Here is a 70,352-nt window from a genome sequence, read left to right as displayed (position 1 = left end):
AGCGTGCCGGTTCTACTTCTTCTGACTCGGACGACGACACCGACCACTTCATAGCCGCTCCGAGCTCCACTGCCCCGACACCGTCTTCTCCGCCCCAGGATTAGTTAGCTCTAGCCTTCCTTTTTGGTGCTTTGTCGCCAAAGGGGGAGATAGATAGTGGGAGTAGAGATAGGGGGTTCAGGGAGGTTTGTGGCATGTTTTGGACTTTTCATGGATTTTGATGTATCAGACATGTCATTCGCTTCTTGTGTATGACTCTGTGTTGACATGGCTGTACATGTGGCTTCAGTTCAGTTATTTGTTTGCGCTTTAATTTCCTTATTTGCTATCTCTATCTATGTGTTGTCACCAATCACCAAAAAGGGGGAGATTGAAAGCATCTAGGCCCGTAGATGCTACACGGTAAGTTTCGGTGATTAGTGATGACGTTTGTGACTAACGTGTGTTTTGTAGTGATCATTGTTTAAACCGTTAAAGTCGCAAATGAATGGAGACCCCTCAAAATCAACATTCAAAGTCATGGACTCAAATTCACAAGGCTAAGGACCTTTCTAGACTCAAGTGTCACAAGGAGATGAAGGACACTTGATTTAGTTTAGGTTTTATAGTTTTTAGTTCATGACCGGACTATTAAGGGGGGTTCAAAGCTAGTAGCTTGACCATTCAAGAGTTGGCTTTAGATTCCATGCACACTTGCTCAAGACCAGCTCAAGACATGCCAAGGAACTCAGAAAAACAGAAAGAACCGACGCTCAACTCAACTTCAAGTGAGAAAACAGAAACAACAAAAAATTCAGTAGGGTCGGATTATCCGAACAAGTGGGTCGGATAAACACTTTAAAGGACTCAGATTATCCGAACCCAAAGAAAAGCAAGTCGGATTATGAGTAGTAGCATTACTCAGAGAGCATGTTTTGTGGATGGAAAAAATGTCTTCAAGATCGGATTATCCGACGGTTGGAATGACCACGTCGGACAAATGCTCAGATATTGTACTAGAGAGCTTGTTTTCAGGTTGGATTTCATGCTTCAGGCACGGATTATCGGACGTGTTTTGATTCAGGGCGTCGGAGTAATTCACAGTGGCAAATGATCATCCCGTCGGTTCTGGAATTCAAAATTCAAATGAGGTCGGATGATCCGAAGGTTGATCAAGTACATGTCGGATGAACATGTCGGAATGATTACATCAGCAAGTTTTAAAATATAACGGCTAAACTGGATAACCATCAGTTGGATCGGATGATCCGAACCTGTCATGTCGGATTATCCGAACTGGGCAACTTTTTCCAGAAAGTGGGCAACGGCCACTTGGTGATCTCTAGCCTATTTAAGGGGGTGCCTCGAGTCTCTTCACTGCCTTTTGAACCCTTGGACATCAAAGGCCACCCTATGAGCTGAGTGAACACATCCACACATCAAGATCAAGCAATTCAACAAGAAATCAATCCATTTCAAGAGTGCAAGTGTGCTAGAACCTTAGGGCCAACTGAGTGATGGTTAAGTGAGGGTTTAGAGCCTGTTACTCTTGGTGTTTGACGACACCTAGCCGGTCTTGGTGATCGGAGGCATCTTGGTGAGCTCTTGGATTTTGTGGGAGCCCCAAGAAGGAGAAGTTGTACACGATTTGAAACCCGCCGTTCCAGAGATGGAGAAAGGGTATTCCTAGTGGATTCTTGCTCTTCGTGATGCAAGGGAGCGATACCCTTTGTGGGTGCTCCAACGTGGATTAGGGGGGAGCGTCAACTCCTCGATACCACGGGAAAAAATCCGGTCGTCTCTTGTCCATTCTCATTTACTTTCAAACAATTTATTTAGTTGTTTTTCAGCTCTTGTTCTTTGCTTGTTTGTTTGAGACTAGGCTTCACTCTTGTTATTTTGCTTCAATTGGGCTAGCCTTTGCATGTTAGTGTGATCTCTCTAAGGAAATGGCTTTGTTAGTGTGGTTACCTACCTAGCTCCTTCATGTTAGTGTGCTCTAGTTCTTAGGTCTTTTGAATTATAGGTTTGGGCAACACTAGTGATAGGCTAAGGATTTGGTAGAATTTTAAAAAGTCCCAATTCATCCCCCCTTCTTGGGCCACGATCCTTTCAAAGTGCCAAATTTCTCAAGCAGATACTAGACCAAGGCTGCCTCTAGAAAAAGGAATCATAATGCTATTAGTAATGGACTCCCAAATCACATATATATAGAAAAAATCAATTTTTTTGAGGTAATACAGAAGGCCTAAGCCTAACTAAACAAAATACAAAATTCACAAACGGTAGCTGATCTTTCATTGCAAAGGGAAAACAGTGGGCATCTCTAGTGTTAAGAATTGATAGATATTTTCTATAAATTGAAGGGAACAAAGGTAGGGTCATCAACATTTTCCTCTATTCCTCGCAAACTTAAATTGCAATCGACCTCTTGTTGTGGATGCCTTTTTGGACCAGTTAAATGCATTTGTGGGGAGCCTTCATTGAGTAACAATACGGAAGGGACAAATTCAAGGAGCAAGGCATCATCTACAAAGATAGAATAAACATAAACTATATACCCTGCTAGCTGTCTTTGCTTGAAAACCTTGCTTGCTAGGTTGTCTTTTTGTCAACCTCCTTATAAAATCTAACAAAGCACACTCTAATCATTCATGGTCTAATGATGCATGTCTCCCACTATTAGTTAGCAAATGATGTTGAGAAACTAAGGTATGATGGAAAATAAAAGGAGTAGTGATTAAGACTTCCTTACTACTCCTACTAACATTCCTATCTTGATATGTGAGAACAAAGTTTCGTTTGATAGATTTATTGCAGTAATCACTGGGATTAACCTTAAACACTGGGGGGACCTTAGTCTATACATGCAAACAACTCCAAGCTGCAGAACCACTTGCTTCCTCATCATTTACTCTCCTCCTCAACCACTGCACGAGACATGTAAAGACCCTGAAAACCAGGAAAAATAAAGTATTTTGCAGAATACAAGAACAATAAAGAATTGACAACCCTCCCTCTCCATTTTCATCATATATATGTAGGAAGGGGAAAACATTACATGGATATACAATTACCCGAAAAAAGAGGAGAAAAATACTTGCTAACCACACAAGAGAGCAAACCACCATGCCGGTGGTGGTGGTGTTACATCAAACCCCCTTAATCTCACAAAACCAAAAAGAAAAAAAAGAAAAAGAAGGAGAAGAAAAATGGATCCACTTCTGCTCAAGTGCCCTCAACAATGCACTCGAGGTGTGGCTTCCACGCGGCGGTCCGGCCGGCACTCACGCGCCGCCGGTGGGACGACGACCTCTTCTGTGACAGGGCGTCACCCAAGTCACGGCGCCCATTGCTCTTGGGATGGCCGGTCTTGCCGTGGTAGCTCTCCTTCTTGACCAGCTGCTGGTCGCCGTGCGCCGCGCCGGCCGAGAGGCCCTTGGTGGCGCTCTTCGAATTCTGCTTCTTCTCGGGCGGCACCGACGACGCCGGGATGAGGAAGTATATCTCGCCGCGCTCCAGCTCGGAGTCCGGGGACACGATCAGGATCCTCCGCACGACGCCCTGCGAGCACGGCTTGCTCAGCACGTGGTTCGGGTTGGCGGCCAGGATCTCGCCGGCGGCCACCGGGCGGCCGTACTCCTCGATGCGGCCGTTCAGGTGGACGATCCTGATCAGGTCCAGCACGCCGCAGGGGAGGACGCAGGCGAGGCAGCACCTAAGGCTGTTGCCCATTATAGATGATTTGTATCTCTCTCTAGTCTCTATACCTTTGAGCTTGAGCTTTGGTGCCACTCTCTCTCTTGATGAATTTTCTCAATCTAGATTGTCTCTTCCCTTCCGTCTCCTCACGGTGCAGGGAGGCCAGTGGTTTTATAGTGGCATGGACAGCCATGGTTGCAGCATGCCCAAGGTAGCCATGGGGGTTGGGCATGGTCACTGCATTGCTTGGAGGGCAAAAGAGGCCAAGGCTAAGATAAAATTAATGTGCATAGTAGTTTGGTGTAGAATTTAGGAGGAGTTTAGGCTTCTGATCTTAAGGGTTATCAAAAGTTGGTCTCATGTGTTTTATAACCTTATCTAGAATACTCATCTAATGAAGGACAAGGGCACTACAACTACACCCCCATGTTCACTACTACTATACAAGATTTTTTTTTATGGGGCCTATCTCCCTCTTGCCTCAATTATTCCCTGCCACACTCAGGCACATTCATGGCCACGCTGCATTGCTGTGCTTTGGTTGTGCACAATGCAATGTAAACATGTGTAGGTAGACCACTGAATGCAGTTGGATGTGGATGCACCACATGGATTCCAAAAACAAACAAAAAATGTGCAAAGGCTAATTGAATGCAATGTGCTTATCATTTGAGACTTGTTGATGTGTGTAATTCAGCAAAGACCGTATAGGTTTGCGGAAAAGGGAATTTGCATGGGTTTTTAAGTTGCCTTGATTTGATGAAAATAAGAATGCAACCACCATTTCCCAAAAAGAAGTGCTGCTAGCAATGCACACTCTTCCTCTGCTATTGCAAAAAGGAACGCATCATGCATCTTGATCGGGATAAGTAACATCCTCAAAGTTACAAAAATGCAGAAGATACCCCTTTTTTTCCATCATGACATGCCAAAGTGAAGTGCTTCTGTTAACCTATGGCTAGGCTATGAATCAACATAAAAAGAAGCAGCGCATCATAGAGCCCTTCTCCTTGAAACTTGTCCCTCACAACTATACATTGAACATAATTTTATTGCTAATGAACAGTACAGGTACGCGTGATACGAACTATTCTTGTCAGATCGAGAAGACGGGGTTCCATTCCGTTTGATTGGAAGAGCATTGTTGATACAATTCTAAACGTTTTTCACAAGACAAAGTAGTATATATGTTTGTCCAAGCTTGCATTTAAACTTTCAATTAAGTCTCTGAACTTTTAAATTAACTTTATCAATATCGTAAAATAGGGGCCCGGTACATAAGACTACTCCTGGGAACTACAAGAAATTCCCTATGGACATCTCTCATTTTGGAGGAATTGAAATCTACTTAATAAACTAGGCTATTTGGCTTAGAATTTGACATCTCACCACCTTCCAAAGTTTAGATATAAGCCTATCCTATGAAAATCGATTCTATACACCACCAAGCTATGTTTCTATTTTGTAACTTATGGCATGCTCTTTGGCTCACTTCTCTATAGTAGAAATATAGCATATAAGTATCTCCCTCATATGACCAACAATAGTATACAAATATCTTTCGTATATAATCATATTAGTTTAATATATTTCTGTCTAAATTATGATTATTAGAATGGAATTCAATTCCAAGATTCCAAACGGAGCCTAAGTATAATTCAATTCTAACATAACCAGCGAAGGCCTTCAGTGAATTAAACACATTGTATATTTTTCTCTACCAAACAAATCTGTTTTCATATTTAAGGATTATACTGAAGGCGTTCCTTGTGTCTACGTAGACGCACTCAACAACCGTTGCCCATCCATATATAGAAATGTGTTTCTTATACTACCATAATGTCCTCAACTAGAAAATAATAGAGCCTCCCCTCAAAAAAAGAGAGAGAAATAATAGAGTCAGATCTGTTCATCACGACTTAACAATCATTGAAACTATTTCCAGGAAATATTCATGAACAACGCCATAATAAACAATTTATAATTTTATTTTCCTCTATGCAAATAATAAACATGTTATAAATAAATAAATAAATAAATAAATAAAGCACAGATCGAAGAACAGTACGAATGACTCAGCATGGTCCGTTTCTGACAAAAGCACGCAACTATAGCCAACACATGCGTGATATAGGAGTACTGCAGTATGGCACTACACGCAACAATTTAATCGGTCAGGTCCCAACTAGGAGTACTGCCGTAAGCCCTACAAAATTATCGAGCCATATAAAACCAATTGGTTAATTAATTGTATATGCGCATCGTCGCCGTGCTTGTAGTGAGCGTGTGATTATTGCCAATCTTTGCTAAACTAATTTCAGGCCAAGTTGTCCTAAGATATGGATGTTATCATTTGCAATTTTGGTCAACGCTGCATGCATTAGCGAACCTACTAGGTGAGAGATTAGCTAAGGCCACCGTGCGTACGTGATGCACCTGGATTGCGTCAAGTACACGGGCAAGTTGATCATTTGCATAGATGCGTGCCTTTGTGTGTGTACGTGCGCGTGATTATTGTGACTTGAAGCGTGGTTTATGAGCTGTTGTTATTGGGTTTAGTTCTTTCCTGGGAGAAACATTGGCGTTCCACGAATAATGCAGGTGCAGATTATTCGGTGGGCTCGTTGTTTTTGCTAAGCCAACTCATCGGGTAGCTGGTCGTCTTGCTCAAATTCAACGCTCGTATTGGCATTGCTATGTCTTGTCTTGTTCTGTTTCTTGCTCTATTTCGACGGTTTGAGCCGACCCATGCTGAGGTTTCGCACAATATCGAAAAATCATTTTGATCTTCACTGTTACATGCACGTAACGTAAGTTTACAGTTAAGCACTTGGATTTAATTAAGAGTATTTTGGAACATGTTCGAACCCACCATCTAATTAGCAGGTACCTAATTTCAGCTAATAGCTAATTCAACAGTATTTTAGAACCTGTTTTGATCCGACATCAAGACACATGTTAGTCCAAAATCATTTCTAAATTTATCTGTCATATTTATGCGAAATTTCAGCTGAGCTCCTGAATTCAAGGGTATTTTAATCGTGACTGGTACGATACGCTGACACGAGCGATTTGGCACTGTGCGTGGCCGATCTGCAGGGAGCTGCTGCACTGACCGAGACAAGATGACATCCAGCACCGAATCCGGGCGGGGGGCGATAGATAAGCTATCCATATATAATCCATATATGTGGTTCAATTATCTACTGCAAATATGTTTAATATTTTGATAGTGTTAACTCAACATTTTTTTTTAAATAGATTCAACATTTTACAATCAAAATGTTGAAAATTGTACAGACGAATGTTGAAATTGGAAGTACAAAATGTGGAAAGTACTAAATCGAAATGTTGAAGGCGCTTCTTCTCCGTCGAGCAGCCTTCTTCTCCGGCGAGCTCGGCACGAGGCGGCGGCGGTGCGCGCCCGCGCGGAGGAGCGGCGGCGTACGTGTGGCGGCGGCGGCCGGCGAGCGTGCCGCGCACCCGCGCAGAGCAGCGGCGGAGCATCGGCGGCGGGCAACGGTGAGCTCCCGCACGGAGCAGCGGCGGAGCTTCAGCGGCAGGCGGCGGTGCGTTCCCGCGCGGAGCAGCGGCGGTGCGCGCCCCCGTGGAGCAGTGACGGCGGGGCAGCGCGCAGTGGCGGGGTAGGAGAGGGCCGACGCGTGGGGCAGGAGAGGGCCGGCGGCGCTGTGCGAGTGCGGCGGCACGGGTCGGCGTGGGTGGCGGCGGGGGCAGGGAGGGAGCGCGGGTGAGAGAGGGGGTGAGGATTTGGGTGTGTTGATCCAACGGTTATAGATAATTGTACGAATCTCAAACATTGGAAGGTGAGTAAGAAAAAATCTACTAGAAGATATATAGGATCCATGGGGCGATACCGTGCGTGAGGCCCGCACGTCCGTGTCGTAGGATCGTAACAACAGATCCTCCTGCAGCCGCACAGGCTGTTTGGTCTCACAAAAACAAAAGCCGTAACAGCTAGGTTAATTGTATATAGCCCTACCTGTAGCTGCTACCACCTCTGTGATCGATATGGTCGATCAACGCGCATCCGCCATTAGTTTACTGACTAATCCACTCCCCTGCAGGATCGTCCTCGTGATATCGATCGGTACGGTGGATGTGCACACGAACCGAGAGGTGATTAGCTAGTGATTAGGAGCATGTAGAGTATGTTAGTAGTAGTAGCTGTCAGTAATCTAGTTTAGGCGAGTGAATCAGTGGCGGAGTCAGAAATTTGCGGCCGGGTACGCTATATATAAAAAAATAAAACAAATACGCAATATAATAGACTATAAATTTAACCATAACAAATCCATAATAATAACAAATAAAGTACAAGTTTTAAACATGAATAATTAAATGATACTACAAACAATGAAAGCTACTACAATATAACCCTACTAGGTTCATGCCCGTGCGTTGCTACGGGAAACAAAAGATTTTCAGCATAACAAACATGTATAGCATGTTGTTGATATCCTAGCAACATAGTGCCAAAGCAATCAGAAACATAACAAATGGAAATATAGATTATTCAAGTAAATAGAGGAAGCACAAGATTGTGTCACTGTTAAGAAGTTTGTCAGTTAATTATTCTTCCCCTATCCCGCACTGAATTAGTTTGTCCGTTAAAATTAAAAGGAATTTTTGTGTGGTTAGAATTCTTTTGGTAAAAAAAACTGATAGCTGCAGAAACTTTTGGACAATGTATGCGCCACCAGCACCTTCAAGAGATCACAGTGCAGAGCATCTGAGCTAAGCTATTCCTGCCCTCTGATAACCACACGTAGCCCATCATTTTTTCCCCTATATCAGATTTTGAATAGAAACATGCTGCCATATGTTGACATTGAGATTGTAAATAAAAGGACAGATTCAGGAAGATAACAGGAAAAAAATCAGATCAGACTGGAGGTCTGGAGCACAACCCATTTGTTAGTTTCGCAAAGCCCCAAAGGAATTCCAAATCATAGCTCAAAGTGACGGATATTTCTTCACTGTGATTATAAAAAAATAGCAGTCTCACTATATCACAACTAACCATATACCAGACCAAGACGATCATTAACAACTTCAGAAACTACTTTAGTGATGAAAATAGTAATGGTTTTACGACATTCCAGGAGAGCAAATGGCAACTCCAATCATTCATGCAATCCCTAGAGAAACAAAAACACTCAATATCTTCTCGTCCAGAAAAGATACAATCAAAAAGAGAGAAAAGAAGAAGAATAAAAAACCCCCAATCATCCCATCAGCAAAGATACTTCTAAACCATTGCAATGATATGTTAGTACTCATTCTTCATCAGTAATTCTGAATACAAATGCAACTTCAACACCTGGAGCATAGCAAACTTTTCCCAAGAAAAAGTTAGCCATAGCTTTACATCAACCATCATACTCAAATATCCTTATTTTTTAACTACAAATTATAAACAGCTTGAAATTGGTAATAGGAGTTACTTCCTTTTCATGAATTAAGTTGGGCTACCTCTTGAGATCAGTGGCTAAGTTTATGTTTGGCTGTGCTGGAGCTGGCTACAAGATTCCTGAAGCGAACATGAGGGAAGGAGGAAGGGAGGGTCACAAACCTTTCCAGGGTACGGGATCGTGCAGCCTTGGCCAAGCTTATTTGGAGACTAATACTGTGATTTCAATAGTACAAGCGCCATTAATCATGTAACAAAGAGCATAAACCTACAAATGCAGAAAATAAAAAAAATCAGAGAGCCGTTGGAGATATTCAGTGAGACCCTCTTCATTGACACAACTTCTAGAAAATTAAATTTAGAGATCCACTTGAGGTAATACAGCATACCCCAATAAAAAATAATCGTGAACAATGCACAGATTGTTGTGAACCTGACTTACTATAAAAGAAGAATATAAAGCCATGCTAAAAAAAACAAAGGGGAGCAAAAGGTGAAAAAGCAACCTCACTTACTTAATACAGAGGAGACATCATCCGTAAAGGAAACTTCAGTGTTCACTTAATACAATGAAAGAACCACTGGAAGCTAGAGAGAAACTCAATCATTATGCCACTATGTAATGGCAGCTTCAGTGTGCAGTTGTGCACTTACTTGATACTACAGAGAAGCTTCAGTGTGCAAGCATGATTGGCTCATCAGTGAAAGGGTGTTGTTTTGTTTCAGAAAATAAAATAGTCAAGAATAACCTAAGGTAGAAATTCATGATCTAGGGTTACCACATAAGGGAACTGCATGCTTTCATGTCATGCTGAGCAATAGGTTCTGGTGGCTCGGGAGCCCATATTTTCTCAACTAATCTTTCATCCCTATTGACCCAAATAATATGTTTATAGTTGACACACTAAAATGGAACAATATGCTAACCAATGGTCGAAAATTAATTACTTTCCTTTCTATATTATCTTGTCGACTTCCCATAGTAGGCTACAGTTTCCACACTTGAGAGATCAGCACCTTTGAGAGATTAAAGCCACATCAGATGAATCAATAACTAATAATATAAGCTCGCACAATATAAGATGGGCACAAACACTTCGATCGTTAACCCAAACAGGTTCAAACCTGGATCATTTTCCTTGTTCTGTGCGTGACACTTCTTCATCTTATATGCCTCACGCCGCTTCATATTTATCTCTTCACGTTGCTCATCTGTCATCAAGGCAGCACGAACTCTGCCTCGTTCTCTTCTAAGACGACGGGCATCTTCAATAATACCCGACTCTATATCATGGATCCTCAACATTGGTGAGAAAAGAAACCGTGAAGCGATCTCAGCAATGTTGCCAATTGAGTCCAAAGAATACTACCTTTAGTGTTCTTTAGAGGATCCATATGCTTTCAAACGTTATAGAAATTCCTATGTGCGCAAAGCAACATTGGATCGTGAGATTGCAACAACATAAAAATGGTGCAAAGCGCGTACAAAACTCACGGTGCACAGAGAACACAGGTGACGGTGTCCACAAGACGATAGGTAATGAATTGCTCAGTTTTTTGCTACCTGAATAATACAAATTCGGTACTTGAATAATCCAACCTGCGCCCATGCATAAACATAAAGATGTAGGTAAAGAACAACACCAAAACTGATGTGACCAATGCTCAAATAGATAACAGATCAGTTTGTCTCACAGAAATCTGATGAATAGAATTTGATGAATGATTCAGCATTTAAACATGAGGGCCACGGATTGGGGAAAAAAGATATCAGGTTGTGGCGTACCTTGATCTGAGCGGGCGATGAAGACCGGCGACGGGATGACAACTTCCCTAGCAATCGGTCTGGTGGTGGTGCCGACGCGGGACGTTGCGGAATCTCGACGGGCAAGCGGCGCCGCGGGACACCACAAGTACGATCCAGCGGCGGTGCAGAGGGGCGGCGCGGGACGTCACAACGACGACCCGGCGGCGGTGCGGGATTCTGATGGGGAATCGGCGTCGCGGGATCCCGAAGTCACGACGTCGACTGTAACACCAAACTGTTAAAAACTGGGCTTAACTGATTAATTAGTAACCTGAGTTAATCCGTAACAAATCAAGTCGAAACTCTGCTCAAACTCAGTTTCATTTCCTGGAGTCTGGGGAAACCGGAACCTCCGGAATTTGGACCCGGAACTTCCGGAAATATCAGGATACTCCGGGTATTAAACCGGAAACTCCGGATTAACCCGGATACTCCGGGTATTCTTCCGGATACTCCGGACCTGAAGCTCCATATCACGTGTTTTTAGCCTTCTAACTGTTTCCATATGTTAAAACACCGTTCACTTCAGCTCTCTCTCTCTCCCTCGCGAGCCCTCCTTCAGCTCTCTCTCTCCCTCACTAGTCCTCCTTTCTCCCTAAGCCCTAGACCCCAAGATCTTCCATTTCAAGTTGATTCCAGGGCAAAGGGACCTCTATCGGCGTGGAGAATCATCATTTCCATTCATTCCTCCTTGGGGTGGCTTCATTTCAACTTGAGAAGGTACCCAAGCTAGGGCTAAATGGAATGATCGTTCTAGGATGTTTTAAGTGATTCCGTTTGGGTCAATCATCTTCTTATGAATCACTCTACTAGGGTCTAGGATGGTTTCGATTTTTGTGGGTTGGTTTTGCCTCAATCAAAACTTCAATTTTGGGGGGCGAAAGCAGTGTGAAATCCGGAAACTCCGGGTGTAAGTCTGGATACTCCAGAAATTCCACACCCGGAAACTCCGGGTATTAATCCGGATATTCCGGGTTTTGCAGGATTTTGGATGTCGGGTTGTCTCGGGTAGTGGTGTGTAGCTACGGGTTAGAATTATTTCAAAGTTACAATCATACTGCATGCATTCTTATATCATTATGCATACGTATAGCAGCCGCGGCAGAGGAGGTCGTATACGAGGTGGTTGCGGAGCCACAGGAGCCCCAGGGGCAGGCCCCGCAGCAGGAGGTTCGCGAGGAGTCGGCCCAAGGCCCAACTCACCCCAGTGTTGAGCAGCAGACGCAAGGCAAGCCCCGGTGCACATCCTTTTATTTCAAACTATGACACCTATATTATGTTGCTATTACTTGTGCATTAGGTTTAGGAATTGTTTGGAACCCTAGTTGCATGATCCCTAGGTTTCCTCAAGTTGTACTAGTATGTAGAAGACGATAGAAATGCTATGCTTAATAGAACTCGGTAGAAGTCGAGTGATTTCGGGTCACTCGCGAGATATAGGGCATTTAGTTGAGTTAAATATATGGAATGTTGAATTAGGTAAGAAAGGAAAAGAATTTAGAGACCGGGCGGGGAGAGGTTAGCCCCGTCTGTGTCGGTTAAGGACCGTTCGTTGTCTGGCCCTGTGATTGAGTTTGAACAGTACTGACCGCATACCGGGAGTAGGAGGTAGTCGAAACCAGTAAGCCGAGTACTGCTTTGCTTCGAAAGTACAAGAACCCACACCCAACTCCTGGGGCGAGTCGAGTAGTCGCGGAGAATTGGGATGCATATGTTTACTTTTGGTGGTCTCACATTGAGCTCGGCTGACCATATGTCGTTGGGCTGGTTCCTGTAGTTCGAGGCGGGGAGAGGAAAGGTTGGTGCGTGGGGTCCGACGGGGCTTTTGCGTGCCGTGTTGGTTAGGTCCACCTTGCAAGGTTAAATCGGATCGATTCGCCGTCAGTCGCTCTCGGATATGAGCACCTTGGTCGCAGCACCGCATCGTAGTAATGCTATATGAAATTTTAAGTGATGTTTGGAAATGACTATCATGAATTATTATCCCATGTTTGTCATGATTTGCTTAGCAGGTGCAAATACTAGTTAATGATTCTTGTATATTAAATTTGGAGCTAAAAGTGGAAAAATAAGGACTTATTTTAGAAGCTTTTTATGCAAACTAACCACCAGCCAGAAAGCTTTGCATGTCTAGATATGTGGGCTAAGTTATACCCACTGGCCGGGTAAGTCTTGCTGAGTATTAGTATACTCAGGGTTTGTTGCCACAATTATTATTTCAGTACACCCGGACGTCGATTTCTGCCCCTGCTGCGTTAAATTCATTCGCAGAGATGCAGAGGGGTGGGAAGTGGTGGAGAGAGACCCTTAGGCTAGGGATTTGTCGAGTTGTACACTTGGGGCTGAGTGTGCAGCCTTTTTGTTTTGCGCAGACCGGTCTGACCAGTCCGTGGGACCGGTCTAACCGGTGGTGTCGGCAGGTAGGGCCGACCGGTCCGACCGGTTGGGAGAACCGGTCTGACTGGTCTTGATAGATCAGAACTGGTGAAAGCTAGAGTAGTTGTATGATCTTTTATATTCGAACTTCAGTCGTATCTATTGTAAAGTTAGTCTTGTATATTACTTATGTATTTGAACTCGGTCTGTAAAACTTAATGTTTCGTGTCGTGATCGCTCTCGTATTTTAAGTATTTTCTCGTGCTTTTACCATCTGCGCCCACCATCGCGTGGGACTACCGGTGTTGTTTCGATCGGGTCGTGGGTTGAAAAAGGATCGCCAAATTAATCCGTTAAGCTAATGCGCCCGATGTGTTCAAATGACGGCCATTATGCTTAATTACATTTTTAATTTGGCGGTTCCGTCACAGCTGGTATCAGAGCCGAAACGCACTGGGGGTGGTACGATTACGACTATTTTTTTTAAATTTCTTAAGTTAACAATGAAATTTTGATGTAAAATAAATTGGGTGGGGTTATTCGTACTAAGCCCTATAGAGTTAGTATTAGAGTCGTGTGTAGATGGTTGGTTTGGGCTGAGAGGTTACCGTAGGGCGATTATGCATCATGTCATTCATTGCTTTAAAATTTCATGCATTTTGGAGGTGGGAACGAAGTGAAACACCACGGGGGTATCCGGATACTCCGGACAAAGGTCCGGATAGTCCGGGTGTTGTGTCCGGACATTCCGGATGGAGTTATGCAGAACTTCCGGCCTTATGATGTATCCGGAGACTCCAGACTTAGGTCCGGATATTCCGGGCGGGGAGTCCGGATATTCCGGATGCGAATCCGGATAGTCCGGATTTGGTTGCAAAAGATTCCTGGCCTTTTGAATTAATTTACGCTTCCTGCATTCTTCCATGGTTGATTGTTTTTTAATAAAATTATAGGACTAATCCAACCATGGTGCTGGGATCCCGGGATGGCGGCGGCGCGGGATCCCCGGATGGCGGCGGCGCGGGCACTCGACGGCCGGGTGGAGGCGCGGGATCCCGTCGGGCGGGACGACGGGCTGGCGGCGGCGCAGGATTCCAACGCAATGGCGGCGGGTGCGCTCGACGGGAGGGCGGGCGGAGGTGCTGGGGCGACGGCCCGAGGGCGACGGATCGCAGGGAGTAGGGCGGGGCAAGGCGCGTGGAGTGAGACGGCGGCTGCTGCGGGGGCAGGGCAGGCGGGGTGCGAGCGGGGCGGGAGCCGGATGTGGGCGATGGACGCACAGGATTACAAGATTTCGATCGGACGCTTCTTGTTTAGTGGAGGTCGGACGACCGGGTGGGATGGATGTCGCACCAAGGGGTAGGCGAACACACAAAAAAAAAGTGTCCTTAGCCTCTTTTTAATAGTAGAGAAGAGACAGAGAAGAGATGGTTCTCTTGTTGGAAGAGATTGATGATATCCTCATCTTTCATTACACATTTTGTTCACTAAAGAGTGGATCTACGCCTCTAAGGTATTCTGCTATGATGGCAGCTCACCTTGCTTGAAGCACAAAAGATGCCGAGGGAGAGAGCCGGTCGGAGGAGGGTCGCAGAAGGTGCGCCGCTTGGTGCCTTGGCTGCCGGTGCCCCTGTGGGCCAGTGACTGGCACCTTCCATCCTTTGCAGCTCGCGCTAGGAGGAGAGGACGCAAGTAATGGCAGATTGGGGATGAGGATGCGTGATCACAAGTTGTTGGTGTTGCCCGCCAGTCACCGGAGTGGGGGAGCGCCCGAGCGGGGAGCCACCATCCCACTGACCGCCAACTGGACGGGACATAGGAGGTCAGGCCATCATAGGCGGATACACACTACTACAATAAATATTTTCTGAGGTGGTCAAAAACCATTAACTAAGGCGGGAAACCCCGACCGTTTTGGAGCAAAGGTCACATTAAATGATCTATTTTCCGAGGTGGTTTGCTGCCCGCCTCGGTTAATCAAATAAAATGATAAAAAGAAAAGCCCATCATAGGCCCGCCAAGTCCATCACATGCCTGCCAAGCCCATTTGAGCTGCTGCGCCACTCGCCGCGGCGTCCACCACCTATCAACCGCATGCCGCGCCGCCCGCCCGCCCGCCGCCGCCGCTTTGCGCCCCTACTCGGCACAGCCGTCGCCACGCCACCACTTCGCGCTCCGGCTCGGCGCAGCCGCCGCTACGCCGTCGCTGCTTCGTCGCCGCTGGCCTCCTGCGCAGGAGGGAGAGAGAGAAGAGTGAGGGAGGGAGGCTGACGGGGTGAAGGAGGGAGAGGAATGAGGGAGGAAGGCTAACGGGGTAAGGAAGGGAGAGGAATGAGGGAGGGAGGCTGACGGGGTGACGGAGAGAGAGGAGTGAGAGAGGAAATGAGAGTTCAAACCCTAACTTGGGGATATATATGGAACCTGGGTCTTCTGGGTCTTTTTTATCTCGATATTTTCTGGGGCAAACCCTATAGACTGTCGCCTCGATTAATTGATTAAATGAGGCATTTGCGTTAGAACAACTGTCTCGGTAAATAGACGAACATTTTAAAAATGACCACCTCGGTTATCAATTAACCGAGTCGGTTTCAATAATCACCTCCATTAATAAAACAATAACCGCCTCAGTTAATGCCAAGTATTAATCGAGGCGGTTAAAAATTCTATTCACCTCGGATGGGTTTTCAAAAGGTCGCGGTTAATGCTTTTTTGTAGTAGTGACGAGCGGTACTCAACAGCGACGGGATCAGGGGACGAACGAAACTTTTTTTGCATTTGTAGGCTTTGTTTGTGGGGCTTTGTTGTATTGGGCCTGTGAGCCTTATTTGACTGTATAAATCTATGTACATTTATTAGTATTTTCTCTCAAACCTTGGCTATGCCAGGGAATACAGGGGCATACCCTAGCGCTGGTGTGGCAAGGGATTAGTTGGTATACTGGTTAGGAATTACTTCCTCCGTATTGATAAAGGAAATCGTTTAGGACAAGATTTGAGTTAAAGATTGAAAATATAAGTCATGAATATTTTTCAAGTTGTTGAGTTTGAAAATGTGAAAATAATATGAATAGATCTATCTTGATAAATATTTTTATAAATATATATATATCACTTTTTATAAATATTTTTATAAAAATAAGAAGTTAAAATTGTGTTTGGGAGATACAGCATACGGTGCATATGGGCCCGAGTAACCCAGCAACTGCCGGGGAGTAAAAGAGCACATCATGTACAGTAGAGATTTGTAGCCTTCTCCTCCTCACGGTACGGTCAAAGTCGCCCGCACGTGTGGAACAGTTCGTACCCTCCTCGAGCCCCAGCCCCGGTGCGGGTGCGGAGCGGCAGGGCCCGCCCACATGCCCCCGCCCCCACCGCCGTTCGGCGCTCGCACGTGCCCCGCCGCACTTGAAGATTCGCGCGCGCATTCCGATGACGAGGACCCGACGTGCGTGTCAGGCTGCAGTTGAAGCCGGCGCAACACCCTTGCATTGGAACAGTTTCCTACCGAGCACCAAGCACTCCGTTTTGCGAAATGTTGCATGTTCCCCCCCCCCCCCCCCCCCAGCAAAGATCGAGATCCGTGAGCTTTTACAAAAATTCAAGTGGAATTGTTCGAAAAGTTTCATGCTGTGCATACGGAGTATAGTGCGAGTAAAATCGGAGTCTGCTTCGCGGGGCTTACGAGTTACGAGAGAGATTCTCCCGTGGCGATGGCACGGCGGCCGAGCTGGCATGAGATTAGTCAGTCGGCAGTCGCTAATGGCCCAATGATGAGCTTGCATTGGACGGTTGTGCGAGGTGCGCTGCACCGCTGATACCGGATCTCCGGCACCACGTACGCACGGATCGAATCGCGACAGTATAATAACGCTGCCTTCTCTCCAAGGATCTGTGGAAGGCTAGTGTATGCATAGTGACCTCTCATTCCTTCGTGTCGTCTTGGCCGCCACAGTTGATGTTTGGATGGATGCATGCATGTATCCCATTGACCGTGCGCATTTCAATTCCGTTCTCTGACGAAGATGGAGTAATAATCCTTCTGGAAGTCACTGCGTGCAAGGGCATCTTGTCCAACAAGTTAAAAACATTTTCCAGAAAAGGAGGAGCTGTACTGAGCGTGTGACTGCGGATATCTTAGGCCTTGTTTAGTTGCGCTCGTAAACTTTTTGAAATGGAATTTTTACACATTTGAAATATTAAACATAGACTAATTATAAAACTAATTACAGAACTTGTTTGTAAACTACGAGACGAATCTAATGAGTCTAATTAATCCATCATTAGAGCATGTGTACTGTAGCAATTTATTGTCTAATCATAGTCTAATTAGACTCATTAGATTCGTCTCGCAATTTACAAGCAAACTATGCAATTCATTTTTATTTCATCTAGATTTAATACTTCATGCAAGTAAGATTCTCTTTCGATATGATAAATTTAGAATTTTGAATTTTACAACTAAACAAGGTCTTACTTCAAAAAGACTGCCGATATCTCGATCGATCTCGTGAAACCAATATCAGGCCAAGATGTGCTGAACACCAATGCAAATTACTAATTTATCGTTGGGAGGCATGTGGTGGTCTCTAACATCCTTCCTGCAATCCAAACAGCCTATACTTTTTCCATTCCCGTGTTTTAGAATTCTATGGTTTTTCACTCTTCTCTCTACCTCGTTTCTGTATTATTTTTTCTCGTTCGCTGTTTTGCATTCCTTCATTCCAAATAGACCCTTAAGCATTAAGCAATACATTTGAAAAGAAATAAAAAAAGCTAAAACACTCATTCCTGCAGTGTTTCTCTTGGCGCTAACACATCATTTTTGGAGCAGTGGCCGATGGATGTCTTTTAAAAATGAACAGTTTTGGTCGGTCCCACTCAAATCTGGTTCTCCTTGTTATATGAGGAAAAATTCTTCTGTTCAAAACGTGCCCTTGCCTCTCGTAGTCTTAGTAAGAAACAAATGATTTGTGTTACCCTGAAAAAAGGTTAAAATGATAACCGTTGCCTGCAGCTCTGCCGCACTGACCGAGAGTCCGAGACCATGCCACAATGGCATCTCAGCGCCAGCTGATCCGGGCTGAATCGGATCACTGATTTCTGGGATTAGTTGTGCCCATACTACTACTGTGATTCTGTGACCGTCCCGGTACTGTGAATCTGCCATTAGTTTACTAACTGAATCCGCTTTTGAGTTTTGAGTGATCTTTCTCGTGATACCGGTCGGTGCACACACACACACACACACATCCCGGGATGATTACCTAGTGCTAGCTAATACTACTAGAGTCTGGTGCTACGAGGTGATTACCTGCTTGGTATTATATTGTACTAAGATTTGGCATACGTGTGGGCTTATTAGAGAGTTATTAGCGAAGAAGATATACCAGGTAGCAGGGCAGTACATTTGTCATCCGGAACGTCTATAATTTTTTGAAATGACGAAAATCATAAGGACGACTATTTTTTATGACCGGAGAGAGAAGGTGAGCCGCACACCAAATAGCCTCAAATAACACCCATTACAGGGGATAGGTTTTTAGGATGGTCTATTTGCAAATAGCTCAGAAATACTCCTTTTGTCCTAAAAAAATAAGTCAGCCTAGGAATTTTGTGACAAATTAACAAAAAGGTAAATTGACCATATTTACCCCTATTTATTATCCATATTTAACACTAACTGATTCTTGCATACACATGCACTTTTAAAAGAAATCGGATGCTCGTAGCCTAAGAGGGAGAGGGGGTAAATTAGGCAAACTAAAAATCTTAACCTCAAGCTCCAACTATTTGCACAAAAATTAAACTAAGACATGCTATCTAGATGTGCAACTAGTGTTCTTCTAGTGTGAAAACTCTCATCCCAAAAGAGTTATGCAACCTATAGACAATTCTATCAAGATTCTACTCTATGAAAATAAAGGCACACAAAATTGTAATAAGTAAATGCGGAAACTTAAATAGAGATGAGAGAAAACAAACTCTTGTGACACGAGGATTTATCCCGTGGTTCGGTTGGCCACAAAGGCACACATACATCCACGTTGTTGAAGCACTCACAAAGAGTATTACTTCTCGGCAATCAAGTCTCTTCCGAAGACACCAAGTCTACGGTCACCTTGATCCCGAGTTTCACTAAGGAGCTTCTCCATTAAGAAAGGGGGTCTCCACGTCCCCCGCACAAAGCTTGTCGTCACCGCTCCACACCAAGCCGGAGGGTCGAAGACGTGCCGGCGAGTCACCAAGACTCCAAGGATGACCGGCTCACCGAGATACACATTTGTTCACTCAAGAACCAGCTCACAAGATACACAATCTTGCCCACTCACTCACTCAAGAGCTAATCTAGAACTAAACCTAAGAATGTGATCAATTTGCTCTTTGGTTGGCTTGGAGATGTTCTTCAAAGTGTCTAGGGTTTCTCTAAACTCCAGTAAGCTTCAAATGCCTGTGGAGAGCCGCTTATATAGGCCACCAACTCAGATTAGCCGTTGAGCAGCCGTTACTGCTTTTTCTGCATACCGTCGGATAATCCGACGTGTTCTGTGATTAAGGCGTCGGATCATCCAACCCCACTGTCATCTCCACGGTAGCCGTTAAGTTTCAAACCAACTGATGACGTCATTTGTCCGAGTCATTCATCCAAGCCATGCGTCGGATAATCCGGTGTCACTGGCAGTTTGAATTCTTTTCAATGTTCACTTATCAATGCCACAGTCAATTACTCCGACGCTCAGAGAGAGGCTACGTCGGATCATCCGATCTCGAAGCAAGTTCTCCAACTCGAAAAACAGGCTCTCTGGTGAATCATTCGATGCTTAGTCCGACGTGCTCATTTTACCCATTCGGATAATCCGAACCCACTGGCAATTTTCAGACTCTGGAAACATGCTCTCTGAGTAACGCTAGCACTCAAAATCCGACATGTATTAAATAGGGTCGGATAATCCGGGTTCGTTGGTGTGTTTATCCGACTCTCTTGCTTCGGGTTATCCGACCCCACTGGAAATTTCTTGTTTCTTGTTCCACTTGTCCAACTCGTCGCAGCGGTCATTTGGACACTCCAAATATATTCTATCTCTGCTTTTTCACTGCAATTTGATATCTCTGCGGTGGATTGGACGTTTCGTCTCGACGGCGCATTGGACGTCTCGGATATGGTTTGGACGTCATCCAAGGGACCTAAGAAATCCTACAAGTATGATCTCGCAAACTCGTTAGTCCCATTGATTGCGTTGTCACTCGATCACCAAAATCACTCGAAATGGCCTAAATAGAGCCATGTTCGTTACAACTTTCTAAATAGAGTAAGATGACTTGTTTTTTGAGACAAATTTTAAATTCTAAAGTGACTTGTTTTTTGAGACGGAGGGATTAGTTCTCATATTTAGCTCCTCATAAGCTATTTGGGGCTATTTTGGGGGTTAAAAAATAATCCAGAATCCAAACATGACCATATATATAGAAATCATTGATCTTGTCATTCAAATTTTTTTTACCTTTGATTAAACTTTAAAACCCCTACAACTATTAGTTGTTGATGCCTATGCCACATCACACAGCACGCGAAAATGAACTGTGAGTAACTGAGTACCGATGCAGCGGCGCGCACGTACATGTACATGCACATGTACTGGCACGTAGTGGTGGCACCACGTACCGGTAGCGTTTTCGTACGGTACGGTTGTCTCCCAAAGCCGTACGCTCACGCGAAGCGCTGGTAGGTGTTGCCGTGTTGTCCGTTCCGTTCGTACCCTCGAGCCCCGGTGTCCGGTGGCGAGGCGACGTGACGTGCCCTTGCCGAGTGCGGCACACGTGACCGCGCCCTTCGGCGGCGTTCGGCGCTCGCACGTGCTCGCGCGCTTCAGCACGGCCCCCGGGGCCCGGGCCGTCCGGCACTCCGGCTACCGACTCGGACCTCTCCAACTTCTAGAGAGGCCTTCGCAATCTTTTTTTTTAGTTTTTTTGAGAAAAATCTTTTTTTAGTTGAGAGGCCTTCCGCTCGACGCAGACACATCTTGGCGCTTTTTTCTTTTTTATATTTTTTAAAAATAAAAATTTCAAAAATATATGTCTATTTTGAAATATTTTAAAAATATCCGGGTCGCTCCCCAAAGGGCGACAGACCCTAAGTGTAGTTTTTTTTCTTCAAATTCGCAACGAGGTCCCTGGAAAAAAAAGGGGCATGTCGCCCCCCACGGGCGACAGGGGCTTGTCGCCCACCCCAGGGGCGATAGGGTCCCCTCCCCCCTATATAACCCCTGGCCGCCATATGCCGCCATCCCCTTTGTCATTTGAGCCAAAAAATTCAAGAAAAAAAGAGGGGTGAGGAGAAGAAAAGCGGCGAAGCTCTGCCGAATTGCGTACTTGTGATCTACCGGTAACTTCCGTATGAATCCATTGATATTGTATAAAAATTTAATTTAATTAGCGGATTAGCTGAATTAAATTTGGTGCTTTAGAACACTCGTTTAGTATTACAATTTCAGTACTATTACAGACTTGTTTTTAAATTAATTATGAATTAGAATAGAATTATGAAAGTACCTTATTGATATTGCAGCATAAGGCAATGTCTGCCTCCAATTCTGGAGGATTTTCATGGACCGAAGAAAAATCTAGTATAATACTTGATATCATGACCCATCTTGTTATCAGTAAGAAGTTGGATCCGTTAGCGGATGGTACGATAGAGATGGTGTTGTCCAAAGTAGTAGAGTTTAAAGATTTCACATTGTTTCGAGGTATTACGACGCAAGATGTAAAGGGGCACCTGCTAGAACGTCGGAAGATATACATGAGAGTATGTGAACTAGCGAATCATCCTAATATCATTGGATTCTTACAAAGTTCTTGTAAGATATGGATGCGGCCAGAGGTGTATGAGATGCACATTAAGGTAACTCTCATTCAGTTGTAATCCCGTCCGTCATTTCGAATCCATATTTATAAAACAGTAACATTATTTTTTAATTATATGTTAGGATTACCCCGAGGACACGGAGTTGATTAATAAAACGATACCAAATTTCTGTAAATTGGTATGTATCTTCGGTGGACTTATGCCGCAAACTAGACGAAGGATGCGGATAAGATCTTCGGGTGATAGTACTTGGCCTGCGCAAGAAAAGATGCCCGGAGGTTCGTCGAGTCATGCTTCAACACCTCAACAACCAACTTGTGTTAACTGGGATGACGACATAGATGACTTCATGCCCCCCAAACCATGGCCTCCAACACATGATGTTCCTCCCCCTTACATGAACCTAGAATCAGAAAGGAGACAAAGGGAAAGGCAAGAGGTTCGTCAAGTCATGTTGCACCACCTGCAGCACAAACTTGTGTTAACTGGGATGACGACATGGATGACTTCATGCCCACCAAACCATGGCCTCCAACACATGATGTTCCTCCCCCTATACAAGAACGTAGATCCAGAAAAGAGATTAAGGGAAAGCCAAGAGGTTCGTCGAGCCATACTACACCACCTGCAGCACCACCATCTGTCAACTGGGATGACGACCTAGATGATTTCATGCCATGATCTATAACATATGATGTTCATCAGTTTAAGATGTATTCGCATTTAGTATTGTTAATGTTGTATTATGCTTGTATGTATGTCTCGTACCTAACTTACATTCACTGGACATGTACATAATGTCAAGTTTGAATCGTACTTAGTCGTAATGGAGCATCGAAGTATAAACATGTCACTAGAATACTAAAAAGCACACATTTAATTAATATAACGATAAGAAATAAGAATTAAGAAATGCATTACATAATGTGAACCATCAAATTTTACATCATAATACAACGATAATGAAACACACAACACACATGCAGTGGCATGGAAGAACCCGTTGCAAACTATGGTAAACAGATTCCGGACTAACCTAACATGCCTTAGGTAAATTTAAAAAAAACAGAACAAACACAACGATGCAACATGTCACTACCACTAGGGTAGTCCTAATAGCCGTACACCCACGTAGCAAACTGCGTTTAGCCTTCTCCGCAGTATCCACCCATTGCAGGTGGTGCAGGCGGTGGTGCCAGAGGCGCAGGGCCCTTCTTCTTGTGACAAGGGCGGTTGCAGTAAGGAATAGTACATGGTTCATCCTGCGAACCGGCAGCAGTGCTGGTATCATCAACTTCGCCGTCTTTGTTACCCTCGCTCACTTCCTCATAATGGTTCACCTTGCATTCCAGATCAAAGATCTTTATCTGGTGGTACTCGATGAACTCCTGAACAGAATCAATTGGTGCAGGATCGACCCACCTAGTAAAACCACAGTTTTCTGGAGCATCGGAAGACTGCAAAATAAATTTCATGTAAGGTGTCTCATTGAAGATAAAGAAATAAAAGAACCGAGTATTACCCATGTGTGTGGACATTTAAAGAAACGCCGACCGCCATCCATCCCGTCGGTGCACATCTGCACTAAGCAGTCCTCATCATGTCTGCATTTTGGCCACGGTTCTCTACGGTTTTCGTATTATCGAAGAAGAGTTTCATTGGTAAATTCACTCTTGTGCTGTGGCGGAAACTCAAACACTGGTTCCGGAAAGAAATCAGGTCCAAGAGGCCCCTCCCATATTATGGGGGTCTCCCTTTCTTCCACCTTTTCCTTTCCCAAAACCGTAGTAATTCTTCCCGCTAGACCTACCTCCAGACATTGGGCATACAATGAGCTTTGGTGTTTAAGTGCTGCTAGGAGTTCACAAACTTCGGAGTATTTATAGGCGCACAAAGGTCTGATACCCGGAGTGTGGAGTGTAAATGCACCTGAAAAGCCTACATGACAACACAGTGAAGAGGCTAGCTGACCTAACACTGAAAAGGCTAGATTTGATTCTCGAAATGACTACTCGATGCATCTCTGTGCATGCAAACTCACAGCGCTGCATTGATGCCGCTTGGTCGATCGCGCCTAGATGCCGCCTTCCCCACTACACGCCACAGACCTGCGCTGTAGAATGACAGGTTCGTCGTCCTCGCCAGAGAGACTGCTTTGAAGGTGAGCTGGAGTGGTTGCCGTGTTGTCACATCTTTTTGAAATGGTGGAAGGGCACTGCTAAACATGTCACGTATGTCTGGGCAAAGAATGTGACATTTGGGAAACCCGTGATCGCCGTGCTGAGCAGTGGCAACCTGTGATCTCGTACTCACAGCTAGATACACTATGGTTCTTATTTGGAGCTATTCGAGCGTGTAGTCGTCATCATCGCCGGCAGGATCTCGGCCGCTAACTCCTACCGCACCTAACTTGTCCTTCATTAAATCACGGAAAAAATTCGCAAGAACTTCCCTTATTTCACGAGCATTATGGAACCCACAAACATAACAAGTTCACATCAATAGTATGTATAGAAACAAATGACAAGTAAACTAGCACAATCATAAACATCGGATACAAATAAGCGGTCCACAGCTATCTCATTACAAATAAACATCAGATATATATATAACCACCCCTAGGGCGTCGGACCCTCTTAGCCCTCTGCTGGGCACGGACATGGCCCTCGGAGTAGGTGAGAACATCCGGAGACCTCACCTATCGTTCAGGACGCGCAAGGGGCTGCGGTGTTTGCTGCTGAGAGATCCCAAGTGGTGCTCCTCCTAGCTGTGAATACCCCAAGACATCGGGGTCACCTTGCGCGGCAGGCTCTTCTGGAGTCAAGCTGTCGATGTCGTCTAAGGTGAAGGCCTCGTTATCTGGTCGAAAGGAGGAAGAAGAAGGTCCGGCTCCCGCATCGGGGTATAATCCTACGTATAAAATGTGGATGTTAGCGTACGCTCGTGTATTTCGTCATGACATGTAGAAACCGAAATATGAAACATAAACTAACCTGTGTAGACTGGTATCTGTGGCCTAGGTACCATCCCTGGATACAGTCCGCCAACTGGTGCTGTCCCTCTAAACATTCCAGTATGGCCGAATGCAGTAGTTGGATCGTATCCTGTATGTGATATTAGTAAATATGTAGGAACACTTGATCTAATTTTAAAGAGATATGTACGTTACCTGCACTTGGGAAGAACTGCGACGTCGGCCCGTGCACGATCGACGGACACGGGAACGACGATGAGGCCTGGGACGACCCGTGGCTGTCTTCGTACTGCACACGGCTTCCCAAGTTGTGCACTACCTGACGCAACTGATCACGCTGCCTCGACTATGTCTCTGTCTGCTCAAACTGGGTCATTGGGGATCCGGCACGTACCCTCGTCAGGTAAGTCGAGCAGTCCGTCTCCATCATGTTGCAAAGGCGAAACTGCATCCATTTAGTAAAGGTACAGTTAGAAACACATGAATTATCTTATGAATATGAATATATAAATATGCAAATATGATCAAGAGACTCACCGCGCCAGCTAGTGCCTCCACGTGGTGCCGAGCATAGCCATCCTGAGGCCTCGCCTGGTGTGGCTGCGGGTGAGTGTCAACATAAACCAGACGAGCCCGAGTCCGGGGTAAGTACCAGTTGAGGTAAGCCCTAAAGGAGCTGTCTGTGTGTGGTCCTGTTGGATGGACCAAGTGCTCGTCTGCTTGTTCCCATTGGTCCACCCACGGCTGCATCTTGGTGAGCCAATCATCAGAGCATGGCAAGCCACTCCTTGACAACCTACAAAAGTGGACCACGAAGAATCGTTAGATTCGACACGAATGTATGAGCCAAGTTCATTCATAATTACCTGTGGTCCTGGCGACTGACACGCTCCAACGCGGTGGGCACCGGAAACTCCTGGCACTGCCCAAACTGTCTCTTGACTCTCCAGGGGCAATATGCCTCAACCGCGATGTCATAAACCAGGACGGTGGTAGTAAGCCACAGGCTCGCATTCGCGGAGCAGTGCGAAGACAGGCCTGTTGGTGCACGGGTAGCCACAGCCTCTGGGCTGTAAGGCTCCCAGACAACGTCCTCGGGCGTCAGCATGTCGAGCTCCGAAACAAACTCAGAATATGCGCGTCTAACCTGCGCATGCGCCCAGGACCTCTGCATTCCGAATAAGTAAAATTAAAAGTGCACTAATACATCATATAACAATGAATAACAAAATTAGATTTGTTGCGAACGTACCTGATGCCAGATCCAGATAGTTCCCATAGTGGGCCTCTCGTCCTCCTCCTCGTCGCCGTACATGCCCCCGTGGTAAGGCTCGTGGCTGACTATGGGCCGACCAACGGCTAGCCTCTCGTACGACCAAAGCTGTAGCAGTAGTGGGCACCCTGCCAGGATAGCGTTCCCATGTGTCTTTATGCAGCTGTCGCAGAGTCCACGGTAAGTGGCTGCAAGTACCGCCTCACCCTAGCTATAGGGCGGTACATCCTCGCCCCCATCCGCAATCTCCCGTGCATACGGAAGGAGAATCCTATCGACCGAGTTGCCATGAATGTTATTGAACATGATGTAACCAAACAACCAAAGTAGGTACGCCTCCAGCGATCTGGTCACACTGTACTCGTCGGCATCCGCAGCCAACAGGGTAGGCTGCATAAACAATTAAGATTAATGGTTTCAACTGTCAATGGAACATGTGAATTGTAATAATTAAATTTATATATGGAATGAATACGTACTGTAAACTGTAGGAACTAGGTCTTCGAAGGACCTGCTGCTCGCGGGTGCGGGTTGATCGGACCTTCTTCTTCCACGCGGTCAACCAGGGCAAAACGGGCCTCCAGGTCATCCTTCCACGAGGCCGCCACCACACGCGGACCTACAGCCTCCCCGACGATAGGGAGGCCGAGGAGGTAGGCCACGTCCTGCAGCGTAGGAGTCATCTCCCCACACGGGAGGTGGAACTTGTGTGTCTCTGGCCTCCATCTGTCAACGAGCGCCGTCAGGAGGGATCGATCGAGCTGAATAGGCCCAACCTCGACAAGACGGCTCAGAGTCAGTAGACCGGCCTCACGTAACCTGCAAAAAAACAAAATTGTCGAAACAAAGGAATACCGACGAATACATAAGTGATAAACAATAATATTTCATTACATACCGGTCACACCAATCGTGGTGTATAGAGATCGCCTCCCCGGGTGGACGAGAACGTAGCACCTCTAGGGCTCGGTGCTCAACAGCTGTAAAGTAAGACATGTGGCTCGAGTCGATAACTGGGTCTAGCAAGGAGTCCATCTCCATACCTACATTCAAAAATATATGAGAACACATAGGTAAATATATATTTCATACAAACTGGACACATAGGTACAATAATACTTCACTACATACCTGCAATATTTCATTACTACATATTACAAATAATGAAATACAATTGTGGATCATGACACCGAATGCCTTCCACGAGCAATTCTCGCCGATGCTCCTCTGAACGTAGGAGGTGCTCCATCTCTGGGATTTCCGGAAGGACCGACGTCAGCAGCATCGTGAAGTGCATTCTGAGGACACTTCTTGTAGTTGTGACCCAATGCTCCACATTGGCTGCAATGCTTTTGTGCCTTGCTTGCTTCCGACTCGTCCATACCATTCCGAATACGAAGTGTCTGACGGCGGCCTTTGCCTTTCTTAGTGGCTGGATCAGGAATAAACATCTTATTCTCATTATCATGAGTGAAAGGTCCCACAATTCCAATCCCGTATACATCATGTCCCCAGGTGGATATAGCTGCTTTCTTGCTGAAGTAAGGTGAAACAAATACTCCTGGCTGCAACACAGACTCTGCACATGCCGCAATGAGATGGGAGCATGGCAAATGCAATAACTTCGGCTTCATGCAGGAGCAGAAGGCTTTGCCATTTACTGTTATCAAACTCTCCTGTACCACCCTATCTCTACGGATACCACGACCACTTCTATCCTTGCATAGAACCTCAAATCTATGCTCCATTGTACCTGTCGATATGACGCGGTGCAGTTTGGCCTTTTCAATCTTCTCTTGCATATATTGTGTCACTCTTTTGCAAAATTGAATTTGGGGGTTGCTGATGTTTATGCTTGCAGCCGTGTAACGCTCTCTGAAATACTTCATGCACCCATACATGATGAACTCAACAATTCCTACCAGAGGAAAGGCACGACAAGAACACATAACCATATTGAAACACTCTGCATGGTTCGTTGTCTGAATACCATACCGTATTCCGTTGGTATCATAAAGGAATGACCATTTCTCCTTAGGTGCACCTCGAATCCAGTGTGAAAATGGCTTCTCAATTGAATCCCTAGCCTCTGCGGCCTGACTCGTGCCTGCTCCTGATGCCCTTACCTTCACTAGCTCTGCAGTCAACTGATCAAGCATCTGCCATAATGCATTGAATTTTCTCTGTTGATTTTCGGTGCACAACCTCTTAAACAGGTTCTTAAGATCCTTGTTCTTGAAGTGGTCATAGAAGTTTGCACCCATATGCCTAATGCACCACCTGATTTGGACATCGGGCCACAATGGAGGCGTTGTCGCAGTTCCACATTGCAATTTCAGTATTGATTGCAGCAGACCTGCATGCCTATCACTAATAAGGCACACATCTGGACGTGCAGCAACAACATGAACCTTCACTCGTTCAAGGAACCAATATCAACTGTCTATGTTCTGATTCTCAACAAATGCAAATGCGAGCTGAACTATTTGGTTGTTGCAATCTACACCGATTGCGGTGAGTATCTGACCATTATACCTTCCAGTCAAAAATGTGCCATCAATGCAGATCACCGGAAGACAAAACTGAAATGCTCTAACACAAGCACCTATGCAAAAGAAAGCTCGTTGCATAATTCTTTGTCCCCTAGTCACGGCTGGTACGAGGTATGTGTCATAAAAGCTTCCAGGATTTCTAGCAGCAACCTGGGATAACATACGAGGTAGGTTATCATATGATGTCTCGTATGTGCCGAACCGCATCTCGAATACCATTTGTTTAGCCCGCCATGCCTTCAAATAACTGATGGTGTACTGGTAAGTCTGCTCAATGTGTCCATAATAAACCCATACATTTGCTTTGCAACAAAGTCACATGATATATTGCGATGCGAGGGAAGAACTTCTGACAGCAAACAAGTGTGCTCTGTCATAATGGAACATTTCCAGTTTGACTTCCATTTTCCCTTGAATGCATGTACTCGCCATGGACATCCATCATTCACACACTTCACCTCATATTCTTTACTGCCAGACTTTACGACTCTGAATTCTCGTTTCAATGATATTGCCCATAGTCTCACAGCATCTTTTACGGCTTCAATGTTTGGATATGTTGCACCTTGCACTACCTCATTCCCTCTGTACTCCCACTCCTGATTTCGTACATCTTCTGCGACATGACTGCCAAAACCATGCTCCTTCCACTCTTTTGGCAATGAGTACTGCTCGTCATCAGATGAGCCCTCATATTCTTCCATCTCTATTGCGGTTTGGTCTTCTGCCTCCATCTCGTCCACAATGCTATGTATCCTCTCTCCCTCATCAGTAAGGCCCTGTGGTCCCATGTTTTGGTTCTCTGTCTCTTCTGACTCATCATGCTCAACATAATTGGTCTCTCTTCGAATACTCGGAGTTCCTTGATCTGCACAATATTGGATTTCATTTTGTGTCTTCTCCCGGATTTGAACAAGAATGGCCAGAGGCCACCCACGCTCTAGAGCTGCTTGCATGTACTTCTGCCAGTTATCAATGCTGTGTATCATCATCAATTCCCATAATTCACTTTCTTCCTCCCAATTAACAAGAGACTGGACGGTGATCACATATGTCAACGGATCAACACGGAACCCACGCTACACCCACTTACATATGGAACCAAAACTTCTTTCCAGAGGTTTATCTATGGCGCTAGATGTGCACTTAAAGGCAGAAAGATCTACTCCATTTGGCCCATACATAATATTGTAGTCATCATAAAATACTTGAAACTGCATCTTACTCGACATATCTGTATATCACATAATACTTATCGAGTTATACTCTTTACTTCACTACCTTATTCAATAATCCGTAAAAACTAAGTATGAAATTCAACTACAACGTATAAGTATTCATAACTACGTGATGGCACTCAAATTCTATACTGCATATGCCAAATTCTATTCTAAATCATAATTAATTTATAAACACGTCTCTAATAGTACTGCAATTGTAATAATAAATGCGTAGTACTAATTTTCTAAACTAATTTACTACTACGTAACTACAAACTAAAGTATCATTAAACTCTTACTTAAATGGTTCTACTATAGCACTAATTAAATTAAATTATTCATCCCTACTTAAATTACTCCTACTTAAATGCATAGTACTTAAATAAAAAAATATATAAACTAAATGTACTAACCTGTAGATCACAAGTGCTGAATCCGGCAGGGCTTCGCCGCTTCCCTTCTCCTCACCCCTCTCTTTTTTTCTGGATTTTTGGTGGAATTTTCGGGCTCAAATGAGGAGGGAAGGGGGGTTGGATCTTATATAAGGGGGGTTACCCCGGTCGCCCGAGGGGGGGGGCGACAGGCCCCCCTGCCGCGCCCGTGGGCTGGGCCCAGTGGTCGCCCGAGGGGGGCGACAGGCCCCCTTTTTTTCCCAGGGACCTCGTTGCGAATTTGAAGAAAAAAATTACACTTAGGGCCTGTCGCCCAATGGGGGGCGACCGGGGGATATTTTTGAAATATTTCAAAACGGACATATATTTTTGAAATTTTTATTTTTAAAAAATATAAAAAAGAAAAAGCGCCACATCTTGTTCCTCAACTCTATACACGGACCAAAACTGTTGTGCATGAAACCTGTACGGCCCGGATCTGTAGCAGCGGATAGATTATGGGTTGCCTAGGCTGGGCTGGGCTGGCCGGCCTCTGCTGCCTCTCCGGTCGACGATTTTGTAAAAGAAAAAGTCTATTTTGTCTCCCTTAACTATCGCAAAAGTCTGATTACTCTCCCTTAACTGCAAAATCGGATATCCACCCTCCCCCAACTATCAAAACCGTTTGTTTTACCTCCCTCAATGGTTTTATAGGCGGTTTTACATTTATTTTCATACATTTTTCTCTCTTATCTCTTTTTCCATTCAATTGAGGCAGCAAATGTGGTTCAAAAATCATAAAAATTGGCGTAGCGGTAGAGAAGAGTAGGAAGAACCCAATTTTGCAAAGTTAAACCTAAAACAATTTGAAACTTAAAATTTCAAAAAATAAAGAATTGAAAATTTATTTAATTTTTAAGACATCAAGATGAGCTCCATATTGGACAAAATTTGAATTGTATGACACATATTAGAGGTAAATCACTAGAGAATTTTTGTGAGTATAAGAGCAAGGTTTATTATGAAGGGTCAAATTTGAGCAAAATTTTATAATTTTATTTATTATCATAAGTATAAAATATACTCAAGAATTTGAATATGTATAAATCAAATATGCAAATAAATAAAAAGAATTATATTTGGCTTAAATTTAACCCTTTCTAAGAAGCTTAAATTTTTCTATCAGAACCTATACTCCCAAAATCTTTAATTATTCACCTCTAATATGTATCAAACAATTCAAATTTTGTCATAGATGGAGCTCATCTTAATGCTTTAAAAGTTCAATGAAGTTTGAATTCTTTATATCTTCAAAGTTTGAAATTTCAATTTTGTTTGATTCAACTTCAAAAGGTTTCAAAATTATGTTCTCTACTCTTCTCTACCACTATGCCAATTAATATGATTTTTTATCCGCGTTTGCTATCTCAATTGAGTAAAAAAAAGATAAAGAAAAAATCTATGAAAAAAAATGTAAAAACCGCTTGTAAAACCGCCAAGGGAGGTAAAACAAGCGGTTTTGATAGTTCGGGGAGGCTGTATACCCGGTTTTGTAGTTGAATGAGGAAAATCAAATTTTTGCGATAGTTGAAGGAGGTAAAGTAGACTTTTTCCTTTTATAAATAATAAAGCAAACTGATGAGGCCCATGCATTCACGAAGCAGGCCCGTAGTAGATCGACAGATTGGCTTGATTGAATCCGAACCCGGTGGACGGTGGTGTATGTATGGTGTGGTTTCTGTGAGCGAGAATTGGGCCATGCAAGACACGCCCTTGTCGTCGGCCCCAGCCTGCTGCTGCAGACAGGCCATAAGATAATGGGCCCATTAGAGTTCACATACTATTCATCTTTACTGCGAGGGTGCTACCCATTTTGTCACATCTGTGTTTTCTACACTTTCTTTAACTTGCTTGCTGCCGGTCAGGGTTAACTACAACACTTAAGTGAGTACTACTTAATTAATAACTAATAAGATATATAGGGTGCCGTGACAGTCCCGTAATACGGAATAGGTGAGCGTCGAAATGGGAAAGGACGGAGTTCAATAACAAGAAAGGGTGTGGATTTCCTTGCAGATGTTACTATGTTGGGGCCTTGGGGTTTAGTTAATCTTATGCTGCTTGGAGCAACGATGGTTATATAACGCCACTTTTTTCCTGCCCGTGCATCAAACAAGTTTAAATAGCTAAATGGGACAATGTTCTTTTTGGTGGAATAGTTTAGGTAACGTGTTTGCCCCCCATTTCTCCCTTTGCTTTAAAAATTAAAATGCCCGCAGTTAGTGCTTGCATGAAGGCTTTGTAAGTATTTGCCACTAACAGAGAGCCATTCAGTATTGTGCTTGGTGAACCGTCATCACTCATCAGTCATTATCACGTTTATGTTGAGCTAGACCATGCACAAGCACAACACGTGCCCCAAGGAAATCACATTGAGTTCAGAGGACACCAGTTCATTTTGCCTTATCTGATTGAAGTGGCGTTACTTCTGGATAACTAGGAAACTGTTATGATATGGCCAATGCTAGCAACCCTGATGGAGAAGGAGTTTTCATTGGTGTAACACTTTTTCGAATCGAAACAAGTTCAGTTACGATTTCTCGCATAAAATCAATGAATGAACAAATAGAAATGGAGCTCGTTGAATGCGATCATCAGTGCGCTTTGATATATATGAGTGTGGGACATGGAGTTTAATTTGTCGAACTTGCCTACGGTGTCCAATTTGAACGGTGAATTCAATCGAAATTTCGACGGTCCGGCCACGGTTCGAAATTCGAACCCAATCTTGAACTCCTGTCAAAGGCTCAAAGCTGTCAGCTCAGGCACCCCCTCACCACCAGCCCGCCCGCGGTCACTGCGGCGGTGACCCCATCACCCTCGGGCTCCACCTATATAATGGGCCCACCCCATTTCCACACGATTCGGGTCGGTGCTGCGGCAGACGATGCACAGGCTAGTGCGCAAGAGACACGTTGCGACGCCGCAGCTGAGGGGAGAGCAGAAAAGGAAACCAGTCGCGGAAGCGGAAGGGGACGCTTGCCTCCAACTCCAGCCGCTTCAGGAGCGGAGCAATCTGGTGAGATTCTACCCGGCGAATCCCTACTGCTCGACTCCCCTACCTTCCTCCTCGACCTCGATCGATCGCGCGAGTTGCTGGGATCAACTGCGGGCTCCTACCGCCTCCGTACGGGCTGCGAGTGGGGTTTTCTCCCTTTTCGTTTTTGGGTGAATTTCCGGGATTTTTCTCGTGTTTCTCTCGTTCGTTGAGGAGCTTTCGTGCTTGTTGGTGCGCGTTTATTCGATGGGGGCGGGAATGGGGTCGATGTGGGTGGGGAGGGGACTGGGGGACTGGGGAATTGCGGTTTGGATGGCGCGGTGGGGTTTTGCGTAGTTGATCGCTAGGGGGTTAGGGTTTAAGCGATGCTGTGATTTTGGTTCTTCCGGGGTGCCGATTGCAGGATCGCTGGATTGCCGCGTCGTTTAGGGGTTTCCTCGCGATGGATCGCGCCATTTCGTTAGAATTTTGCCAGCTGTTCAATTTTGCCGTTTCAGTTGGGGACTGTATGCTTGGCACGTCATCGGTTTTTATCGTCTGCTTGCCTAGCCTTGTGGTTTGCGGTGGGCACAATAACTTGTTTCCTGCGATCTCTTCGGGATGCAAGATATGTGCCTTGTTGCAGGCTGCGGAACACTTTTGTGGCTTGATTGATTGTTTATTCCAAGGGGAAGGTTTAACCAGGGGATAAAATTCGGGAATTGCACGGTGCCACCTGTAGGGATTGCTTGTTTGCTGGTTATTTTTTGGGCGCCACATTTGATTGCGCTTCTGGATTTTTGCTTTGTTACCTAGGTGCTAATATTTAGATTTTGCAATTTTGGTTGCCAATTGTACCTGCTATCAATTTTTATGTGCTTCTTCTTTCTTCCTTTAATGATACTGTTTCTTGTGGGCTGCAGTGGGAAGAAGTTTTTATTGGCGTAACCGCGTAAGAGCTTGTGGGTGCTAGATGCTGTGTGTCCTGTGGGGTTTGGAACACTAGTTTGTGGTTTGTGAGCAGTGGTTTTGCATTGTCCTGTATGTTGATGACTTCTGTATGACAATTGTTCTGTATAGTGTCTTTGTCCTTACAGTACTTGTGGCATGTAATTGTTTTCGTTGTGGTTTTTGTGACTGCATGATGGTTGTGCGCCACATTTTGGTTATATACATATTTGGTGCCCTGCATGGTTTCAATGCTTATATCATAGTTTTGGTTCTCTATCAGGATGGACATGAGACTTGTTTCTGGCTCAGGCACTTGGACTTGTTGATTAAAACTGAGCACTAATTAGATGGCACTGTGTAGGGGATTGTAGGTGAAGAGTTTCTGGGATGGTTTAACCTTTTTTGGCTGGGTTAGTAATTTGTTTAACTGAATGTTAGGGCAATGACATTGTTTTACCACGGAATTTTGTTGAAGTTATTTTTTCGGTCCCTTTTTGTATGGCACTATGTATAGCCTTCATGAATTTGGTACTTTGGAATTTTTTTTCCCGTGTGCATCTATGAATTAGTTGCGATCTCGTTTGGTAACACATTGGGATGAAAGGACTATCTATGCTCCCGTACTAAGATTTACAAGCGTCATCCTTTTCTCTGTTTTGTTCTTTATGGAAGGAGTGGACTGAATTGTTCTTAACTTGGACATTTCAAGGTGTTCCCACTTTGAAAATCATATATTACCATTGTTTCTTACCTTCAAATTTCAATTTCTGTTGTAGATGTATGCATTATCCCCATATTATGACTCCATACCCTGTGTTATCTCTTTGATATCACTGTATAAACTTGTGTGCCTTGTACATTCTCAAAAATATGTGAAGTACAGGTGCTGGAAGGAGGGGCCTGGAATCTTGCAATGCAGACGTATAATCAGAATAGCAAATATGGGGAACTCACCCGCAATCTCCGAGAAACCCAGCTTGGAGGGGTGATCTTTGGTTGCAAGTATGACACGATTGATGAATGCTTCAAAAAACAGCTGTTTGGTTCGTGAAGCGCACCTTTCACCTCTTTCTATAAGTCACTGCTTTGTCACGCCCTCGTTTTGCTCTTACAATGTCCTGCTGATATTGTTGAGATAATATGATCTTGTAGTTTTATATGGCGATGAAAAGAATGCTTTGTTTCTGAAATATTGACTCGATTGATTTGAGTTTTTGTTGAATTTCTTGCCTTTATAAGACTATGATTCCTAGTTGACTTGTTTTATAGGTCTGCCTTCAATCCATTATTCTTATGTGAGGAATGTCAAACCGGGGATGCCTTTATTTCTATTCAACTATAGTGACAGAAAGCTCCATGGAATTTTCGAGGCTGCAAGTCCTGGTCAGATGTACATTGACCCATATGCTTGGAGTAATGATGGCTCTTTAAGGACAACCTTTCCAGCACAGGTAACAAGATATTAAATATCTGTATACTCCCGCCATTCTTTTTAATTTTGATTACATCCTAGGATGTAGGATCCACAACATCAAAGTTTCTAAATTTGTACCATTAATATGTCAAAAGCCATCGACATTGACTCATTGAGTATATTAAAAGTACCTTACTAGATATGCTTTCGGAAATGCTTAAATAAAAGTATACTTTTATCAATAAATATTGATAGTCACACAATGGAGATAGTAATTGGCACAGTTAGTTTGGTGGAATAGTCTTGGTTAAGTTTGCTCCATTTATATCTGAAATGGTTGTTTGTCTTTTAAGGTTCGCATTTGCACAAAGACTCAGTATCCACCCCTCCTGGAGAGCCAATTCAAAACATTGCTTGGTGACAACTATTATAACCATCACCACTTCTATTTTGAGCTTGACCATGCACAGACAAGAGCATTAATTTCTTTGTTCAAATCACTTGCTCCTTCTAATCTCAATCAAGTTCCAGCTGTTTCAAGCAAAAGGAATCTTGCAGTATCACCATTACCAACTAAAATGAAGCTACCAGCTGTTCCTGACCCAAAGAAAGTCACAGAAAATCCTAAGGAAACCAATCCATTTAGTGTTTTATCAAATAGTGCTTCTCCATTCAACTGGGCTGATGATGTGGACAGTGCTAGTAGCACTGATGAGAAGAAATCTGAGGGCCTACTTTCTGATTGTGATGATTTGGATGACAATCATCTTCAAGACCAATTTGTTCCTCATTCAAATCCAGATGACGCCAGTCAGAATTCCTCAGGCAAAACTGTTGACCAGGGAGTGGAGCTTTTGAATTCACTAAATGATCAAAATGGTGCTGTGAATGTTGATGAAATAGAGAGTGAGGTTCACAATAGTCCAGGTGGCGTTGGGCTACAGCCTGAAAGACAGACTATCCTGGAAAAGTTGAAAGAATTATCTTTTCATCGACAGCAGGTGGCAATATCTTCTCAGGATTGTGTTGATTCCAGTTCAGATCAATGTGTACCTGATGAAACACAGATCAATGAAAACCTTTCCTGTGACCCATTTGATGCTGCAATGGAAGATAAAACCTCATCTGATGAGTTCCGTGGAAATGATGAGGTGACTATTATTCCTTTAGTTATCCTTCTTCTATTCAGTATTCAATTTTGTTTCGTAACCAACTGCCTGACACTATGCTTGTAGTCTCACATTATTATTTTTACATTCCTTTATAGCTGCTGCAAATAATCACTGCTTTAACCAAGAGGACTGAAGCATTGGAGAAGAAGCTGGTAAATTATTTCTTCCTGAATAATAGAGATAAAAAAGTTGACTGATGCCTTCATTTGTTTTTTTGGAAAGTAAAAAAAAAACTCTTATTTCCATACAAGCATCTATCCCGCCATTTTGTTGACTTGAGCCATATATTTGTAATCCTCAGATTTCTAGTCACAGTGATAGATGATGTGGTTGGTTCAGTATATGAGTGCCTTTTAGGGCGTGTTTGGTTTGAAGGGGATAGAAGAGGGTTGGAGGGGTTGGGAGGGATTAAATCCCCGACAAGTCAAAACCTCCCTCAATCCCCTTGGGGATGGGATTAACCGAACAAGGCCAGTGGCAACACTATGTTTACTTGCATGAACCATTTAGATCATCTATGCATGACCTAAACTTTTTGTGGGAACCCACACAGACTAAATTGAGTAGCTTTAGTTTTTCATATCTGATGCCTTAGTGCTCATCCCAGAGGTATTTGTGCTGTGAGATCTTTTCGGGCCATTATTTGATTGTTTATGCAACCATTTCCTCCATAGGTTATTCTAATTATTATCTGTTGCTTTCCAGATTGGGTCAGACCAAGAAATACTTTCATTGAGGGAAGTGGTTAAAGACTCAGGAAGAAAAGTTCAGCAACTGGAATACCTTGTAGATGAGTTACAATTCAAATTTGACTCTTCTCTGTCTCATCTTGGAAGCATGTGCAATACTCTAGCAAAGCCATCAATATTCCTGATTGGTGGTTATAATGGCGTGACCTGGTTATCATCTCTTGAATCTTTTTCTCCTGAGAAAGAGACACTGGTGGGTCTAACACCAATGAGTTCTCCACGCTCATATGCATCTGCTGCTGCTTTGGATGGTCACATATTTGCTTTTGGTGGTGGAGATGGCATGTCATGGTACAACACAGGTATACCATGGTATTTGTAATATGATTGTGCGAATTCTTTTGCATGAGCTTTCATTTTTAGTTGCATGTATTTATTTATAACTGTTTTCTTTATAGTGGAATGCTATAGTTCAAGGAATAATGAGTGGACGGAATGCCCCTCCTTGAACCGGAAGAAAGGAAGTCTTGCTGGAATATGTCTTAATGAGAAGATATATGCTATTGGTGGAGGAGATGGAAATGAAACTTATTCAGAAGTTGAGATGTTTGATCCATATCTTGGGAAATGGATATGTAGTCCATCTATGCTACTCTCGGTATGTTCTCAGCCTCAGTTGCAAGTATAGTTACCCATTTCGATATCTGTTAACGTATTCCAACGTATTGCTCGAACTTTCTGGTCTGCAATTTTGTATTATTGCAAGTTCATGAACCTTCAGAATTATGGATTAACTAGAGATGTACATTTATTTAAGATGTTCAATGTTGACGTGCCTGTTACACATATGCAGGAGCCTTTGGTGTTTATATTTGTTGTTGAGTTATGAAAGTTCATTTTGTTCGTTGTATAACTGTTTACATAATCTGCCTAGACTTTTGATGATATCTCCTAGTAGGATAACTGGATAGGGACACTGCATTACTTTTTAATATTAGCGGTAAAAGAGAGTAATTAAATAAATCAAATAATCTTGAAACCAACATCTTATTTGGGCTGTCGATTTATTTCAGCGATTTGCTCTTGCTGCGACTGAACTGAATGGAGTCATCTATACAACTGGTGGCTATGATGGAAGCGTGTATTTGGAGTAAGATCTATCACAACTTCCCTTCATGTTATTACAATATATATTCCAACGAAATTACTTCAGATACTAACAGTGACAAACATTGTTATTTACAGATCAGCAGAAATGTATGATCCGAGGGAGGGCTTCTGGGTCCGGCTTCCAAGTATGAGTACTAGGAGAGGATGCCATGCCTTAACTGTCCTAGGAGACGCCTTGTAAGTAACTTATACTTCAGATCTCTTCCTGAACAGATAACTAAGAGCATCATGTTCTTATATCTGGATAAGAAGCTTAGTTACAGTGCTGACTAATTTTTCAGATATGCTATCGGAGGATATGACGGGGACAAAATGGTTGCTAGTATTGAGATCTTCGAGCCTCGTCTCAACACCTGGAGGACGGGCGATCCCATGAACATCCCAAGAGGATATGCTGGTGCCGTTAATCTTGATGATAACTTGTTCCTAATTGGTGGCATGCAGTCCAATGTGCAGATCCTGGATACTGTAAGTGACCGCACAGTTACATATATATGTACCTCTTGCCGATCTTGTGCTCTTTTCAGTTCTGAAGATAATCGACAATTCCTCTCTTTTGCTACAGGTGGAAATTTACAATGTGAGCTCTGGCTGGTCAGTCCTTGGTTTCGAGTCAATTGGAAAGAGGTCCTTCGCATCTGCTGTCGTCCTCTAATTGCTAGTCACTTAGTAAGGAGTTTAGGGTTCGTATCATCGAATTTTTAACATCACATCCATTACAAGGACTGGTTGGCGTAACTTGGGGGTAAACTACCCTTCTGAAGCGTTCTGGTTATGAACAGCGAGAATTAGCATGGTAGGAGGATGATTGACGGGGTGGTCCAATGTATATATAACCTTTACGCTCTCCTTTACAGACTAGAAACTATACATTCACTGGTGCATGTGGATGTACCCTTTTGCCTAATAGGAATACCCAAACTCAAGGGAGCAGAATGCTAAAGAATCTTTTCTGCCAATTTCATCTGCTGCGTTTCTCTTGTACATGCTAAATTTCAGTGCCTAGAACTTTGAAGACCGTGGTTGGCAGGTTGAGCAGACTGGTCGGTGTGCAGGTTGCTCCAAGTTGCAGGAAATGTTGCTAGCTGTTCGCTTTGTTTATTCCTTTCCCAGTTTTTGAAAGACCAGCACGTTACTTAGAAATGCTGCACTCGTGTGGAGCGGCTAGTAGGATCCGATACGAGGTGATTCATGTTAGGTAAACTTAATTAGATCAAGTTCCTAGTAGGATCCGAAACATTGATATGTTGTCGAAGGTCTTTTTCCATTGCATTGACTGAAGTTGGCTGGTTTGAGTTCCCTCCTAGGATCGAGTGGTAGCAGTTGATTCAGTGCTCAAAAATAGCTGCCAAAACTTGTAGATGCCTTGCTAAAATTATTGCTTTGCCATTTGCAATTATGGCGTTGGTGCTTGAAATAGCTTTACGTGCGATGTGACCGTGTGTTACCAAGCGGAGATCCTCCCGAAGGTTCTATTACCGTTTCATGGAAGTACACCTTGCCCATTTGTTAGACGCTTTTGAACCCATTTCATGGAAGTACACCTTGCCCATTTGTGAAAGGAGAGACCAATTTGACTGCCATGAAATTCATAACCATGAAGTGATTTGACTGCCATGGAATACATAGCCAACAAATGTAAAGGATGTTCTTGTTACATTTAACTAAGAGCGTGATGTTCTGTTAGAGAAAATTAGTTCAAGTTTTAGCCAATTAATTTCATAATAGTTGTAACCTAAGGTATTTGCAACGATATATCTAAACTTCTAAAGGATTATCAACATACTTACGGCCTGTCACTATGATTTTTTGACTCCACATTTACGCCTACCTTGCTGGCCATGTTTGCATGGAAGAACACGATATTTGGTCAAAAGCAAACTAATTTGAGCGCCACTGAAATAATTGTCTCGGAGTTATTCATAAATATGACAAGATAATTCCAACTTTACCTTACTACTAGGAATATATGATGCAGGGGCGTAGCTAGGGGGGCGGGCAGGGGCGTAGCTAGGGGGGCGGGCAGGGGCCTGACCCCTCTCTTATGGTTCCCAATTTTACATTATAAATTTGAAATTTGATTAAATTTTTATATAAATTAATATAGTTGCCTCTTTTAATAATAAAAAAATAAATTCCTGGCTCCACCCCTATATGATGTCCTACCCGAAAAAAAAAGAATATACACCGTATGTTGTCCACTGTCCTGGCTGGCTCTACATTTGCGGCACCCCACCTGGACACCTGTCCATGATCAGCTCAGTTCCTCGCTTCCTCCGCGCCGCACTGACCGGGAGCTCGCCCGCGGTCGCTGCGCAGGTGGCCCCACCAGCGTCGCCCGCTCCCACGTATATAAGGCTGACCCTCCTTCACCACACGACCCCGTGATATCGCTGCGGGGTTCACACACGCAGCGCAGCAAAATGCCAAAAGAATACTACTCCCTCCTTCCCTGTTTATAAGGCATACACGTATATCAAGATTCAAACCTTGTCATCTTTGACCAATAATTTGACTATTAAATTTTTATTTTTATAATGCAAATTTCATATGATTGGATTCATAATCAAATATATTTTACAATGATTATAAGTTTATAATCAAAAGTGATATAATATATGATAAATAAATGGTCAAAGTGTTGTTTAGAAGACCGTGTCATGTTCCACCATGCCTTATAAACGGGGAAGGAGGGAGTAGTAGGAAAGAAAAAAGAGCCGCAGCCAACCAAAAAACCAAAGCGCGGCGCTTGCTTCTTCTTCCGGGTTCCAGCCACCTCGGGAGCGGCGCGGGCGCCATCAGGTGCGATTCCGGCCACCCCCAAGGGCCTCCGGCTGCCCATTCTTCCCCGATTGCCCCGCGCTTCACTAGGATCAGCAGTGGGGGTTCGGTTCCTCTCGTACGGCTCGCGGCGCATTTTTTTTCCCGTTCCGTTTCGGGCAAATTTCTGGAATCTCCTCGTGTTCTGTTGGGGGCGCGTGCGTTCCAATTTGTTGCTGCGCGTGTTCTCGATGTGTGGTGGTGGTGGGTGGGAACGCGATGGCCTGGGAGGGCGCGATGATTGCGGTTTGGGTGGCTCGTCGGGGTTTAGCGTTGTTGATCACTAGGGGTTAGGGTTTAAGCCGAGGCCAAGGTTTTGGATGTTGCGGGGCGCCGGTTGCTGGGATTGCTAGTCCGCTGCGTCGTTTAGCGGTTCGTCGCAGTCAATCGCGCCAAATTGGTGGGTTTTTGGTTGGTTGGCTGGGCGCCATTTTTGTATCGAGAAAAATCCTAGCGATTTTTGTCGGTAACCGCTTGCATGCAGTTTTATCTCCTCCCCGTTTCGTTTGTAGGTCCGGGTGGAAATATTTATGTATTTTTCTTGCTTATTGGAAGGAAATTTTACTTCATGTGTTGTGGGATGTGGAGCACTCGTGTACGGTTTAACCGATTTGTGATGGCACGGTAACATAAGAGGATGGCTGTATGCTCACACATCCTTGTAGGAGTGGTGGTGTGTAGAACTAGTTGTTTTCTACGCGGCTTTGTTGACCTTTGCAGTGACTAAGCGTATTGAATTCTATAGAACTAGTTCACGTGCATTGAAATTAGTGTACAAAGTACAAACTGTTTTCTTGTCCATCATGGTGATTAATGAATGCTGTGCTGTAAGTTTGGCATGCTGACGGATTGAATATTGGTTCTGGTCCAATAAAGAAGGCTGCTTATTAGGTTGTGCATCGGGCATCATGCATTTGATTGCTTTTAATCAAGTCAGGGGGTTAACCAGACAGCACACCTCTGTAGCAGATTTCTGGAAAAGGGATCGTTTGGACTATGTGCTTAAGTTTTAATCTTGGACAAGTTGGTAATCTGTGTGACTGTTATGGTCGTGGAACGATTTGGCCATGGAATTTGTTTCTGTTTGCCCTTTTCAGTATTTTTTCCTGTTATTTTGCTTAACATTCATGGTTCTGTAATACTATTGTTTTCTTTGCCCAACTGTGGATTATTAGTGTCTTTTTTTGGTTACATGTTAGCATAAAATGGGTGATCCATACATCTGTTTATGGAATTTACCATGACATCCTTCTTTTTTCTTGAATGAGAACTGAATTTGTGCCAACTTGGATACTTCAGGTTGTCTGAACGATCTGTTTCTCTTATAATTTGCTTTTGTGCTCTCTCCCTTGATTATGAGTTTATACAAAGTGTTATCGGTTTGATACCATTGTATTTGTTTATCTTATGTGCTTTCCATACTCCCATTCTGGAACACAGGTGCTTGAACTAGAGACCCATAATCTTGCAATGCAGACACACCACCCAAATAGCCAGTCAACGTTACAGATCCGTAATCTCCCAGAAAAACAGCTTGGAGCTGTAATCTTTGGATGCAAGCCTGAAACAATTGAAGAATGTTTGACAAAACAGCTCTTTGGTTCGTAAAGTGCACCTTTCACCTCTTGTTTTAATTGTCGTCTTTTGAAAGGCAACCATTATTCTATCCTGCTAACTTGTACTGTTATTACTGGGCTTAGTTTCCGAAATATTCGTAATTTGATATGATTTTTTTGTGAATTTCTTACCTTATTTAGATTCTGTTTCGTGTTCACTTTATCTTGTAGGTCTGCCTTCAATCCATTATTCATATGTGAAGCATGTCAAACCTGGCATGCCTTTGTTCCTGTTCAATTATATCGACAGAAGGCTCCATGGTCTTTTCGAGGCTGCAAGTCCTGGTCAGATGTCTATTGATCCTTATGCTTGGAGTAATGAGGACTCATTAAAGACACCTTTTCCTGCTCAGGTATCAAAATTTTAATGTTGGCACAGATTGCTTGGTCGAATACTTTTAATTGTTAAGTTTGTTTCATTTGATTTATATCTGAAATGTGTTTTTGCGTTTCTAAGGTTCGTGTTTGCACAAAGATCAAGTATCCACCAATGCTGGAGAGCCGATACAAAACTGTGCTTAGTAAAAACTACTATGACCGTCACCTCTTCTATTTTGAGCTGGACCATGCACAGACAAAAGCTTTAATTTCTCTGTTCAAATCACTTGCTCCTGGTAATTTCAATCGAGTTCCAGCTGTTTCAAGTAAACAGAGTATTGTCCTATCTTTACCACCAAGTAAAAGGAAGACACCAGCTGTTCCTGACCCAAAGAAAGTCAAAGCAACAACGAAGGATATCAATCCATTTAGCATTTTATCAAATGCAAGTGATGGTGTACCAGATAACTGGGCTGATTCTGATGTGGAAAATGCAAGCGTCAGTGAAAATTCACGCAGTGACACTGATGAGAAGGAATTTGGGGAGCCAGTTTCTGATTGGGAAGATTTGGATGACAATGTTCTTCAAAGCCAATTCAGTCCTCATTCAAATCCAGGTGAGGTTAGTCAAAATTCCTCATACAAGACAGTTTGCCAAGGAATGGAGCTAGCTGCATGCAGTCATGCAGTCAGTGATCCTGTGAATGGAGAGAGACACAATTTTGAGGAAGACATGTTTGTGAACTTACATAATGAGCATATGGATGCTGGCAGTGTTGACAAAGTAGATAGTGAGGTTCACATTAACTCAGATACCATTGAGCTACAGCATGAAAGACAGACTATCCTGAAAAAGCTGAAAGAGTTGTCTTTTATACGACAGCAGGCGGCACTATCTTCCGAGGATCCTGTTGATCCATGTTCAGATCAATGTGTACCTGAAGATAAACCAGTCAATGCAAACTTTTCCTGTGACACATTTGGTGCTACCCTGGAAGATAAAATCACTTCTGAGGAACGCCATGGGGATTATGCTGAGGTGTCTATGTTATTCATTCAGTCTGCTTTTTTTATTATTTAATTTCATCTGATAACCCAATACCTAACTTGACATCTATAGTCCCCTTATGTTATTTTGTATTTACTCTCTCCTGTAGCTGCGACAGGTCATCGCTGATTTAGCCAAGAGGGCCGAAGCATTGGAAAAAAAGCAGGTTGTTTCTTCATCTCCTCTCGAACAATGGAAACAGAAAGTTGATTGATGTCTTCATTTGTTTGTTGGACCGTATCCTGCAATTTTGTTGTCTTGGGCCATATCTTTCTAATCATTGATTTTTTTTCAATCATGATAATATATGATATGTTTAATTCAGTGTTCGAGTTCCTTTCAATTGGGAAACTATGTTTTCTTTTATGAGTTATTTGTTATTTAGCTCATCTGCACAGTACTTCTGGCAATGCATGGACTCAGCTGGATAGCTTTACTTTTCAAATATCCTGCCTTAGCAATTCCACTAAATGTATTCATGGTAGGAACTTTGATGGACAATATTTTGTTGCCTGTACAAACGCTTACTGCATAACGTTTTCTTATATGGTTCCATAATTTCCCAGAATGTGTCAGATCAAGATATACTTTTCCTGAGGGAAGTGGTTAAAGACTCGGGAAGGAAAGTACAGCAGCTGGAATACCTTGTAGATGAGTTACAATTCAAATTAGACTCTTCGCTGTCTCATCTTGGAAGCATGTGCAATAATCTGTCCAAGCCATCAATATTTGTGGTCGGTGGCTATAATAGTGTGACCTGGTTATCATCTCTTGATTCTTTTTCTCTTGAGAAAGACATACTGGTGGGTCTCACACCAATGAGTTCTGCACGCTCATATGCATCTGCTGTTGCATTGGATGGCCACATATTTGCTTTTGGTGGTGGAGATGGCATGTCATGGTACAACACAGGTATTCCATGGTATTTATAATCTCCTTTGCAACTTTCGCATGAACCTTCATTTTTGTCTGCATGAATTTACTCCTAACTGTTTCTTTGGTAGTGGAATGCTATAGTTCAAGGAATAACGAGTGGACGGAATGCCCCTCGTTGAACCGTAAGAAAGGAAGTCTTGCTGGTATCAGTCTTGAAAGCAAAATATATGCTATTGGTGGTGGTGATGGAAATGAAACTTATTCAGAAGTTGAGATGTTTGATCCATATCTTGGGAAATGGATATGTGGTCCATCTATGCTTGTCTCCGTATGAGCACATCCTCTCTTTGCTTCAAATACTTACCTAGTTTGATATCTTCTAGCCTTTTTACAATGTAGTGCTTGAACTCCGAGTCAGCAATATCTATATCTCAGTGACGTTAAAAACTAAGTGACCTTACACATCTGGGAATTAAGTTTAGTGTTTAGAGTAAAGATACATAAGTTGATTTATGATGTAAAACTTTGATTATTATATATTTGCAGCAGCATGTGGTGTTTATCTTTTGGATGAACAATCCTTCATAATAATTTACCTGGTTGCATCATTATTTGCATAGCCTGCCTATATTTTTACTTGTATAGAGTCTTCGGATAATTGTGCTACAATACTCCTGCTATTTGCTCTTGCATCTTCATAACAGTTTGTTATATTAGTCGTAATTAGTAGAGTATCTCAAAGAGTTGATAATCTTGAGTTCTTGACACCTACAATATATTCCAGTGATATGCTCTTGCATACCCTGCCTGTATTTTTACTTGTTTATAGTCTTAGGATATTTGTGCTACAATAATCCTGCTATTTGCTCTTGCATCTTCATAACAGTTTGTCATATTAATCGTAATTAGTAGAGTATCTCATAGAGTTCAATAATCTTGTGTTCTTGACACCAATATGTTTTTACTTTGGTACAATATGTTCCAGCGGTTCGCTCTTGCTGCAACCGAATTGAATGGTACCATTTATGCAGCCGGTGGATATGATGGAAGCATGTACACAGTAAGACCCCTCCAACACTTCACTTTATCTTATTACATGATATAGTCATACAAGGAAACTAACTGTAATAAACACATTGTATGCAGATCAGCAGAAAGGTATGACCAAAGGGAGGGCGTCTGGGTCCGGCTTCCAAGCATGAATACAAGGAGAGGATGCCACACCCTAACTGTCCTGGGAGAAAGCCTGTCTGTAACTTCCTCTTATACTTCAGACGTTTCTGACAGAGAACCAAGAGCATCTTGGGTCTTAAATCTTGGCAATGAACTTAGCTAGTGTTTGACTTCTGTTTCAGATACGCAATTGGAGGATACAATGGCAACAAGATTGTCTCTAGCATTGAGATCTATGACCCTCGCCTCAATGCCTGGAGGATGGGTGATCCCATGAGCTCCCCAAGAGGATACGCTGCTGCAGTGAATCTGGATGGAAGCGTATACCTGATCGGCGGCCTGCAGTCCAATGTGCAGATCCTGGATACAGTAAGTAACCATGTACTTACTGATATCTAGCTACTGACCTGACAAAATCCAAGCCCATTTTCAGCTGGTGACTCCTCTCTTTTCTCATAGGTGGAAGTTTACAGTGCGAGCTCTGGATGGTCAACTCTTGGTTTCAGTTCACTCGGGAAGAGGACCTTTGCATCTGCCGTTGTCATGTAGCTACACTACAGATCAGGAACTTAGTGTTCATAGCATCAGGTTTAACATAGTGCTGCCTTTCCCATGAGGTCTTCATGTTGTAAACAACAACAAAAAAATCAGAGGATGAAATGAGAGGGGGTGGTCCGTGGAATTGACCTTTGAACCCTCCTTGACAGTCTAGAACCCATGCATATACCTAACCTCTGCGTGTGGTTGAACTTGGCTCTCAGTCTCAGATAGTAGTACCCAAACTTATGGAGTTGAATACAACTAGAAATTCTAGAATATTATGCACTTGTGCCATTGCTGCTGCTGCTTCTTTTTTTTTTTTAATCTTTGGTGGGTGCTGTTGTTAAGATGCTAGTTGAACAGGTTGACGGGCTTGCATGTTTTACAACCGGTTGTGCTGTAGCAGCACCTTAGTTGTGCTGCGGCGGTGCCATCGGCCCATCGCCCTTCGCGGCCTTTGATCTGTCAACAGGTCGCTGGGTAGCTAGCGGCCCAAATTCAGATTGGGAGCCCATGTGCGCCGGATTTAACATTATAAGTTCAGGTCCTTAAAACTGCTAAGCATAATAAATCAGAGTGGCGCAGCGGAAGCGTGGTGGGCCCATAACCCACAGGTCCCAGGATCGAAACCTGGCTCTGATATTTTTTTTGTGTTTTATATAAATCTCTCTTTCTTTTCGTCTGCTGACGTTCTCTGTTGTAGCTAGATCTTTGGCATCTTTACTCCCAACAAACCTGATGCGATTGCAGCAGTTGCATAGAACAGAAACTACTATATGTAGTGTGCTCTTGAAGCTTAAAAAAATCAAGACGTAGCAAAACTGAAAAAAGTTGCCACGCAAAGATAATCTGAACTTCCCCCCAAAACGCATTTTGCATGACAAAATAAAGATACGGCGGCGACCACGACGACACTATTGCAAGAGCGTTGGCATTTGATTCGATCGATCCCCACCATACGACGAACAAGTACGATCGACAGCTTAGCTCCCCAACGAATTCACAGGGGCCAGCCAGCCCTGCCGCTTCCTTCACGTCCGCCATCTCTTCCCGAACAACGTGGCTGCGCACTGCAAAGGAGAGACCCGCCGTGCGCCGCCGCCCGCCGGTTTGTCTTCAACATCTCAGACGACGTTGTACCAGTACCTGCCTATGTATCGCCTGCATCTTTGTTCTTTAGGTTGCCGCCGATCGATGGATCGACCTCGCCGTTCAGCCGGGCAAACCAGCCCAAGCATTCATCACCAGCCGTCCTCATGAATCTTGGCGGAAATATGTGCATCCAGAAGAGAAACAAATTATTATATTTGTTTCTTCTATCAAGACAACGAGATCAGAGTGGCGCAGCGGAAGCGTGGTGGGCCCATAACCCACAGGTCCCAGGATCGAAACCTGGCTCTGATAATTTTTTTCCCGTTTATTTTTCTTTCTAAAATCTCTGTTTATTTTCTACTCAGCTCACTTTTGTATTTTCCCGTTTTTTTTCTTTCTAAAATCTCTGTTTATTTTCTACTCAGCTCACTTTTGTATTTTCCGATGTACGTATATTCTGTATGCATAGGACTTCAGCACCTAGAATTTCAGATTCAACCCATGTCCCAACACATGAGATACTTAGCGGCATGCAATTTATTCTACTTTTCAATTTCATGATCTGGTCCAACTTGTTGGAGTCAAGTGAAAAATGAGGTGGATATGGAAGAACAAAGGGGAAACAGAAGAGGTGCTACTATTAATTTTGCTAGATAGATGGTGCAATTGCCCAGATTCATCTCGTAATAACAGAGCTCAAGCTTAGGTTACGCTTAAGGACACAAAATCATGTCGACGATTGCCATCTCTATGCAGTAATAACTAATAAGGCGATAAGCAGGTACGCAGTGAGTTGTGTACAATAATAATCAGTGTATATGGCACTTAATGATTGAATAAGATATGTCATTATTAAACGAGAAAAATATTTTCTGTTCAAAATGCAAAACTTCGATTAAGTAAGAAGTGATCCTTCCTATCGTTTGTTTTTTTTTGCGTATTATAAATGACCTGCATCAGCGCAACAAAGAAGACACAGTTGGAAGTGAGTTGGAGTCCATATCAGACTCCTATATATCACCCATAAAGATGCCAAGTGAGCATTTTGGCTTTCTCCGGGAACCACTGGGCTAAAGACATGGAAAAGATCGTGGCAAAGGATGTTCTTGTTTCTCCGGTAACCACTTTCCTATGATAAAGCTAACACTCACTCAAAGATTGCCAAACTTGATCTTTGCTGCTGCTTGGCACTCGGATGTTAGATGTTGGTGTTTGAGGTGAAGGGTTTATGTTTACCAATGCTCGACCGAATGATCATAGCGACAAATCGCCATGCCAGTGACGACAACCGGAGGGTGGAATAGCAACACGACAGGAGCTTCACCGATCAACGGTGGGGGAGAAGGGACAGACAATAGTCAATCGCTGCGCGCAAGACGACGATGATATCGATGCAAGTGACAACAAAAGAGGCCACCGTAGCGATGGAAGATCTCCACGAAAGAAAAGGGTGCTGAGGAAGAAAAACCACGATGCTACATTTTACACACTCCTAGAATTTTTACCTCTCCTTTGACACATGCATGAAGTATTAAATGTAGTTAAAAATAAAACTAATTGCACAATTTAGATGTACACAACCAAATGAATCTTTTGAGCCTAATTAGTATACAATTAGCCATAAGTGCAATAGTAACCCACATGTGCTAATGATATGATCAAAGTCCACAAAAAATTCGTCTCGCGGTTTCCATGCGAGTTCTGAAATTAATTTTTGAATTAGTGCCCGAAAATCTCTCTCGACATCTAGTCAAACATTCGATGTGTCTTTGGACTAAAAATTTTCACTAACTAAACGCGCCCTTAGTATTTGCTAAAAAAAGAAGACTATTAGTATTAGTAGCCCTTTGATGGGATTATTTTTCTTTCTGCAAATTTCCATAGAATAAAAAGGGCCCCACATGTCGGCCGTGGCTCCCTTCGCGAAATTCAGCTTGTGCCCGACACCGCGGCAGCACATCTCGTCGTCCAGTTCTCCGGCTCCCCACAAAATTCCACAGAGGACGCACACCGCCGGCAGACTTCAACCGTTCAACGCCACGTCCCGCGGGCCCCACACCGCATTGAAGCCGCTGTTAAACCGTCTCCCATCTCCGTTTCCTCCTCCGTCCCAGTCCAAGCTACTCACGCCAGTCGCCAGGTCTCCTCCTCCTCCTGTCGCCGTCGCGCGCGCGCGCTCCGCGGGGGGTAATTTCGTCGAGCACCCGCCGTCCCGCCGCCATGTCCGGCACCGGGTGCTTCCCCGCGGGCGGGCCCGGCGGCCCCCGGGCCTGCCGCGACGGCGCCGCGGCCGCGCGGCTCAAGACGGGGTCCCTGCTGGCGATCCTCGTCGCCAGCGCCGTCGGCATCTGCCTCCCCGTCGCGCTCACGCGGGCGTTCCGGGGGAGCCTCAACTACGCGCGCGGGCTGCTGCTCGTCAAGTGCTACGCGGCCGGGGTCATCCTCTCCACCTCGCTCGTCCACGTGCTCCCCGACGCGCACGCCGCCCTCGCCGACTGCGCCGTCGCCACGCGCAGGCCCTGGCGGGACTTCCCCTTCGCGGGGCTCTTCACCCTCATCGGCGCGCTGCTCGCGCTCCTCGTAGACCTCTCCGCATCCTCCCACCTCGAGGCCCACGGACACGGCGGCGGCGGCGGCGGCCACGCCCACCAGGAGACGCCCTACGCCCCGATTCCCAAAAAAGCCCCCGTCTTCGAGCTCACCGGCGAAATGAGCCCCAAGAAGCGCGCCTTCCTGGACGACGACCAAGAGGACCTGGCGCCGCACGCTGCCAGGAACGGCGCCGACACGGACAGGGACGACGTGGCGCTCTTCGGGGCCAAGAAGGGCGCCGCCTTGGTGCGCAGCGACGAGGTCGCGGTCGTCGGCGTCGGGTGCCATGGCGTCGGGCATGAAGTCGTCGAGGTGGGGGACGGGGCGGGGGAGGAAGACGAGGCGAGGAGGAAGCAGAAGATGGTCTCCAAGGTGCTGGAGATTGGGATAGTGTTCCACTCCGTCATCATCGGGGTCACCATGGGGATGTCCCAGGATGTCTGCGCAATCCGGCCGCTCGTGGTTGCGCTCTCCTTCCACCAGGTGTTCGAGGGGATGGGCCTTGGTGGCTGCATCGCGCAGGTGAGAATTAAGACATACGTATCTCAAATTTTGCATATTGTGTGTGGAATTGAAGACTCGTGATTGTTTTATTCGTATTGTTATCGTTTTTGCATGGTTCACTGGTACTGCTACAATTTATGATCCGTAATTGATTGGAATTGAGGTTTCCTTACATCATTAGGTTGCAACCTTTGGTCTGAATTTAGATTTTGTTGCACTACATAGGAACTCAGAGGTTCTAGCTTGATTGAATCCATGATGTCAGTGTTCTCTTTCACAGTGCACCAAGCTGGATATAATATCATTCTACGGGTTCCTTCCCTTTTGGGGTATGATGAACTGAACTGATAGTCATATGTTTATGTGGGGATCGCACTATTATTAGATACCTATGCTTATGTTATATAGTTTGCACATAGACAAGACAAAGGATTATTCCCTCTTATTTGTGTGCCTTGGAGAAGTAACCTTGGCATCGACTGTTTTCAATTTCAGACTAGGGAATCTGGTCTGCACGGCTTTGTTTGGTGGAGAATATCTTATACTTGATAATGATTTGTTTAAGCCCTCCTTTGTCCCCTGGACCCTCCTTATAACTTTATACAGTATAGAATGATTCTTGATGGAAGGATCCCCGGTGTCCACAACAATCAACCAGAGTGACATTTTTGTACCAATCGTTGAATTGTAGCAATAAAAACCTGAAGGCTGAACTGTTTGCACCATGAAAACCCATGTGGCCAATCTGTCCTTTTTCCCACCCAGTTCTGTTCGTTCATGTTTGATTTCAACCCACATATTCCACAATGTTTACCTTTTGTTGCCACTCCACTATAGAAGAGGCTCAGGCTGATGTGTTATGCACATAGGAGAGGTGACAGAGGAATATCACTAGGACTTTTGGTTTGGTGGTATCTTGCTGGACAGCAATTCCACAAAGCAATGGCTTGGATTCATAAAGATGCAGAGTACCTGCAAAGCATAACAGTCATTAAAGAGTAAAGTAAAGACTTTGCAGGATATTCCCCAACATTAGGATTCATAAAGATTCAGACTACCTGGAAAGCATAACAGTGATTAAAGAGTGATGTGTCCAGCGTTAGCAGCGGTGCTGTGCAATTTGCTGATTTCTATCCTTTTCCTCAGTTGGTAAAGCATAGTGTACCTCGAGCCAGCACCTGGGATTCCAATTAGCATGCACCTTTGCAAAGCAGTCATGTTTTGATATTCATTCATAATTCATAACTAGAGATGAGGAGTTATTTCCAGCTGCATACATTGCCACTCTAGGTCTGCATAGTATTGTATCATCTCTTCATAGAAATACATCGAGATTTGCTTCTTCATACTTTGTCTATAATTTGTACTACCATATGAATTCCATATCGAGAACTTAAATACTTCTTAGATGACTGAATATGAATGCATTTGTCTTTCTCTCAGGCTGGTTTTGGGATGGCAACAGTGGGCTATATGTGCATAATGTTCTCAGTGACTACACCATTGGGAATTCTTCTTGGAATGTTTGTCTTCCATATGACTGGCTATGATGATAGCAATCCAAATGCCTTAATAATGGAAGGGATTCTTGGTTCACTTTCTGCAGGAGTCCTTATCTATATGGCGCTTGTGGATCTCATTTCTCTTGATTTTTTCCATGACAAGATGATGTCATCATCTATAAAACTGAAGAAGGCATGTTACATTGCATTGGTGCTTGGATCTGCTTCTATGTCAATATTAGCTCTTTGGGCATAGGTCGGAATCAAATCCTCAAAAGAACCTTATGTACGAGGTTCAGAGAGAAACGATTTACTGTTCCTATGATATCTTGTGTAGAGGCAGGAATGGATAATACTTTGGGGGCTACCACTCACCTCATGTAAATTTTGACACAATAGAAACTGGAAATTCACGACTGCTGATTGTGAATTGTTGCATGCTGAATACTGCAACTGTGGTAGGAGCATGTTTCAGCTTGTATTGTTGTCAGATCTGGAACACTAGGAAGGAATGCAAAGTTTTTGAGAATGAAGCCATTCGGTAATTTGCAAAATATGACTTGCGTATTGAAGAATGTGCCTTGTCTCTTCTATCGCTCTGTTCGTTTGGCTTGTCATCCAACCAGCCAGCAGTACTATTTTCTCATACTAAGTCAGCACTAGACACCAACTACAGCCAAACGAATATAGCGTATATCTTTCCTGATGCTTTCTCGATTTCTTTTTAGATCTCTTGGTTACTTTCGATAATTTGCAAATCCTTGCGTATTAAAGATATGCCTCATCTCTTGTGTATTTTTCCTGATGCTCTAGGTTCCTTTCAGATTTCGTGTATACTTGTGTCTGCTCTTCTTAAGCTTCCCTAGACAAAAATAAAAAATAAAAAATCAGGTACATGTCGCACACGATAATGGCTAGCGGCGGTGTCTCTTGGGCTTTTCCGCCCACTTCGCCCAGGCCCAGGCCCACCTCGCGCGCCTCCGCGACCGCTTCCGCCGCTCCGCCGCCGCGGGCCACATCTCCGCGAGGCCGTCGCGCCGTACGAGGCCGCGCTCGACGACCTCCAGCGCCAGCTCCAGTGCAAGCAGCCCGAGGTGGACGGCCTCAAAGAGAAGCTCGCCGCCGCCACCAGCCGCCGCAACGGGAGTCACCGCAGAAAACCTATCTATCTTCCGCAAATTTTTTTTTCAATTTACCTTCCAATATTTGAGATTCATGCAAATAATTATAACTCTTAGATCCAACTAAACCCTAGCTTCCTCTCTCTTCCTCACTCCTCCTTCCTCTCTCTCCCCAGCTCCTCCCGCGCGCCGCGCGGCACTGGCGCCCTGCCGCAACGCCGGCCGTGCTCCACGCCCTGCGTGCCCGCGGGCCCGCGCGCCTCCGCGTGCTCCGCCGGCCATGCGCCGCCGCGGCCTCGCGCGTCGCACGCGCCCCCGCCGACCGCCGCGGGCCCGCGCACTGCCGCGGCCCCGCGCACCTCGCGCACCTCACGCACCCCCGCCGGCTGCCGCGGGCCATGCGCCCTGCCGCGCGCTGCCGCGGGCCACGCGCGCCGCCTGCACCCGCGCCGCCGCCTGCCGCCGGCACCGGAGAAGACATGAAAAAATATTTGTGCAACATTTTTAAAATTAGTTCAACATTTTTGAGATGCTAGTTCAATATTTTTGAGATGTTGGTTCAACATTTTTAAGATGCTGGTTCAACATTTTTCAATATTTTTTTTTCAGTAAAATATTAAATAGGTCATTAATTGGGCTTTAGTGGACTTTATGGATAAGTTGTTTATCCATCTTCCGAAACACACATACGAGCCCCCGAGTCACCACCCGTCCAAGCCGAAAGGCCTCGGCGGCGCGACCACGAGGAGCGGGGCCCGAGCGCTCTCATGCTCCCGGCCATCCTCGGTCCTCCTCAAAGAGAAGCTCGCCGCCGCCACCAGCCGCCGCAACGGGAGTCACCACCCGTCCAAGCCGAAAGGCCTCGGCGGCGCGACCACGAGGAGCGGAGCCCGAGCGCTCTCATGCTCCCAGCCATCCTCGGTCCTCCTCAGCCCGACCGAATCCTAGGTGACGTGGCTAGGCTGCCGGCGACTCGGCGAGGCAGTAACGAGTGCGCTGCGAGCGGCTCGCAGCACCGCGCCCATACTCCCGCAGGCGCTCCGGGGAGGACGGCCGAGGAGCAGCCGAGCGCTAGGGCCCCCGTGGCGGCAGGCGCGGCTCCGGCGAAGCTGCGACGGCCGACGGGCAAGACAGGGGCGAGGAGCGGCCGAGCCAGTGAACTGTGAACCACCAAGGTGAGGAATTGGGAATTTGTTCGTGCTTTTTGAAATCTGTCATAGCAATTTGCAAATACTCGTGATTGTAATTTCTTCGTGTTTTTTTGAAAATCGGTCATAGCATTTTGCGAATACATGTGATTGTAATTGTAATTTGTTCACGTTTTTCGAAAATCCGTCATGGCAATTATGTGCTATGGGCTGTAAAAAAAAACAAGCTTCCAAATTTTTTGAATATCCAAACCTCAAATCCTTGGCCCACCCAGCGTACTACAACCTGACCACGATTCTGTTGCCTTAATGGAGCTCTTGTTTATTCGTATTATCGATATTTTTCTTACCCCTTCTGCTTTATTTGACTCGTAGTGTGTATGATACTTCTTTCTAAGTATGTTCTTTTATGATACAGTGATGCCATGACTTCTCTTTTGAGGATTTAGAGTTCACAATGATATTCCGCTAGCATTATGCTCTTCAACTTGCCGAAAGCAGCAAAACGAATTGGAGTGAAGTTTCTATCAGTTGCAAGTGCAGAATGCTTTGGTCAAGATATCTCCCCGATGCATTTTGCATCCCTGTTAAAGGAATGCAGGTCTGTGAATACAGTTCGTCAAATTCACCAGAAGATAATTGCTTCGAGTCTTCTTTCTTGTCCAGCATCGTTGCTGTCAGTGTCACTTCCACCGCTTCCATCACATTCATATGTATCACCAAAATCTTTGGGTACTGGTGTTGTAGCTTCTTATCTTGCTTGTGGTGCTACAAGCGATGCTCTTTTAATGTTGGAGCGTGTCACACCATCACCAGCCGTATGGTGGAATCTACTCATACGAGAACATATCAAGGAAGGCCACCTTGACAGGGCAATTGGTGTGTCTTGCCGCATGTTGCGTGCTGGAACTCGGCCAGACCATTTTACTCTGCCATATACACTAAAAGCATGTGGAGAGCTACCTTCATACCGTTGTGGTAGCACATTCCATGGACTCATATGTTGCAATGGATTTGAGTCAAATGTCTATGTATGCAATGCTTTGGTGGCAATGTATGCACGCTGTGGTTCTTTGGATGATGCCAGTCTGGTGTTTGATGAAATAACTTGGAGGGGAATTGATGATGTTATCTCATGGAATTCGATTGTTGCTGCCCATGTTAAGGGTAATAATCCATGGACTGCATTAGACCTTTTTTCAAAGATGGCAATGATTGTCCATGAGAAAGCTACAAATGATAGATCAGATATCATTAGCATTGTCAACATTCTTCCAGCATGTGGTTCTCTAAAGGCATTGCTTCAAACTAAAGAAATTCATGGCTATGCCATTCGGAATGGCACATTTCCAGATGCTTTTGTGTGCAATTCCCTGATTGATACCTACGCAAAGTGCGGGTCAATGGAGGATGCAGTAAAGATTTTCAATGCAATGGAATTCAAAGATGTGGTTTCTTGGAATGCAATGGTTACTGGGTACTCCCAAAATGGGGACTTTGAGGCAGCCTTTAAGATTTTCAAGAATATGCGCAAAGAAGATATCCCACTAGATGTGATAACATGGAGTGCTGTAATTTCAGGTTATGCTCAGAGGGGATGCGGCCAAGAGGCCCTTGACACTTTCCGGCAAATGCTTATTTATGGATCAGAGCCAAATTCTATCACAATCATCTCTCTGTTGTCTGCCTGCGCTTCCTTGGGAGCATTGTCTCAGGGTATGGAAACTCACGCTTATTCTCTGAAGAAATGCCTTCTACTATTGGATAATCATTTTGGTGGTGATGGGGATGGTGAGGATCTAATAGTGCACAATGCATTGATAGATATGTACTCAAAGTGCAGAAGCTTCAAAGCTGCACATTTGATATTTGATTACATACCTCGAAAGGAACGCAATGTGGTAACTTGGACTGTCATGATTGGTGGGTATGCGCAATACGGGGACTCAAATGATGCACTCAAGCTTTTCTCAGAGATGATTTCAAAACCTTATGCAGTTGCCCCAAATGCTTACACAATTTCCTGCATTTTGATGGCCTGTGCACATTTGGATGCTCTTCGTGTGGGTAGGCAGATTCATGCTTATGTCACCCGCCACCATCAGTATGAAGCATCTATGTACTTCGTGGCAAACTGCCTTATCGATATGTACTCAAAGTGTGGTGATGTTGATACTGCTAGAAATGTATTTGATAACATGCCTAAAAGGAATGAAGTATCTTGGACTTCAATGATGTCAGGATATGGAATGCATGGTCGTGGTACTGAGGTCGTGGATATATTTGAGAAAATGCAGAAGGCAGGCTTTGTTCCTGATGATATTTGCTTCCTGGTTCTTCTTTACGCTTGCAGCCATTCAGGCATGGTTGATCAGGGCTTGGATTACTTCGATAGCATGCGTAAAGATTATGGTGTAGTTGCGAGCGCAGAGCATTATGCTTGTGTTATTGACTTGCTGGCTCGCTCTGGGAGATTAGATAAGGCATGGAAAACAGTTCAGGAAATGCCAATGGAGCCTACTGCAGTAATCTGGGTCGCATTACTTAGTGCCTGCAGAGTACATTCAAATGTGGAACTTGCTGAATATGCTCTGAACAAACTAATTGATATGAAAGCAGAGAACGATGGATCCTACACACTGATCTCCAACTTATATGCCACTGCAAGGCGGTGGAAAGATGTAGCAAGAATCAGACAGCTGATGAAGAAATCAGGGATTAAGAAGAGGCCAGGATGCAGCTGGGTCCAGAGTAAGAAAGGCACTGCGTCTTTCTTTGTTGGAGATCGTTCACACCCTCTATCTCCAGAGATATATGCTCTTTTAGGGAGACTAATAGATCACATCAAGGCTATGGGTTATGTCCCAGAGACAGACTTCGCATTGCATGATGTCGATGATGAGGAGAAAAATAACCTTCTTGCTGAACACAGTGAGAAGCTTGCTCTCGCATATGGCCTCCTCACGACTTCCCCTGGTTGTCCCATACGAATCACAAAGAACTTGCGTGTCTGTGGCGATTGTCACAGTGCATTCACTTACATATCTAAGATTGTTGACCATGAGATCATAGTGCGTGACTCCAGTCGCTTCCATCATTTCAAGAATGGCTCATGCTCCTGTGGTAACTATTGGTGATATGATGATATCTTGTTCTGTGAAAGAAGTTGGTGAGGAAGAAATACCAATTATTTCCCATAGAAAGAAATACTAATGTGGTGATGACTGTTCTCAAAAGGATTAATGGTTCATGATTTTGTCATACTGATTCAGCTCCAGAAAACTTGGTCACAGAATTCTACCATTGTTTTGCTGTGGTTCTGTGAGATGTCACCTGCACTGGTGTTTATGTTATTTGTCTTTCTTTCATGTCTTATGCTGACTTTTTTTTCTTTTCAGTGCAGGCTTCTCATCTTCTGATGATATTCAGTCCTAGAATCAGATTTTAGATTACTTATTATGCTATTTATCTTTTAAATCAATTATAACCTCAAATTCCTATATGTTCAATCGTAATGTTAACTCTTGCTCTGCATTGCTCTCAAGTGCAATTCCAGCATAGGTATAGCCTTATCTTGGGAAACTCAATTTATGTGATTGTGTTTGCATTTTAATTTCTGTGCAAACTACATATATTCCATATGCATTCTTGATTACCTTTTTGTCTCAGGCTCTTGGCTTCGGCTCTGATAAGGAGTCCAAATCAAATTGGCTCTCCACTTGTGAGCATATAACAACTTTCTCATATTAGATTTTTCATGGGCATGAGCAGATGCTAGGTTGAAATTGTGCGTGTAAGACCAAATGTGGTACTTGAAAGTGAGTTGCTTATATTAATGGTATTAGCCTATGGCTGGAAGTGACTTAATTGGTTCAAAGAAACCGGTTAATCAGTGCCATATATCAGCTTGATTGCAGATCTGCTTGGCTGCAGCATCTAATGTGGCACCCATTTGTTTGTCTTCCTGAAATTATCTGCAGGTTTTGAGCAGGCTGTGGCCCATGCATTGATTGTTGTTCCATTTCTGTGAGTGTAGGGATTGTAATTGACAAGTGGTTTGGGGTTTACACAAATCATGAACTAATGCTTGCAAATTTGGCTTAAGTGGTTTCAATTCAGCTGTCTGATTCTGAGCACATTCATTATTACACTCTGTACATGTTTGCAGCAAACTGGAGCGGCTTCTCTGTAATCTTTAGTTGCAACCTTTTCCTTGTTGTTGCAAAATTTACAGATAAAATCTGAGCGTCCCTGCAAGGACAATTCTCTGATCCAAAGTTAATTTAATAAAGCAAACAATCCTGTAGTAAGTTGCTCAGCCTTTATAATTACATGGCTATTTACCCTTGCAAAGTTATTCTCTCTGTGGCTTTCTGAATTAAATTTACATGTTCACGCGGTTGAATGGTACCATTTATGTTCCAGCGGTTCGCTCTTGCTGCAACCGAATTGAATGGTACCATTTATGCAGCTGGTGGATATGATGGAAGCATGTACTTACAGTAAGACCCCTCCAACACTTCACTTTATCTTATTACATGATATAGTCATACGAGGAAACTAACTGTAATAAACACATTGTATGCAGATCAGCAGAAAGGTATGACCAAAGGGAGGGCGTCTGGGTCCGGCTTCCAAGCATGAATACAAGGAGAGGATGCCACACCCTAACTGTCCTGGGAGAAAGCCTATCTGTAACTTCCTCTTATGCTTCAGACGTTTCTGACAGAGAACCAAGAGCATCTTGGGTCTTAAATCTTGGCAATGAACATAGCTAGTGTTTGACTTCTGTTTCAGATACGCAATTGGAGGATACAATGGCGACAAGATTGTCTCTAGCGTTGAGATCTATGACCCTCGCCTCAATGCCTGGAGGATGGGTGATCCCATGAGCTCCCCAAGAGGATACGCTGCTGCAGTGAATCTGGATGGCAGCGTATACCGCAGTCCAATGTGCAGATCCTGGATACCGTAAGTAACCATGTTCTTACTGATATCTAGCTACTGACCTGACAAAATGCAAGCCCATTTTCAGCTGGTGACTCCTCTCTTTTCTCATAGGTGGAAGTTTACAGTGCGAGCTCTGGATGGTCAACTCTTGGTTTCAGTTCACTCGGGAAGAGGACCTTTGCATCTGCCGTTGTCATGTAGCTACACGACAGATCAGGAACTTAGTGTTCATAGCATCAGGTTTAACATAGTGCTGCCTTTCCCATGAGGTCTTCAGGTTGTAAACAACAACAAAAAAAATCAGAGGATGGAATGAGAGGGGGTGGTCCGTGGAATTGACCTTTGAACCCTCCTTGACAGTCTCACCCATGCATATACCTAACCTCTGCGTGTGGTTGAACTTGGCTCTCAGTCTCAGATAGTAGTACCCAAACTTATGGAGTTGAATACAACTAGAAATTCTAGAATATTATGCACTTGTGCCATTGCTGCTGCTTCTTTTTTATCTTTGGTGGGTGCTGTTGTTAAGATGCTAGTTGAACAGGTTGATGGGCTTGCATGTTTTACAACTGGTTGTGCTGTAGCAGTACCTTAATTATGCTGGGGCGGTGCCATCTGTTAGAGTATATTAGGCAACTCTGGATATGGTTAGTTTAGGATTGATTGTAATTCCAGGATAACTTTTCTTATCTCTAGGAGAGGCTACTTGCTCTTCAAGCCATGTACTCTATATATTCGCCATAGAGGCTCAATGCAATACATCGATCACATTATACGCATCATACTTTTCTACATGGTATCACGAGTTAGGGTTTCGACCTACGCTTCCGCTTCCGCAGTCGCTGCCACCGCCGCCGCGCAGCCCCGGGGAGATCGATCTCCACCGGGGGCAGCGCCCTCCTAGGATGCCCGGCGGATCCCTTTTATCTGCTGTGCCTGTCGCCGTCAAGCAGCAGAGGGACTCACCTCCCATGGTCGCCTTGATCTCGTCGGGCTGGCTCCACCATCCCCGCCGCCCCCTCCTGTGCATCTGGCCTAGTGCCGCCCCTCTCCTGCGCCGCCACCACAGCTGCCTCGGGCGCGGTCGCGCAGCAGCGGAGGAAGCATGTGGCGGCGTTGTGCTGCCGCGCCACCGGGGGGCATGAGGTCGAGCCACGTCGTCGCGCCGTCTTCATACGTCCGCCATTCACGACGAGATCCACCGCTGGACGGGTCTCTGCGGGGATTCCTCGCCACGCCCGTCCACCACGCCCTTGCGCCGCTCCACCGTCGTCGCCGGCGGGTTGCAGCGCCGTGGGGGCCTCCGCCCTCCCCTCACCGGCCCTGTGCTCGGCGTCGTCGCCGAACAGAGGCGCCGCTCGGATTGCACCTGCAGACTCCTTCTCTCTCCGCCCATCGGATTGGGTCTCTGCAGGCTCCTCTCTCCGCCCTTTCTTTTTTTCCGTGCACATGGCTCACCATGCTCGGGAAGAGATAAGGGAGGGGAGGGAAACAGTATGTGCACCCAAGATTGTACCCGCGGTCCTCTGCTGCTGTTCTTTTTTTCCCGATCAGAGATCGGGTTTGCGTCGTCCTGCCGTTCGTCGCCATTCATCGTCGACACTCCCGAAGGATGAGGTTGTCGCTGCGCTCACCAGGCTGCAGAGACGACGTTCGTGATCAAGCCACCGCACCCTACCGGTGTCGTCGCCTTTTCAGGCGGTGGCGCCACTCGCCGCCGGTCTTCGTCAAGCAGGCGCTCGATCCGCCTCCGCGCCTCCAGCTGTTCTCACGCGGACATCGCTGCCGATGTTCCTGAAGGAAGACGTCGTCGCCACCCCTGATCTGGGCGCGACACTTGCTGCAACCTGCGCCGTCGCCACCCCTATCCTGAGCGTGACCTAAGCCGCAAATCGCGCCGTCTACCATCGTCATCCGCCGCACCGTCCTGCTGTTGTCTTCGGCAAGAAGCTGCTGAGTTTGTGAACTCGAGCACCTCGACGACGCTTCGACCCGCGCCTCCTCCACGGCTTCGACCACGTCCACCTCGACTTCGGCTACTACGGCACTAAAGGGCTCTCATCTGCATGAGTCTCCAGTCAAAACTTTCGCACCGGCGTTCCGACTGCAGGGGGATACGTCTCCATTGTTCTCCAGTCTGACCGTTCGTGTTGCTACCGCTACGACTGCGGAGGGATGTTAGAGTATATTAGGCAACTCCGGATATGGTTAGTTTAGGATTGATTGTAATCCCGAGATAACCTTCCTTATCTCTAGGAGAGGTTACTTGCCCTCCAAGCCATGTACTCTATATATTCGCCATAGAGGCTCAATGTAATACATTGACCACATTATACGCATTCTACTTTCCAACACCATGGCCCATCGCCCTTCGCGGCCTTTGATCTGTCACAAGGTCGCTGGGTAGCTAGCGGCCCAAATTCGGATTGGGAGCTCATGTGCGCCGGGTTTAGTATTATAAGTTGAGGTCCTTAAACTGCTAAGCATAATATATCAGAGTGGCGCAGCGGAAGCGTGGTGGGCCCATAACCCACAGGTCCCAGGATCGAAACCTGGCTCTGATATTTTTTTTGTGTTTTATAATTTCTCTTTCTTTTTGTCTGCTGACGTTCTCTTTGGCATCTTTACTCCCAACAAACCTGATGCGATTGCAGAAGTTGCATAGAACAGAAACTACTATATGTAGTGTGCTCTTGAAGCTTAAAAAAATCAAGACGTAGCAAAACTGAAAAAAGTTGCCACGCAAAGATCATCTGAACTTCCCCCCAAAACGCATCTTGCATGACCAGATAAAGATACGGCGGCCACCACTACTCGACACCAGTGCGAGAGCGTTGGCATTGTTGATTTGATCGATCCTCACCATACGACGAACACGTACGATCGACAGCTTATGCTTTCCAACGAATTCACGTATTCACAGGGGTCGGCCAGCCCTGCCGCTTCCTTCAAGTCGATCCGCCATCTCTTCCCGAACAACGTGGCTACGCACTGCAAACTGCAAAGGAGAGACCCGCCGTGCGCCGCCGCCGGCCGGTTTGCTTTCAACATCTCAGACGACGTTATACCAGCACCTGCCTGTGTATCGCCTGCATCTTTGTTCTTTAGGTTGCCGCCGATCGATGGATCGACCTCGCTGTTCAGCTAGGCAAATCAGCCCAAGCATCCATCACCAGACATCATTATTAACATAATATGTGCATCCAAATGTGGTATTAGATTTTTTCATGAGCATCCATCATCAGACATCATTATTAACTTTCTCATATTAGATTTTTCATGGGCATGAGCAGATGCTAGGTTGAAATTGCGCGTGTAAGACCAAATGTGGTACTTGAAAGTGAGTTGCTTATATTAATGGTATTAGACTATGGCTGGAAGTGACTTAATTGGTTCAAAGAATCCGGTTAATCAGTGCCGTATATAAGCTTGATTGCAGATCTGCTTGGCTGCAGCATCTAATGTGTCACCCATTTGTTTGTCTTCCTGAAATTATCTGCAGGTTTTGAGCAGGCTGTGGCCCATGCATTGATTGCTGTTCCATTTCCGTGAGTGTAGGGATTGTAATTGACAAGTGGTTTGGGGTTTACACAAATCATGAACTAATGCTTGCAAATTTGGCTTAAGTGGTTTCAATTCAGCTGTCTGATTCTGAGCACATTCATTATTACACCCTGTACATGTTTGCAGCAAACTGGAGCGGCTTCTCTGTAATCTTTAGTTGCAACCTTTTCCTTGTTGTTGCAAAATTTACAGATAAAATCTGAGCGTCCCTGCAAGGACAATTCTCTGATCCAAAGTTAATTTAATAAAGCAAACAATCCTGTAGTAAGTTGCTCAGCCTTTATAATTACATGGCTATTTACCCTTGCAAAGTTATTCTCTTCCATGAACACAATCACGGTCACATTGGCCCTGGGTTCCACTAAAGAGCTTCTCCACAAAGGATGGGGGTCTCCATGTCCCCCGCACAATATTGTCGTCGCCGCTCCACACCAAGTCGGAGGGTCGATGACGTGCCGGCGAGCCTTCAAAGCTCCAAAGTGCCGGCGCACCGAATTCTTCTTTTGGTTCACTAAAGAACCTCAGCACAAAGGCACTTGGCCTTACAGTCTCACTCACTAAGAGCTATCCTTTACACAACACTTTCAAAGTGTGCTAAGGGCTAAGGATGTGAACACTAAGCTTTTGGATGGCTTGGAGATGTTCTTGGGTGTGTTTGTGACTTCCTTGAACTCCAGCAATCTTCAAATGGTCGGGGGATGGCATATATATAGGCCTCTAAGTTGAACTAGCCGTTTTGAGCCATTACCCAACTTTCTGCGTATGCACCGGTGTATCCGAAGGTACAGCACCGGTGCATCCAGTCACTCTGATCTTCAGGGTATCCGTTGGGGCTTTGACAGCTGACGTGGTGCCACCGGTTAGACCGGTCCCATGCACCGGTGCATCACCGGTTCATCCGGTCCTGAAGAGATCTTCAGCTTCTGTCTTGAGTTACATCGGTGCCTCACTCCTGTGCACCACCGGTTCATCCGGTGCTAAAGAAAGTCATCTCGCCAACTTGTCATGCTCTCTGGTGCATGACAATGTGCTTGCACCGACGCCTCAAAGTAGTATCACCGGTGTACCCAGTGCAACATAGACTTCTGCACTTGGCTGACTTCTGCGCAGACTAAATGCACCGGTGGTGGTGCACCGGTGCATCCGAGCCCTACCGGATAGACCGGTGCTCGGTCACCGGTTCATCCGGTGCTGCTGTTTTCTGTGGAACTCGTCCAATTCATCGTTTCTTTGAGTCCCTTCTTCGTGTTTTGTTTTGCTTGGCCTTTTTGCTTCATCTCTGGGATCTAATAACATTTACTTAACAAACACATTAGTTCCATTGATTGTGTTGTTACTCAATTACCAAAATCACAAATAATGGCCTAATGGGCCATTTTCCTTACACGCGCGCTGCGCGCGGGTAGGCCGTGGGTCACATTCAGAAAACTGCCCCCGAGAACAGTTCGGTTTTTTCCAAATTCAGAAGCATTTTTGGATATGTTTTTAAGAATTTGAATAGAATTTTGAATTTGCACCAAAGTGTAAATTATTTAGAATCAAGAACACATAATTTTTTGCTTTTGAATATATATAGAATTTTCACATATTTTCGCTGCAAATAATTTATTTTTGTCTCTATGTTCATTTGAACCAACGAGATAATTAATATAGAGGCTTATAGAATTTGTTTCTCAGAAATTTTTGTGCATTATGATATTGTAATTTCTGACCAAAGTTGTTATTGCAATATTATAATTTTGTCCAGAATTCTTTATGCATTATTTCTTTTTCTGCCCAACGGTGATTAGGAATTAATGCACATATTATCGCATGTTTTAATTTTGACCAACGTTAAATTGATACATGCATTTATTGTTGTCCTCACAAATTTTGAATTCAAATTTCAAGCTCTAATGCTATGGCTTATGTGAATGCCATTCCTGAACTGGATGGCAATAACTATAGGAAATGGTATCAGAAATTGGAGATAGCTCTGGCGATGGCCAATATAGATTTGGCCATCACAATGCCAGCTCCACAAGAACCAGAAAAGTCCGTAAGGGCACGGAATGAAGAAGCAGCTGCTTGGGCTATCCGAGAGAAGAATTTTGACTCTGCTATGACCAGATATGATGCTGACAAGACACGTTGGAATGAATCCAACCGCAAGTGTCTTATGGTCATGAAGGGTTCCACTTCAGATGCCATCAAGATAGCGATCCCAGATTGTGACACCGCTTCAGAATATTTAGCAAAGGTGAAGAGTCCGTTTACTGGTTCTTCCAAAGCTTATGCTGCCATTCTTGCTGAGCAGCTTATCACCAAGAAATACACTGGCGGTGGCATTAGAGAACATATCTTAGAAATGAGCCACATGGCCAACAAGCTCAAGACAATGGACATGCCTTTGCCAGAAAAGTTCATTATTTAGCTGGTCTTCAAGTCCCTACCAAAGGCGTTTGAGGCATTTCATGTCAACTATAACGCTTTTCCAGAAGATTGGGGTATTGACAAGCTGATTGGCATGTGCGTTCAAAAAGAAGATCTTCTTAAGAACACCAATGGTGGTGAGCTTGCTTTTCAAGTTCAGCACAAGAAAAAGAACTTTCAGAATAAGAACTTCCAGCATAACAAGAGAACTTTCCCACCAGGCAAGAATTAGCATGAGAGTGGCCCTTCCAGACCACCTCCACAGAACCTCCAGAAAGACTGGGAAAATTTTCCAGTTGACCAAGACCAGTGCCTGAAGTGCAAAAAGAGAGGGCATCACAAGAGGGACTGCCCCGAGTTCCTGAAAGAGTTGTTAAGAAAGGGTGAGGACACCATTACTTTTGTAGATGAATCCCTGTATTTAAGTTATGACAAATTCACTTGGTGGATTGATTCTGGTACAACTACTCATGTTGCTAATTCTTTACAGGGATCAAGTATGAGGAGGACCCTGCCAAGAGGCGCAAGAAGAATTAAAGTTGCAAACGGTGTAGAAGCTGAAGTCGAAGCCATTGCAAAATTTCACTTAGAATTATATAGTGGCTTTGTACTTTGTCTGAGAGATATTCTTTATGTACCGTCTTTGCAATGAAACTTAATAAGTGTGTCTAAATTAGATGATAACACTATTGCTTGTCATTTTGGTGATGGCAAGTGTAAGATACAAGTTAATTCAGAATGTGTTGGTCTTGCCTTCCGACAAGACAAATTATATTTGCTTTCATTATCTGAGAATGTGAATGTTGTATGTTCTGAGAATAAAAATGCCTCCTCATATGACAATATTACTAAGAAACGCAAATGAATTAATACAATCTCGTCGAAATTATGGCACTGTCGTTTAGGCCATATTTCGATGGGGAGAATAGAGCGCTTAGTGAAAGCATCAATTCTTCCACCATTAGAATTTTCAGATTTAGAACAATGTATTAATTGCATTAAAGAAAAATTCGTTAAGAACATAAATAAAGGTGCCAAACAAAGTGCGGGAATTCTAGAAATAATCCGCACAGATATATATGGACCATTCCCTGTCACTACTGTAGATGGTTATGTTTCTTTCATAACGTTTACAGACGATTACTCGCGTTATGGCTACATTTATCCAATCAAAGAACGATCAGAAGCGTTGGATAAATTCAAGATATTCAAAATAGAAGTAGAAAACCAACATGATTTAAAGATTAAGATAGTCAGATCCGACCGTGGGGGAGAGTACTACGGTCGACACCCCCCTATGGCCAAGTTCCAGGACCTTTTGCAAGGTTCTTTATGGAAAATAGCATAGTTGCCCAGTATTCTACACCGGGCGACCCTCAGTAGAACGGAGTAGCAGAAAGAATAAACCATACCCTGATGGATATGGTCAGAAGTATGATGAGCTACTCCACGCTACCGATTAACTTGTGGATGGAGGCGTTAAAAACCGCCATTTACATTCTTAATCGGGTGCCAAGTAAATCGGTGCCGAAAACACCGTATGAACTATGGACAGGAAGAGAACCCTCGCTTAATCATTTTCACGTATGGGGCTGTCCAGCCGAGGCCAAAGTATTTAATCCGAATATTGGGAAGCTAGATCCCAAGACAGTCAGTTGTCATTTTATTGGCTATCCAGAAAAGTCTAAGGGATATCGTTTTTATTGTCCCGACAGACACATGAAGTTTGTAGAAACAAGACACGCTGCCTTCTTAGAAGATCAGATGACCAGGGGGAGCATGGTAGCCAGAAAAATCGACCTTGAGGAGAAGCGGGTATATGTTCCCACTCCGATGATTCAAGAGCCTTATTTCTCATTACCTATGGTTGTGGCACCGATAGAGCAAGAAACTGCAGTGCCAACACCTGTTGTAAGTCCACATGATGTTGCAGTGCAGGAAACTGCAGTGCCACCACCTGTTGTTGGTCCCTCTAGCGTGGCGTCAAATGGAAATGAGGGCTCTGTTCCTCGGGGCCAAATAGAACCCGTTGCCATGGATGAGGGGAAGCAACAACAGCCTCCTGTGCAAGAAATAACAGTCGCAGTGGCCCCCGAGGAGGTCACTAAGAACTAGAAAACTAGCTATTTCTAATGACTATGAAGTCTATAATAGCGAAGAAATACAGAATGAGGTGATCCCACTTCTTTTGAAGAAGCCATAAAAATCGCTAATTCATCCAAATGGTTTGCAGCCATGGAAGATGAAATGAGATCTATGAATACCAATAAAGTTTGGGACTTAGAAGAAATTCCTAAAGGAGCCAAAACAGCAGGCTGCAAGTGGGTCTATAAAACAAAAATGTGACTCCAAAGGGAACATAGAAAGATATAAAGCGCGGCTCGTGGCAAAAGGCTTCACGCAAAGAGAATGAATAGATTACAATGAGACCTTCTCTTCGGTCTCATATAAAGACTCTTTCAGAATAATAATGGCCTTAGTGGCACATTATGATTTAGAATTGCATCAGTTGGATGCAAAGACGACATTCCTAAATGGGGATTTGTATGAAGATGTCTACATGGCACAACCCAAAGGTTTTGTCGTGGAAGGCAAAGAAAATTTAGGATGCCGCTTGAGAAAATCGATTTATGGCTTGAAGCAAGCCACGAGGCAGTGGTACTTGAAATTTGATGAAACAATTAGAAAGTTTGGATTTAAAAAAATGAAGAGGACAATTGCATTTATGCGAAGTTCAAGAACGGAAAATTTATTTTCCTCATCTTGTATGTGGATGACATTCTGCTATCTAGCAGTGATGTTAATCTACTACTGGATACAAAGAAATTCTTGTCCCCAAAATTTGACATGAAAGATCTTGGTGAAGCTTCGTTCGTTTTAGAAATTGAGATTCACCGAGATAGAAGAAAAAATGATTTATGATTATCACAGAAAGCATACTTAGAAAAAATATTAAAGAAATACGATATGCATGCGTGCAAGCCCACACCTGCTCCAATAGTCAAGGACGACAGTTTCGGGAAACACCAGTGTCCCAAGAACCAGTATGAACTCGAGCAAATGAATGCAGTGCCTTATGCTTCAGCTGTCGGAAGCTTACAGTATGCACAAGTGTGCATACGCCCTGACTTAAGTTTTGTTACCGGGGTACTTGGCAGATACCAGAGTAATCCAGGCATAGAGTACTGGAAAATGGTAAAGAAAGCTTTGCGCTATGTGAGGGGCACAACTGGCCTCATGCTAACATATAGAAAATTAGAAACTTTAGAAATAGAAGGGTATTCAGATTCATATTTTGTAGGAGATGCAGATGATAGAAAGTCCATATCTGGATACATCTTCACTTTTGCAAAAGGAGCAATATCGTGGAAAAGCTCCAAACAGTCAGTTACAGCATCCTCCACGATGTATGCTGAATTTGTGGCATGTTATGAGGCCTCGGGGCAGGTCACATGGCTAAAGAAATTTGTACCCGGATTGAAAGTGGTCGACAACATAGAAAAACCACTGAAATTATACTGCGACAACGAGCCAGCAGTATTCTATGCTCATAACAACAAGTCGAGTGGTGTTGCCAAACACATCGACATCAAGTTCTATGTTGTTAAGGAGCAAGTCCAGGATCAAACTATTTGTCTAGAACATATCAAAACAAACAAGATGTTAGCGGACCCGCTTACAAAAGGCCTACCACCCAATGTGTTCAGAGAACACTTAGCCGGCATGGGTTTAAGGGAAAGCCTATGATTCCTGGACGAAGAGGGCCCTAGAATAAGACTCTGTCTCATACCGGAAAGGTGATTGTGGCTGTTAATCTGACAGTAATAATTGTCATGACGAGGCACGCCCTATACACTGATCTGCAATGGGATGGACCAAACTCAGATAAAGAACAAGAATAAGAAAGTGAGAGATCAAGGGGGAGAATGTTGGATGTGATCTCCAGGGCCCGATCTAAAGATTGGATTGGGCCAAATCCCCTTGATTGCTCCCTGATCGGCGGTGCCCAGCTTATATGGCTGGTGGGCCCTCGTCGCCCGCGCTATATAGAAACGGGAAGGGGGTCGGGGCTCGTCATCCAAAGTTTGCCGCTGCC

At 44.4% G+C, this 70,352-nt stretch overlaps 5 protein-coding genes, 1 long non-coding RNA gene and 3 other non-coding genes across 14 annotated transcripts; 7 read left to right on the top strand and 2 right to left on the bottom strand.

The window, feature by feature from the left end:
- Positions 1–2,983: 2,983 nt before the first annotated feature.
- On the bottom strand, positions 2,984–3,997 carry LOC120667350. Its single transcript, XM_039947445.1, has one exon. The coding sequence runs from the start codon at positions 3,712–3,714 to the stop codon at positions 3,208–3,210; it is 507 nt and encodes a 168-aa protein (XP_039803379.1). The 5' UTR covers positions 3,715–3,997; the 3' UTR covers positions 2,984–3,207.
- A 4,654-nt stretch (positions 3,998–8,651) lies between these two features.
- On the bottom strand, positions 8,652–11,094 carry LOC120664243. 2 transcript variants are annotated; one of them, XR_005670813.1, is made up of 3 exons: positions 10,899–11,094; positions 10,483–10,712; positions 8,652–10,396 (listed from the first exon to the last, which is right to left on the bottom strand). It is a non-coding gene; the product is annotated as an uncharacterized LOC120664243 (long non-coding RNA). The 2 variants fall into 2 exon arrangements; XR_005670812.1 differs by having other exon boundaries at positions 8,652–10,712.
- Positions 11,095–33,478: 22,384 nt separating this feature from the next.
- LOC120667312 (gigaxonin-like) lies at positions 33,479–39,944 on the top strand. Of its 3 annotated transcripts, none has more exons than XM_039947417.1 (11): positions 33,479–33,626; positions 35,419–35,578; positions 35,805–35,986; positions 36,303–37,100; positions 37,217–37,273; positions 37,827–38,172; positions 38,269–38,468; positions 38,884–38,960; positions 39,056–39,157; positions 39,262–39,448; positions 39,546–39,944. In XM_039947417.1, the coding sequence occupies exons 1-11, from the start codon at positions 33,495–33,497 to the stop codon at positions 39,633–39,635; spliced, it is 2,331 nt and encodes a 776-aa protein (XP_039803351.1). In that variant the 5' UTR covers positions 33,479–33,494; the 3' UTR covers positions 39,636–39,944. The 3 variants fall into 3 exon arrangements, with proteins under 3 accessions (XP_039803351.1, XP_039803353.1, XP_039803352.1); XM_039947418.1 differs by having other exon boundaries at positions 33,506–33,626; positions 35,414–35,578; XM_039947419.1 differs by lacking the exon at positions 35,419–35,578 and having other exon boundaries at positions 33,496–33,626.
- A 1,739-nt stretch (positions 39,945–41,683) lies between these two features.
- Positions 41,684–47,665, top strand: LOC120667313. 2 transcript variants are annotated; one of them, XR_005672146.1, is made up of 11 exons: positions 41,684–41,782; positions 43,241–43,400; positions 43,588–43,769; positions 43,874–44,773; positions 44,892–44,948; positions 45,349–45,694; positions 45,787–45,986; positions 46,644–46,718; positions 46,805–46,906; positions 47,014–47,200; positions 47,291–47,665. XR_005672146.1 is itself a non-coding variant. In XM_039947420.1 (11 exons), the coding sequence occupies exons 2-11, from the start codon at positions 43,271–43,273 to the stop codon at positions 47,378–47,380; spliced, it is 2,271 nt and encodes a 756-aa protein (XP_039803354.1). In that variant the 5' UTR covers positions 41,684–41,782; positions 43,241–43,270; the 3' UTR covers positions 47,381–47,665. The 2 variants fall into 2 exon arrangements, 1 of the variants encoding a protein (XP_039803354.1); XM_039947420.1 differs by having other exon boundaries at positions 46,644–46,715; positions 46,800–46,906.
- Positions 47,666–47,941: 276 nt separating this feature from the next.
- Positions 47,942–48,013, top strand: TRNAM-CAU. Its single transcript has one exon. It is a non-coding gene; the product is annotated as a tRNA-Met (tRNA).
- A 690-nt stretch (positions 48,014–48,703) lies between these two features.
- TRNAM-CAU lies at positions 48,704–48,775 on the top strand. The gene has a single exon. It is a non-coding gene; the product is annotated as a tRNA-Met (tRNA).
- A 1,799-nt stretch (positions 48,776–50,574) lies between these two features.
- LOC120667314 (zinc transporter 6-like) lies at positions 50,575–53,617 on the top strand. Its single transcript, XM_039947421.1, has 2 exons — positions 50,575–51,577; positions 53,003–53,617. Exons 1-2 carry the CDS (start codon positions 50,684–50,686, stop codon positions 53,315–53,317), a joined length of 1,209 nt encoding a protein of 402 aa, XP_039803355.1. The 5' UTR covers positions 50,575–50,683; the 3' UTR covers positions 53,318–53,617.
- Positions 53,618–54,947: 1,330 nt separating this feature from the next.
- Positions 54,948–60,765, top strand: LOC120667311 (pentatricopeptide repeat-containing protein At5g16860-like). 2 transcript variants are annotated; one of them, XM_039947415.1, is made up of 6 exons: positions 54,948–55,357; positions 55,749–59,636; positions 59,756–59,832; positions 59,919–60,024; positions 60,128–60,301; positions 60,392–60,765. In XM_039947415.1, the coding sequence occupies exon 2, from the start codon at positions 55,807–55,809 to the stop codon at positions 58,465–58,467; it is 2,661 nt and encodes an 886-aa protein (XP_039803349.1). In that variant the 5' UTR covers positions 54,948–55,357; positions 55,749–55,806; the 3' UTR covers positions 58,468–59,636; positions 59,756–59,832; positions 59,919–60,024; positions 60,128–60,301; positions 60,392–60,765. The 2 variants fall into 2 exon arrangements, with proteins under 2 accessions (XP_039803349.1, XP_039803350.1); XM_039947416.1 differs by lacking the exon at positions 54,948–55,357 and having other exon boundaries at positions 58,463–59,832; positions 59,919–60,020.
- Positions 60,766–62,772: 2,007 nt separating this feature from the next.
- On the top strand, positions 62,773–62,844 carry TRNAM-CAU. The gene has a single exon. It is a non-coding gene; the product is annotated as a tRNA-Met (tRNA).
- Positions 62,845–70,352: the final 7,508 nt, after the last annotated feature.

This window comes from Panicum virgatum, chromosome 3N, assembly GCF_016808335.1.
Source record: "Panicum virgatum strain AP13 chromosome 3N, P.virgatum_v5, whole genome shotgun sequence".
Taxonomy (NCBI): domain Eukaryota; kingdom Viridiplantae; phylum Streptophyta; class Magnoliopsida; order Poales; family Poaceae; genus Panicum; species Panicum virgatum.
The sequence above is the reverse complement of the archived record's forward strand: the minus strand, read 5'-3'. Positions and strand labels throughout refer to the sequence as shown.

Coding starts and splice junctions, on each gene's coding strand:
- LOC120667314 (XM_039947421.1), top strand. CDS start 50,684: ATGTCCGGCACCGGGTGCTTCCCCGCGGGCGGGCCCGGCGGCCCCCGG. Junction 51,578..53,002: donor TTGGTGGCTGCATCGCGCAG/GTGAGAATTAAG, acceptor TCTTTCTCTCAG/GCTGGTTTTGGGATGGCAAC.
- LOC120667312 (XM_039947417.1), top strand. CDS start 33,495: ATGCACAGGCTAGTGCGCAAGAGACACGTTGCGACGCCGCAGCTGAGG. Junction 37,274..37,826: donor AAGCATTGGAGAAGAAGCTG/GTAAATTATTTC, acceptor GTTGCTTTCCAG/ATTGGGTCAGACCAAGAAAT. Junction 38,173..38,268: donor CATGTCATGGTACAACACAG/GTATACCATGGT, acceptor TTTTCTTTATAG/TGGAATGCTATAGTTCAAGG.
- LOC120667313 (XM_039947420.1), top strand. CDS start 43,271: ATGCAGACACACCACCCAAATAGCCAGTCAACGTTACAGATCCGTAAT. Junction 43,401..43,587: donor TTTGACAAAACAGCTCTTTG/GTTCGTAAAGTG, acceptor TTTATCTTGTAG/GTCTGCCTTCAATCCATTAT. Junction 47,201..47,290: donor ATGTGCAGATCCTGGATACA/GTAAGTAACCAT, acceptor CTTTTCTCATAG/GTGGAAGTTTACAGTGCGAG.
- LOC120667311 (XM_039947415.1), top strand. CDS start 55,807: ATGCTCTTCAACTTGCCGAAAGCAGCAAAACGAATTGGAGTGAAGTTT.
- LOC120667350 (XM_039947445.1), bottom strand. CDS start 3,714: ATGGGCAACAGCCTTAGGTGCTGCCTCGCCTGCGTCCTCCCCTGCGGC.